At 42.6% G+C, this 64,687-nt stretch overlaps 1 protein-coding gene and 1 long non-coding RNA gene across 2 annotated transcripts; one reads left to right on the top strand and one right to left on the bottom strand.

Annotated features, from left to right (window-relative positions):
- Nucleotides 1-5,137: 5,137 nt before the first annotated feature.
- Nucleotides 5,138-17,754, bottom strand: LOC144588306 (uncharacterized). Its single transcript, XR_013543808.1, has 2 exons — nt 11,239-17,754; nt 5,138-11,098 (listed from the first exon to the last, which is right to left on the bottom strand). It is a non-coding gene; the product is annotated as an uncharacterized LOC144588306 (long non-coding RNA).
- Nucleotides 17,755-25,330: 7,576 nt separating this feature from the next.
- On the top strand, nt 25,331-30,460 carry FAM241B (family with sequence similarity 241 member B). The gene is made up of 3 exons (XM_020808004.3): nt 25,331-25,449; nt 28,531-28,662; nt 28,869-30,460. The coding sequence occupies exons 2-3, from the start codon at nt 28,564-28,566 to the stop codon at nt 29,139-29,141; spliced, it is 372 nt and encodes a 123-aa protein (XP_020663663.3). The 5' UTR covers nt 25,331-25,449; nt 28,531-28,563; the 3' UTR covers nt 29,142-30,460.
- Nucleotides 30,461-64,687: the final 34,227 nt, after the last annotated feature.

Here is a 64,687-nt window from a genome sequence, read left to right as displayed (position 1 = left end):
TACGTTACATGCATGGAAAGGAACTCCACGTACTGCTGGCCACACCATGACATCATGTAAATGCCACTCTGACGTCCATATCTTGAGTGTGGACATGGGAATTGGGGAAAATGGATGTTCACAAACAACAACAACAACAACAAAACAACCCAGATGATCCAACTCTCATTGCATAAACAGGCTTGTTTCTCCTCTTCAGATGTCCATTCCCAGTTAGTTGGCACTGAGGGGGAACTTGGCACATGATGTTGCGGGTGGAATGAAGCCATCTATTTCATATGCACATGCAATATTCATATGGGACAGATTACCTAGATCCATTTCAATCCAGCTTCAAGTCTGGTTATGGGATGGAGACTGCTTAGGTGGATGACCTTCACCAGGAACTGGACGTGGGAGTATATCCTTGCTGATTCTGCTGGACCGCTCAGCAGTTTTCAATACCATTGACCAGGGCATCCTTCTGCGCCATCTCACTTGAATGGGACCTGAAGGCACTGTTCTGTGGTGGCTCTGGTCCTTCCTAGAGGGAGAACTCAGAAGGTAGTGCTGGAGGATTCTTCTTCAGCACCTTCGCCAGTGGCCTGTGGTGTCCCTCAGGGTTCTGTTTTGTCCTCTGTGCTATTTAACCTCTACACAAAACTGCTGGGACAGTTTGCCCATAGTTTTGGGATGCAGTGTCACCTGTATGCGGATGTGTATCTCTCCTTCCCATTGAATCCAAGGAAGCTATTTTAGTAGTAGATCAGTGTCTGATGTAGTAGGCATCCTTCAGTCTCGAGAGACTATGGTAACGTGCTCTGTATGGAGGTCTTGGAACAACATCTAGTGTGGCTGAGAAGGCAAATTCGAGAGGGACAATCCCTTCCACACTGAAGACAATTACAATCTGTCCCCTGTCCAGCTCCCTGGTTTTGCTTGTTTCAGGACTGCCTCTTTGCCTCGGCTTGCTGTACAAGTGTCTCTTCAAATTGGGAGAGGCCATGATGCACCGCCTGCCTCCAGGCTGAACGCTCAGACGTCAAGGTTTCCCATCTGTTGAGATCCATTCCTAAGGCCTTCAGATCTCGCTTGCAGATGTCCCTGTATCACAGCTGTGGTCTCCCTCGGGGGTGGCTTCCCTGCACTAATTCTCCATACAGGAGATCTTTTGGAATCAGACCATCAGCCATTCTCACGACATGCCCAAGCCAACGTAGATGGCACTGTTTCAGTAATATAGAAATGTAGTGTCTGATAGCAATAATGAATTGGATGAGGGCAAATAAACTGAAATCTAATTCAGACAAGACAGAGGTGTTTCTGGTCAGTTGAAAGGCAGATCAAGGAATAGAGACCCAGCCTGTGCTGGATGGGTTACACTCCCTCTGAACACACAAGTGCACAGCTTGGGTATGCTTCTGGATTTGTCTCTGAGCCTGGATGCCAAGGTTTTGGTGGTGGCCAGGAGTATATTTGCACAGTTAAAACTAGTGCATGGTGACACATGCCTTAGTGATATCTCAGCTGGATTACTGTAACACACATGGGGCTGCCTTTGGAAAGTGTAGAGAAACTTCAGCAGGTCAAAAAACGGAGCAGCCAGATTGCTATCTGGGCTGCTTACAGGGATCACATAGCCTCCCTGTTACTGTATAGCAGCTCTACTGGCTGCCAATCTGTTTCTGGGCACAACTCACAGTGCCTGGTTCTAACCTATAAAGCTCTAAACAACTTGGGTCCAAATTATGTCAAGGGCTGCATCTCCTTCCATAAGCCTGCCCAGGTGTTAACATCATCAATGGAGGCCATTCTCAGTCCTACCACTCCCACAGAATACACAGGAGAGGGCCTTCTCTGTTGCTGTTCCCAGACTCTGGAACTCCCTCCCATGGGAGGCCAGGCTGGCCCCATCTTTGCTGTCCTTCCACAAGCAGACAAAGATCTTTCTCTTCAGGCAAGCTTTCCCTTAGTGACAGACTGTTTAGAGGAAATTTTTAAATGATGTGGTTTGCATTTTGTTGCATTTAAATCTGTTTTAGTAAAGCTTTACCTAATGTTATATATTGTCATTAATACATTTACTATTGAATAATTCACTGTTCGTAGCTTTAAAATTGTGCTTTAATTATGTAAGCTGTATTTAGTTTTCCTGTTTTCCTGATACCTTCAACGTTTCTCCGCATTATTGTCTTTTCCAGAAAATCCTACCTTTTCATCATATGCCCAAAGAAGGACAACTTTAGTTTCAACATTTTTGCCTCCAGAGATAGTTCAGGCTTGATTTGATCTAAGACCTTCTCATTCATCTTTCTATGTAGTATAAAGTGATTTAATATAGGGAGAACGAGCATATTATACAATATTTTACATTTCCCCTGATTCCTTTGGAAGTTGTTGTGGGAGTTTAGCTTGGTTTCAAATGTAAGATACGGAATGTTCACACCTAATTTTATTCTGACATCATCTAAATGTTCAAGAGAGATAAGTGGTTGGGTTTAGACTTAATCCTACCGTTAGTGAGCCCTCTGAAATCAAAGAGATTTAAGTTACCCATGACTAATGTAAATCGATTTTATTTCAATGGATCTACTATAAACATGGGAGCTGATGAGACAGTAGATCAGTGCACTGGAGACCTGGCTGTGGAGCCAGGGATCAGAAGTTTGATTTCCCCATTGTGCCTTCTGGGAGAAGAGCCAGGCTGTTCAGCTTTGATAAAACTGCCTGGTTCTAGAACATCGCCTGAATGAATGGCTAGAAAACTAATTCTGACTACTTTATATCTAGGCAGCATGTCCTCTCCCATTTTGAAGAGACACTTGTCCAGCAGGCTGAGGCAAAGAGGCAGTCCTGAAACAAGCTAAATCAGGGAGCTGAAAAGGGGACAGATTGTATTTGTCTTCAGTGTGGAAGGGATTGTCCCTCTCGAATTGGCCTTCGCATCCACACTAGACACTGTTCCTCTATTTAGAGCATGTTACCATAGTCTCTTGAGACTGAAGGATGTCTAATCTAATATCTAGTATATCCTGATAGTGTTTCCAAAAGTTATAAATGAAGTGACAGCATATAATTATTTCATTAATTTTGACAAAGTCTAGATGCATGTCATAAAGATATACAGTATGCTGTGAGGCAAACATTTATCCCTTCTGCATTGTGGAGAGTCATCTGCACAACAGTGAATTCCACCCTCCTGAACAAACAAACACAAAGGTACCTCTTTTACTTGCCAACTGCTAATCCATCATTCAGAAATCTTCAGAAAACTAGAGCTATCAGCTCTGGTTGCTTAGCAACAGCAGGTGCAGAGGGCAAACACCACACTTTGGGTCTTGTTCAACCTTTTTTTGCCTGGTCAGCAAATAGTTTGTTTTAATGTGAAGCTCTCATGTGCCTGGGTCAGAAGATTAATGAACTTAAAGCAGGTGTTTTGAGTTGAGCACTGAAAATACCACTGATAACACTTCATCCTGAGTTAGAGATGCATCTGGTTGTGCCCACCTGGAAAAGGGTCCTGTCACTGAGGAACTGGAAGGCAGGAAGACAAAGTTCATGCTATTGCTATGTACTTCATTGCCAGTTCTTTGATCTACTGGCTTACTCTGTATTTACAGATCTCTTCATCCCCGTCAATTCATACAGTATATAACTAATGTTCATGTTCCAGATAACAGGGGAAAAAGATTTACAAAGAAAGAAGTCTCTTGGAAAATTAAATAACAGACAGCTGGATTTTAATGAATAAGGAGTGACTATAGTCATAGACAAAACAGGGGTACATTCTGGACATGTCTTTTGCCCACCCTTTCTCTCTCCTCATTTTTAGTCCACTGCCCATTATATGAGTACATCCTTCTTTTAGCCACTCCCTCCCTTTTCTCCTCTCTTCCTCACTTTCTGGGAAGGACCTTTCTCTAAATCTTATCTGTTTAAGAATGGGAATGATAGATCCCCCCCCCCCCCGCTATACAGTACAGCATTGATGGGGGACCTTTGGCTCAGAAATACCTGTCACCATATCTAATGGTGATTCTGGATGGTGTTGTCCAAAACACTGGGACGGCCAAAGGTTCCTTAACCTCCTGCCCAAGACTCTGTGTGTGGCTTTAGACAACTAAATTGGCAACTTCTTGTTTTTGCACAGAGGTTGGATTAGAAACATTGTGGGTTAAATCTAAGTGCTAGTCCAAACTGGTGTATATCAATTGAATGAGTATGTCAACACTTATTTAAGTTCAGTTGATTTAATAGGCCTTCATTAGTTCTATCCAGTGCAGTATAGTGACAGACTAGAACCTAGGAGACCTGTGTTCAAATCCTGACTCAGCCATAGAAATTCACTGGGGAGGTGGTGGCAATGGCAAAACCACTCCTTAAATGTCTCACTTGTCTAAAAAGCCCTCTTAGGGTCACCTTAAGCCAATTCCTACTTGAAAGCACATAGCACAGATGCAAGTAGTTGGGACCAACAGTTGGATTTAGTCCTCTGTCACCTTCTTGGATACCCGGTGTGCTGTTGTGGACAGAGTGACAGGCTGGAATTCAGAAGACCTGGGTTGAATTCTTGCTTGATCATGGAAACTCACTCAGGAAGTGTGTGGCACTGGTAAAACCTTTCCTTAATTCTCTCACTTACCTTGAAAGCCCTATTAGAGTCACTATAAGTTGTTTCAAACTTGATGACACATGGAACACACATATTGCTTTGAATCCCTGACTAATTAAAATGTTTAGGAACATTACCTGTCCCAGCCTAGCTTTTCATAGCAAACATTTCATGATCCCAAATGCAACGCAACATGCATCAAATGCTTTTGGAAGTTGGCTTCTCCCCTTTGTCTCCTGATTGGTGTACTAATAAAGCCTAATTTGTCTTAAGAGAAATTCAGCATAGCAATACAGTTTCTGTCAAGTTCATCTTATAATGTACAGTGCAGGGGTTGTCTCACTTTTTAATGCAATAATTACTTGGACTTTTGTTGTAGGATGGACAGACATGAACCCTGCAGGATCAACATTTTCCCCCACCCCTCACCCCATAGCTTTTAAGATTCACTATTAGGGACCTGATGCAAAAGACAAATACTTCAGACCTTAAGAGATGAAATACTGATTCTACATCTTGTTTTTGCTTTGTAATAGTTTCTCTTGCTTTTGTTTCATCATTCAGTCATCTGGGAGGTAGCAGGCCTGTGTATTTCTGGTGCCATATACAGGGTTATTTGTTTAATTTATATCCCACCCATTTAGACCGAAGTCTACTCTGGGTGGCTAACAACAAGATCATAAAATGATTTCATAGAAACAATAACAGTATAAGATAGCAACAACAACATAATATAATTCAAGATGGCAAATAAATTAAATAATAACAGAAGAGAAGGCATACCTAAAGTGCCAGGTCTTAAGTTTGCTCTTAAAAACATCCAGTGAAGTAACCAGACAAATTTCTAGGGGTAGATTGTTCCAGAGACAAGGGGCCACTGCCGAGAAGGCCCGGTTTCTTGTGCTTTCTCTCTGGGCCTCCCTCGTTGTTAGGCCCCTCAGCCACCCCTCCTGGCTAGAATGAGTGATACGGGTAAATCTAAGTGTGAGAAGGCATTCCATCAGATATTGAAGTCCTAAACCATTTAGGGCTTTATATGTCATCATTAATACTTTCAAATCAATATGGAATCAAATGGGCAGCCAATGCAGGGCAGCCAGAGTGGGGGAGATATGTTGATATTTTCTCACCCCAGTGAGAAGTCTTGCTGCCACATTCTGCACCATTTGAAATTTCTGCATCAATCTCAAAGGCAGCCCCATGCAGAGTGCATTACAGTAGCCTAATCTCAAGACTACAAGTGCATGGATGCAGCTGGGCAATCCACCTAAGTCGGAAGTAGCTGGTGCAGACCACTGACACTACCTGTGTTTCCATGGTAGGTGCTGGGTCTAGATGGCCCCCTAAGCTGTGAACCTCAGTCTTTGTGGTGAGAGTCACCCCCCCCAAAGTGAGGGAGTTTCCCAAACCACCAATGGCGGGGCCACCCACTCTCAGGACCCCCATCTTGTCTGGGTTCAACCTCAGTCCATTCATCTGCAGCCATTGAAATACAGCCTCCAGGCAGCGCTGAGGAGACGAAATGGCATCCACTGTTGTAGGAAAAAGGAGATGTAGAGCTGGGTGTCATCAGCATACTTGATGACATGAAGCCCCATATCCCCTGATGACCTGACCCAATGGCCTCATATAGATATTAAACAGCACTGGGGAAATAATCGAGCCCTGCAGAACTCCACAACTGAGACTCCACGGGGCCGATACATTATCCCCAAGCTGTACTCTCTGAGGACAGACCTCCAAGAAGCATCGGAGCCAGGCAAGTGCCAGACCACCAGGTTAAGACAAAGGTATATTTCTTCCTTTTATAATGTGGTCCCTTTAGGGATGCACAGCTATCTGAAGATACCATGTGCCAAACTTCAGGCATGCAAACAATAACAACAACAACCCAATACCGTAATAAAACAAAAGCAGTCTACTTTCCAAGTGTGGATTGAGGCAAACTTGTGTTAGAACAGCCAGACAGATCTTCAATCTGAAGAGTGCCCTGTTTTTACTGCGAAGCCCTTGCATATAGCACTGAAAGCTTTTCTGGCTTGGAGAGATAAGACTGTAAGGCAAGATGGGCAACTTTGTCAAATCTGGGGCCAATTTTGGCCCCCATTGGGACCTTTCAAGGACCACACCAACTTAAAAAAATGCCCAACCTCTCCCAAAATAAAACTGGAAGCAGATAAAAGTTCATTTCCTATTTTGCAGCATGGCTATATGGAAGGGTTAAATGGTACAGAGAGCCCTTCTGTGACCTATCTGAAAGGTAAACCATCATTCCAGGGGATCTGTGGAGGACCTGTGGTTCATTTTCCCCCTTTCCTTCATTTTCCCAGGGTCCTTTCAGAGGGTTGAGGGCTACAGGATGGGACTTGGAGGGCTGTACACTGTCCCAGGGTCACTCTTCACCCAAATTTATTGCAAGAGAAGAAAGTAGACATTTGGGCTGCAAACATTAAAAATGAAAGCATTCTGAGCTCAGGACCTGATTTTGAGAGCCAGAAATGAAAAGGCCCATAATATTTACACAGAAAAACCCACACCTGTTTAGGTGTCACCCCCATCATCTGCACCTCAAATGAGGAGCTTATGGTCTGAGCAGAGGAGTGTCTTATCCCTAGATTTTGGGATGGGTGCCCCTCCTTCCTTGTTCTAATCACCAGCCACCCATCATTTCAAAAGTCTAATTTTGAAGTGTGGAAGCAATTTTGTTACTGGAACTGGTACATATGTAGGAGTTAAAAAATCTTTCCTACAGACCATGGAAAGTTCCAGGAAATGAAATGTATTGGCTTTTAAACTGTCAACAGAAATTCTTATTGTTTCTACTGTTACAAACCAACATGGCTACCCTAACAGAAATCTTTGCTGATCTGCTTAAAATCATCCAGAGATCTACTAGTCGATTCCCATATAACATCTGCCCAGTCCCTCTTGTTGCAAGTCAGTGATCTTGTGTGCTTCCCTCCTATTTAGGGTCACAGAAGGATGTGTGTTAGAGTCGATGAAGACTATGTATTTTTGAAGCTGACAGAGCCAGGTTGGCAGGAGCGCAAGATCTAAGTGCAAAAAGAAATTGGTATCCGTTGGAAACCAGAATTCCCATTGAAAACAAGAACGCACTTTCCCCCTCCCTGGAGCGCTCAACACAAACAAGCAGCAAAAAATGTCGATTTAGACCCGAATGTGAGGCAGACGGCTCAGCGTCTGACCTTGTGACTCTGGTAATGATTTAACAAGACATTTGTTAACCTGGTGCATGTTTGTGTGTCTGTGTGTGAGGTTGCAGGGGAGCTCCAGCCAACCTCTCCATCAGGAGTTGGGAGGAGGAAGGGAGAAAAGCAGAAGGACCACTCTTCCGCTTGTGCTGGTCGGCTCTGTCCTGCTCAGTGTCCCCCACCTGGCCTCTCCTCAGCCATCTGCTGCGGCGGGCTGACTTCTATTGATCAAATGCCACTCAATAGCTCATCTTCCCCCAGCTAGACCAGGCAAAGCCAAGGTTTCAACCTCATTGTCCATTCATAATTCTGCAAGGGCTGCTGCCTTGAAATTTATTACTATTCCTTTTTTTTTTTAAAGAAGAAAACATTTTTCAGGCGCTCCCTTTCTTTCTCTCCATTTTAATGCATTGGCATTTCATCATTTGGCACAATGACTTTCTCTTTTCTCTGTTTGGCCATTCTAAGTCTCACCCATTTGTCTCTGGAGGAACAATTGCTGCTCTTTCCGCTCCCTCCGCCACACTGCCATGATGTCTTTTAACTCATTGCCTACCTATCCCATCTCACCAGCCAGTGCTTTCGCTTTTGGAAAGCAGTAAATGCTTCAGAAAAACAAAGGCCACTTTACCTTTTAAAAACAAGAGTATCTGACAATAATGTGTACATGCACATATATGTATACATGTGCAAATGTGCACACATACAAACATATATATGCTTGGGTGCAGCACGATAGGACTGTTGCTCATCCATCTGTATGAAAACTGGGTTCACTCAATAAATGTTTTTTTTTGTGCTTTAGGAGTATTATTTTGTAAAAATTTGCTGGACCCTTCCTTAATTTTTTTTAAACTACTTATTGGAAGCTGCAGGTAGAGATCACTGTACAATCTGGAATTTATTTGACCCCTTTCCATCCCAAACTCAGCAGTGGTGGAGGTTCCATGAACAGTGGTGTTTTTTTTGGGGGGGGGAATCTGGAATTAGATAAGGACAAATGGTATGGAAGCCAAGTCTAGGGATCATGTCCTTCTGAGCATCAATGCAGTTTTGGTAAAAGGATTATTGTCCTTAATGGGGAGTCCTCTTCTTAGCTTCCTTCAGAAAGTTGCCCTCTTAGCTTCAAGTAGAAGAAATCAACTGAAACACTGGGACTTACACAAATATTGACTTACCACTTAGCATCTAACTGAATAGGTCTACTCCTACTAAGACTATTTATCCACAATCATCTACAATCTGGTTCCATATGTTTAGGCTGCCTATGACAAAATGGCTGAAGTGATGGGGCACCCACTCCGACTTGGTTAGTATCAGTTTGGAAGAGTCGACTCAAAAAATGACACATCTTTTTAAACACATAAGAGCAGTGGGTGTAGTCTGAAGAATATGGTTTAGGAAGAGGTAGCCACGTTAGTCTGCACCAGCATATCAGGAAAACAAAAGACAAATAAAATTTTAAGAAGACAAAAATGTCGTGGCACCTTAAAGACTACCGTATTTTAATGTGAGCTTTCATGGACAAGCCCACTTCCTGTCTGAGGAACTAACATTAAAAATCAGCAGTTAGTCTTTAAGGTGCCATAATGTTTTTGTCTCCCCCCCCCCTTTTTCTTTTGTTGTAATGTAAGTAGCTAAGTGCCCTTGTGAGGTACTCAGACTAAAGCTTTAAAAACAAACTTCCTCTTTTTTAAAAAAATGAGTTTTTGTGCTGAGAAAGTAAAACAAATCACAACTTATGGATGAACTGTTCAGCCCGTCCAAGAAAGGGGAAGGAATAAGAAGTGACGATGTCAGTGAGCAAGCCGAAGGAGGCTGTATGGTGGTGCTCAGAGAGAAAAAAGGTGAATGATCTGGCAGAAGTCAGACAGTAGGTGAGGAGGGTTGGGTGGTGTGGAGTGGAGTGAGAGGGAGGGAGGGAGGGAGAGAGGGAGCTGTTCTTCTTGACACAGGAGAAACAGGAATCTTTATCATTAAGATGTGGACATGGGAGTGCAGAAGATGTTTTGAACTCAGCCAAACTATATTTGTTCCACCAAGCCCTCTTCTGAAATCACCTAGAAATCAGGAGCTAAAATGTGAAAGAATGTTCATGTGAAACTTGCTGTTAATTGACTTTTTGGCCTACTTTGATACCTGAATTCATTGTCCTATTTTGGTGACATAAAGACTGCCATCAGCCCCATGTTCTTGTTCTGCAAGCCCACTGTAAAGGTCTGAAATTTCAACCAAAATAACTGGCGGCTCTGCAGGGTAGGGTGAGGAGGCAAATCTAGAAGCACAGGAAACAGCGAGACCACGTTTACTCCAGCAATGATGGTCTCTTGAAAGAGCACTGATTTCAAGGGTTCAAAACTTGTTATAGTCTCAGATAATAAAGATTCAAAACATTTATTTATGCACTGGAGGAAAATGCCTTTATAAGAACCAACAAAAGTTTGAAAAGAATGTGCAAACCTTTATTTTAATAAACAGTTCTGATGAATATGACTACCCTTGCTTTAATATCATCTTTATTTATATGTTTTCTTATTATCCTAACCTATTGTGTTTTATTCTAATCTGAAGGTGTGACTAGATAGCCACATTGCCGCGGGCTGGACTAGGCTAAACAGGGTTGCTTTGAGGTACAGTATACCATTGGGGGTGATCCTTGTATCCACAAGCAAAGATGGTGTGGTTTGAGGGCAGGAAGCCACATGACACATCTAGCAACCCTTTTTAGCCCATTTCTCCTTTTAAATGGTCAGAAGGGGGGGGGGAATGAGAACAAAACTATCTAGTAATATCCAAAGTCCACGGCATGAGGCAACTATCTCACTCTAACTAATCATAGAAGGCCTGATCCATACTAGCTATTGGACGTTTTTGGTCTGCAGCTCCCAGGATCACCAGCCAAGATGACCACAGAATACACTGGCTGGGTCTCCTGGGAGTTGTTGGGCAAACAAGTAAGTTTTCTAAGCTCTAGGCTCTACATGGCCAGTGTCAGCAAGAGCAGCAGTCACGGTTTTTGCCTGGCTGATGTGTCAGACATGTCTATAGAGTGTAGTGACTAATTGGAAGTGAAAGGGAAGCAGGAGAGTCCCAGGAAGCAGCCCATTACATGAACTAACTTGGCCATCTCATTTCTAACCTTTTAACCTTAGAGATGCTGTTTGGGAATCAAAGTTCATTCAGTGGAGAGGGGAGGGGAGAAGAGGGATCCTTTCTCTTTCCCTTCCCCCGCCTTCATTTTCTTTTATGCTTCCTTCACCGCCATCCTTCATGCAGAAACCCTTGTTCTGTCTTCCTAGAAAAGGAGAGTTCAATTAGCTCAGTCAGTCGTTAGGAGAAGAAAAGGGCACAATGTGTGGGCCTCATTTGGTCCCACAGTGGCTTTGAAGATCCGATTTGCTCAGCCTGGGCAGAACCAAACAGATGCTAATTCACCTGCAGTGTGTTGCAGAGCGGGTTGGGTCAATATTCTTCTCCCAGGGCAATGGATGGTTGATCAGGTTTCTCCGAAGGGACACAGCAACTAAAAAGGAAAATGGGGGTGTGAGAGTGTGCTGAAATGTCATTCCGTTCTCCTGCCTTTATTTTTCCCCTCAGACTTTTTGCTCTCTCTTTCTAGCTTTCTTTTTCATCCCACTGAATGATGACACAGACAGACTTTTCTTTTTATCTTGCTTTTGTCAACAAGAGAGGAAAGAGATGGCAACCAAAGGAATACGGCAATTCCAGAAGTTCAAGGCGCAGAATAACATTTGAGTTTAGGCTCCTGCCAGGTTTCTTGTTCCTTCACACTTTCCCTCCCGTTTTCTATGGTGGAAGTGCTGGTTTGGCCTGCATTTCACACAATGCAGATAAGTCAATGTTTGCCAAAAGTATTACGCTGTAGACAAGGAGATACAACCGTTCCTGGTTAGTTCCAGTTCCTTCTGGAGACAGGTGAGGAATGGCATCACTGAATCCTGCTCCAGATTAAAAGACCAACAGACTGACAGACACCTCAGTGCTCACAGAAAACTAAATGCCAGGAGAAATAGCTCACTTTATCTGATATGTTGTTTTTTGTATGCACAAGGATCTCTTTCTTTACAAAAAAAAAGCATTCTATCAGGCTGCTTTTTTAGCCAATAGTCTGAAGTGTTACAGTGCAAGAACAGTCCTACTGCTTCATTGCCTGTTCAGATGAACTAGGTTTCCTTTGCACCCTCAGGCACATTTCCCCCCCTTTTGCCTCATGTTAGGAGATCGGAGCGAGGAGCCTATTGTAAAGTAGAAATATAATAAGTATCTCTTTAACATAACAAATAAACACATAAACTCTACCCAGGCATTGGACACTCCCTCAAACCTTTCTATGCATCTTTTAAAAAAAACTTTGTGTAAAATACACGATTATACCTTGAAATAAATTAACAAATTAACATCCACAGTATCAGATAATTGTCAGATTAGGAATTTGAATAAGATATATTTTAAGAAAAATTAAATTTATATCAGCCAATCTAACATACCAATTCTTGCCCCACAGATTTTCATACTTTTTAACCCAACAGCTGGTGGTAGTGGGAACTGAAAATTTTAAAAAGTAGTATTAGAGCAATTGGTAGAATTTAGCCCAAATACAACCAAATTATTTTAATATGTGAAGTGGAAAATCTCTTAAGCGTTTCTCTCTACTCCAGCAATAAAAATGTAGTAATAACAAAGTGAATAACTAACACCTTGCTGTCTTTTCATGATACCCAAAGTCTATTGTTTGAGTTGCTGCTTCACCTCACCTAATGGAAATAAGGCCCACTCCTTTTGGTGAAACTAGGCTGTTAACTTCACTGCCTTTGCCCCTTCTAGACCCGTACTCTTCCCCAGGCCCTTTGCTCTTAGGTTACATTTTATCTCCCTGTCAGTACACTTCAAGTCTTGTGTTTCTTTTCCCCACTCCCCACCCAAGTCTTCAGTGTCCTCGTTCCCTTCCTTAGCCTGGAAGTCCCTCTCAAGCTGCTGCATCCTCTTGAAATGCTGCTTTCTCCTCCATTATCTCAGCTGGGTTGGATACGGGGTTGATGCCTGTGGTGTAGGGCTAGGTACTGATGGAGTGGACCCAGTCCGCCCCATGGTAGGTTCAATGTCAGTTTGGTCTAACACTTCTCTGGCCCAACCACATTGATTCTACCAAGTGCTAGGATTAGTGGAAAGGCACTCCCTGGAGAGGCAGTATATCCGTAAGAGGAGAAGACTGCCAGGTGCCAGGGAACCTCCTGCTGCTCTGAGACACCAGCCCAAATAAGTCCCCGCTTCTCTTCATTTTCACTCTTCTTCCTCTCAGTTGCTGCACCGTCCTCTTTTACACAGCTTCTTTCTTCCTTTTCTGAATGCCCTCCCTCTTTTTCAGCCTTCAAGCACTCCAGGGTTCCATGCAACCTCTGAAGGAGAGTCCTCATAGAGGCCTTACCTGTCTTGGGTAATGTCTGGTTGAAAGATCTTGCATGCTGGCAACTGAAGGGCCATGGAAGGTGTCAAAGTCAACCCTTGCCATGGGTTAATGGCCTCCCAATCACATTTAACTAAATCTGTTTTGAGTTTCAGACTGTATGCATCTTCCTCTTTTGTTAGCCAAGGGTAGGGCTAACAAAAGGTCCTTTCTGTATCACCACCTTGCTCAGAGTAGGAAAGGAAGTTGAAAACACTTTCTTCAGTGGAGAGAAAATGAGAGCATTTAATAACCTTGTTCAAAGTGGGTGGAGGGCTATAATTTTTTACATGTACCAACTTTTCTAATCAGAAAAACTGATGTACTAATTTGGGCAAATCAACTCATTCTGAGCAACGGAATGCCCAGGTTTATGGGCTTCAAAATACGTCAGCCACTGGGATGGGGAGAACTTTGTTTTATGTTTTTAAGAGATCCAGCCTCATTTACACAACCGCGAATAATATATGAATCAGAATGTTTGACACAAAAACTGTGTATCAAAAAAATGGGGAGGGCATATATTAGGGAAAGTTGTGAATAACAATTCATGTTAGGGAAAGGCTCATACAAAAATGAATGAAAATGTGTATGCTAGGTAAAATTCAGTGCAGAAATAAAGGCACATTTTCATCCTTTTGGCAGATGAATGGAAGAAGTGGATGGAATATGTTTATGGTTGAACACATATAGAAGTGACACAAATCAGAAACAAATCTGTCACTTTAAGAGAAGGAAGCTCAGCCTCTCTGAGAGACAGAACATGGGGACTGGAAGGAACAGGATCTCGACATTTCATTCTAAGATATATGCCTGTGGTTTGTTCATTAAAATTATACAAAACTTTAAAATATTGAAGGAAGTATATGGACCACATAAACAACTGCAACTCTTGGATCATTTCTTCTTGTCCTCACTTGTCCATGAGAGATCTCTTGTTTTAAAGTGGGAGGCATACTTCCTAGCTGCTAGAGTCTAGTACTTGACTCTGTATAGGACATGACATGAAGAAACTGAGCAGTGGCTGATTAGTAAGAGGAAAGAAAATTATGCCAATGTCTTACAGAAATGTCCCTACATTTTAAATCTTCCTGTTCTTGGTAACATATAGTTCCAAAGAAACTGTACTGTTTGCAATCAGAGATAATTAACTAAAATAAATTGGAATTGTTCAACAGACAAAGACATTTTCCAAGGGTGACAATCATGGAATGATGTAATCAGTGAGCCTGCATTTCCTCCCCCCCCCGCCCCCACGGTAACCCATTACTTAGTGAAGATACTAGAAGTTTAAAATGGAGAATTCTTAAATGCCTCATAAAGAATTGACAACTGAAGCTGCTGGTGTGGCATTCTGTACTTTAGGGCCAATTTAGACGCCCACAGAGAGACCCTTATTAGACACCACAATTCTTTAAGTGTGAAATGTCAGCATAATCCCATGAGTTTATCTGATCTCCTACATTTTGGGAATTAGCTTTCCTTTCTTAAAGAATGGTTTTAGGAATTAAAACACCAACCTAATTGCACTCTGATTGCTAAATCAAGAGACATGAAGGGTGATGTATGGCTGAAGCACTCACGTTTTCTAATGTTCTGCTAAGTACAGTATAAGCATCTTATTGGAACCTTAGATTTTTTTCCAGTAGTTGTAAGGATATGATCCAAATACTTGCATCACGAGATTGAAAACAAATTTCAGCTCAGGCATTTATGTATCTGGTGGACATTTGGAGGAACAGTGTGCCATAGTGTGAAGGATTGTTTAAAGAAATTAAACGGGAGAGTGAGCCGTCCCCTCCTGCTACTCAGGCGGAAGAGGTCAACAGAGAAGCAAGTTCATTACTTACAGGAATTCATAATATGACTTTGGGGACAATCCAAACCACTGAAAGAGGAGAGAGAAAAGAGAGGGAAACTGATCAACCAATAACAGACAGTCTTCTGGTAATGGAAGAGTGGGAGGAGAAGATGAGAATAGAGAGGAGCTGGGGATCTTTGGCGAGTCTAGCAGTGGGAGGATGATAAAAAGAAGTCCGAAGGTGGAAGAGATTATAGAGGAAGCAAGACTGAACAAAAGACTGATCTGAAACAGGAGTTTAAACCTTATGTCTTTGAAGTCCCAAAGAATGATGATCACGAGTTCAGAACGGACGGGTAGTCACTCTTAGGACCAATGCCTACTGGATTAGAACTACAACTGGGGGAATTAGATCCATTAGAATGGATGGTATAAATGTACCCATGGGGGAAGGGTCCTTGGACGATGGTGCGTTCGAACCAGTTCCCACTGGAGTGAACCTACAGGAGGGGGATTGGACCAGACACCTTTGTTATGGGACCATATGCATGGTTTGGAGTACCCCTATGCGCAAAAAGAAAGACCAGGAGAGGTTTGGGATGGTGCCTCGTTAAAAGGAAATCTGATGGCTAATGATTCAGATGTTCTGTTGAACAATTTGCTGACGTTTAACAGTCCTGTTGGACCCACTGAAATTGTAGTTCATCCCTCCCCTCCTCACAATACAAACAGATTGGTTAAAGAAAATCCGTTTGTTGTAATTCTTCGTAAAAAGGGAAAGGAATGAACTGCCAGCATTACAAGTCAAACCTAATCATACATAGTTTTAGAAAAGTGGTGATAAATTGGAAGTATTTCACTATAGTTGTGCCTTCAAATTGTACAGTGTTCATTTGAGGAAACAGGGTGACCAACTGGAAGTCCGTAATCTCCTGACACAATGTGATGTGGCCCTTCCAAATTTTAGTGGAGATTTAGTCAAAACATAAAACAAAACACTGTTTCCAGTATACGGAAACTGTCAATTCACAAATCCGTTCTTTTACATCATAAAATTGCCCAACTTTTCAGTGGATTTCAGTAGTGCAATTTGAAATGGTCAATATATATTATTGAAGTTTTTGTTGTTTTTTGGAACCTGATTTAATTTTTATGAATAATATATCATATTTATTCACTGAATTGTGATTTTTTTTAAAAAAATTATTTACAGTTTTAAAGAGAATTGCCCTTTGTCTTGGTATGTTGGTGGTAATTGTTTTGGGCTTCCTTTGTTGACTGAAAAGTAGGGCATAGTGTGGAATGAAATAGAATAAACTTGGGAGAAATCCTGGTTTTAGAAACTTTTCAGATATTTTATTGGAGATAATATTTTATTGGAAACATTCACAAGACTGGCTTGGTGACTCCAGAACACTCTATGGTTTCACTGCATACAAAAAACTTTTTGAAGTATCAGGAGTGGTGCAGCTCCATAATCTTTCACTACTGGTTATGTTGGCCAGGCTTGAAGCTGATAAACTAAAAGATTTTTCACATCATGTCATCTTGGTATCCTGCAACAGGATCCAAACTATGGTTTTGAATGTACAGTAGTCCTGTTGAAGATATGATCCGTTACCTATCATTTTACTCACTACAGTCTAGTCTTTAGGTGAGATTTTTATTTTCTCTTGAAAAATGCAGCTAAAATACAAAAAGATATTGTAATATTATTTTAGTAATTAAATGGTTTTCTGTTACTTAAAGAAATTCTGTGTTTGCTACAACTGCTAGAAATGTGTTTTTTTTGTCACATTCTATGACTGTTTCCCATTGATTTAATTTGCTTGTTGCAAATCATTATGTCAGATTTTTATGGATGAACTAAGTATCATTTTTCTATGGCTAGAATCCTATTGTTGGTCCAGATATATAAAGGAAACAGTGAAGTCTTGTTGTCAGACTGCCGATTACAGTATTAATGAGTTATTGGATGTGTTCCTGGGTGGAGATCTGATCACAGAATCAGCATGTGCCCAGCAACACAACCAGCACCTCATCAATGAAAAGCAATTTGCTTTCAGATCCCACATGATATGCCTTACTCAAGCATAATTCAGTCATAGGATTCTGGCCAATATATATCAAATTGAACTTGCTCTTTCAGGTGTAGATGTGCAAAGGCATTTAGTCCAAGGCAATAAAGGCCTGTTTCTTGGGTCTGTTCCAGTTCCGTAACACCTGGAGCACATGTTTCCCATTCTTGATAAAGCATAACAAATAAATAGATACAAGCTTATATTGATAATAAATGGTTTCTGCTTTTTTCCTCTCTCTCCAATATCTGGGTTCAAAAGAAAAAAACCCCACAAAAATATGCATTTCTTCACTTTAGAATATTAACTATAACCCACATTAAGCCTTAAAAATAGAGGGTGCCATACAGCAGAAGCTCTTCAAGCTTAAGGTCTCACTGAGCAGCTTAAGTTAGTTGCGACTGATTACAACGGGACTAAAGCCCAATGAGCAGAGCCAAATTTAAGCCATTATTTTGTAGATGCCCAAATGAAGACATAAATGCTGCTCACTTCTGCCCATTATTGACATACTATATTTTTCTTCTGCCTTCTATATGATTTTATAAAACACTGTCTATATTATTATTACAACTATCTGTGCCTTTTCATTTGTCTTAGGGAGTGAATGTCCCTGACAGAAAACTATGGTAGTCTTTAGGAATGACTGTTCCGTGCAATGCCATCAGGGCCGGACTGGCCATCTGGCAGTTCTGGCAAATGCCAGAAGGGCCGATGGTCAGAAGGGCCGGTTCCTGCCTCAGCGCAGGGCCAGGCTGAGCCCCCCTCCCCAAAAGAGAGCGAGCGAGCGAGAGAGCGAAAGGGAGCCTTCCCTCCCTGCCCCCTTGCCTTGCCTTGCCTTGCCTCCTCCTCTTCCTCCTCCTTCCTCCTCCTCCCACCCCCTCCAGCTGGGGCGTCCCCCCCAACCTCCCCGCCCAGCCCAAGAGTGCACCCGCGCCCGAGGGGGGGCAACGCTGAGGCCCGGCTCCTAGCGTGGCGGCGAAGGTGGGCTCTGGGCAGCGGAGGCGGCGGCCATGGGGACGCGGACACTCCACCTCCCACCCGCGCCCGCGGAGCCGGCAGTGGTGGCGGCGCACTTTGTTCGAGGCTAGCGCGGGCAGCCGAGATGCTGCGGCTTCCCAGCCCTGCCTGCCCGCCGGCTGCTCTCGGGCCGCGGCTGGTGCTGGTGGCCGGCCGGAGGGTCTCGCCGGCGCATCCCCCGCCCCGCTCGCTTGCTCGCTTCCTCGCCCTTGCGCGCCGGGGCCGGGGAGGGCCGGAGGGCGGAGCGGGAGCGGCGGCAGGAGAAGGAGGAGGAGGAGGCAGCTTCGCCTCGGATCCTCCCCCACCGCCCAGCCGCCCCAGCCCGGCCAGTCCCGCTGCCCGGGCGCCCAGGTGGCCGAGAGCGCACGGTGCCCGGGCGCGTCGCCTTCGCCGGGTGCCCTTGGCCTCTCCAAAGGGAAGCGCGCCGCTGGGGGACGGGAGAGGGAGCGGGCTCCTTGGCCAGCCTTCCCCGGGCAGGCGGGCGAGGAGGGAAAGCCGGGGGGGCCCCCGGAGAGGGGAGGAGGAGGAGGAAGGGGCGAGGACGGGGAAAAGAGCGCAGGGGGGGGACTGGAAGAGGTGAGGAGGGCCGATCGGAAACTGGAAGCCGAGAAAGCCTCTCCTCCTGGGCAGGGGTGGCCACGCTGCCTCCCAGGAAAGCCCCTCTGACGAGGCTGGGCTGAAGTTTCGTCAGCAAGCCCAGCCTCGACCAGAGGGATCCTGACCCAGTCCCGGGAAGATCAACTTTCCTGGCCAGTTTTTTTTTTAAGTGAAAATTTCCTCATCAGAGCTGGGCTACGCTGTCTTTGTTTCACCGTCCCCTGAGAATGTCACAACCCCGCTTTAGATACGAGTTGCCTTCTTATCCTGCTCCTTAGGATGCGCTGCGGCAGAAAAGATACACTCCTCTTGCACAGGGAGGTTCTGTTTATTCGTTTCGTTCATATCCTCGGCTCCCTCCCAAGTTTTATCCTCCTCCCTACAGCCCTGTGAGGTAGGCCAGGCTGATGGCGAGAGCACCTTGCTCAAAATCCCCCCGGTGCATTTCAGGGCCAATCCTGGCCCAAAGCCAGGTGGGCCTGTGTCCCCACAGCCGGTGGGCCTGTGTGCTCTAAATGCCAGGGCCGATTTTTGGTCCCAGTCCGGCCCTGAATGCCATTCAGTGTCTGTGCAGTTTTATGTGAACAGGTGCTGAGATTCTGGTGAAGAACTGATGTTTGAGATGTAGTTATAATCACTTTACTTATATAGGTCTTCAGTGGCCTAGAGATCCTTCATACTGTGGGTCCAGTTTGTCTTTCCAATATTGTGAGGGAATTTTCTGTCAGGATCTTTTTCAAAAGCATGACCCTCGGCATCCGTCTGGCTTTAATCCAATGCTGTGGTAGCAGGAGCGGTCCCCCAGTAGACTGTCTTCCTTTCTGCCGGAACGCTGCCCACATTGTATCTGTCCAATAAACTATAGTTGCTGAGACCCCTCCCAGACTTCAGTTTGGAAAGCAGTTCCCTGCATTCTCTCTCTCTCTCTCCAAGCTGAATGGCGTATTAGGGAGCCCCTTTGTGATGTAATTGGATTTCTCCCCTTGTTAGTTTGCAATGAAAATGTCATCTAGATCCAGGGAGGCGCCCATTCATCTCGAATTAAATTCAGTCATCTCTTCGGTGAGCTGTGAAACTATTCACCCCAGTCACAAGCAGCTGCGACCGACCGGAGGTGGTGTTGACAATACTGCCAAGCTGTTTTCCAAGCAAAGCCCCTTCATTCCTGTCAAGTTGCTTCACTCATTTTGGAGCCTTCTAATCCCAAGAAATTAATACAGTACCTGCTCCATGGTCAAGATGGAAGTCTCATCCTGACTGCCGCATTCCACTGCCCCGTAGATTTTGCTTGTACAGTAGTCTAGTGGATCTTAGAGACTAACCCTATTCAGGTGTGAAGCCTGAAAACACATTGTGTTCAAAGGGTGCTAGGGAGGGGTGCGTGAGTGGGAGTGCCACACACCCCCACAGCCCCACTCCACCTGGAAGTCATGGAGACCTTCCTATGTCCATTGCAGATGTCTCCATAGGTGCTGTAAATGCAGTCAGCGGGACTCGCTTGCCGGTTTTCTCTAGTTAGCAGCCCTTCTTTATCAGCTCATCCCTAGGTCACCATCATCCTTTCAGCCTTACACACTTTTGGGATTAATGCCTGAACAGCGTTTCACAAAGCAGGGAGTCTTGGGTCAAATCTCATTGCTTCAATGAACTCACCCAATGACCTTAAGTGAGGGATTTCTCAGACTCAGTCCCTCCCATTTTAAACATGGGGGCAAAGATTCTGACCTGTCTTATAGGGTGATGATAAGGTTTGCAACACAATAATATAAGTGAGTAAGACATCTTGAACAGCTTAATGCATTTTATAGCTGCTCAATACAATATACCATATGCCTGCCCAGAATTGACTGATCCAGTTTTGCAGTAAGTGCTGCTTTAATTTATGATTGGGAGAGAACAATGTGAGGCCCTCTCTATATTACTGGATTACAACTTCCATCATCACTAGCAATCATCCCTAAAAAAGAAACAGGAGACAAACCAGTGGTCAGGGATGAAGGGAGTTGCAACCCAACAACATCTTTTAAAAGCCACACAATATCCACCCCTGCTTTATGTTGCTGGTTTTTCATTTTTGGTCTTTCAGATGTTCTGGGTGTCAACTCCCAGAAGTGACCAGCTAGCGTCACCAAAGGTTACAGATTTAGGGAGCTGAAGTTTGAACATAAAGGTGGAGAACCACTCATTTATGGAATCTCAACAACGTATCACTCCCATGATGAAAATCATGGGGCTGGATCTTATCTTGGTCATACTTAGCACAATCCCTATGAAATCAGTGACTTGCTTAAGTCCTGTTGATTTCAAAAATCTACTCTAAGTGATACTAAACCTAGTTCTAAACCATAATCTCAAGAGATTACCGTGCAAGTCACTCTGAGCAAGATCAGGGACAAGCAGGCAAGCAGACTGAGAGCGATGTACCTGCAAACACTTCCATCTCCCTGACTAGAAGAGAAGTAAGTAAGCCATCAAAACTGTATTGCTCTAATGAGGTAGGGATCTTGGTTCCTGGAGACACATTCTGAACCATGGGGCTGAGACCAAAGGGACTGGTGCTTTCATGGAAATACAATAGAAAGTGTTTCTATTTGGTTTTGTGTTGCATCCCAAGCATTCTCGAGGCAATTAAAACATTGCTTTAAATGTTCACAAAGAACAGAGAACTAAACAGAATATTCAATTAAATCAATCAACACATTTATATTACCCCTGCACCAGCTTAAACCTGATCATTAAAATCTGAACTAGATTCTGCATGTGTGACTAAAGTCACTCCGAAACCCATTCTGCATCCTCGTTAACAGAAAAGGTGCTGTTCCAGATTGCGACGATCCACAAATACTTGCACAGATTTTAAACATGTAATGAAGTATCTATTAGGCTCTCTTTTTATTTTTCTGATCTGAATTATTCATTTTGTGTTACATTACAACTTGGATCCAAAGGTTTTTGCAAGTGCAAGGAGTGTGTGTGGGGTTGTGGGTGTGATTTTTCATGGATTCACAATCTCTTGCAACCTAGGCCATAGCAGACAGGAGAAAATATGTGGGGAAAAAATCACTTCTACATGAGTAGAAGCACCTTCACCTTGGACAAAGTTGGGGTCCAACCTTTGGACACTTATGAGCCATAAAGTTTCCTCACCTTTAGGAGCCGATTGTTTTGGAGGGCACAAGCATCTACACTGGAAAGAAAGTCCCGTATTATGAGAGTAATGGAAGTTAGGCTTCTAGTCTTCATCTTCATCTCCTGTTTGTCACGACTCCTTCTACTATTACTCAGAAGAGTTTTCCCTAACAGAAAATTGCATCAGAAAGTTTTAAAAAGCAGAGGACAAGCCATGCTGAATAAAATCCAAAGCTTCTTCAGTGCAACAATCTGTTCCTACAGTGGTCAACCAGTTGCCAATGGGAGGCCAACAAGCAGGCCTAGAGAGCAGTGGCACCGTCTGCCTCATACTCCTCAGCAACCACTATGCAAAGACTATGCAACCACCCTGGTGCAGGAGAGAGTATATATGTAGCATCACTAGTAGGCATTGATCATCCATGACTTTGCCCAATCCCTTTCTTAAAGCCATGCAACTTGGTGCCTGCTGGTATATTTTGTGATAGCAAGTTTCAGAGTTGTGTGAAGAAGTGCTTCCTTTATTACTCCTGAATCTACATCCCCTTTATGTCAGTTTCAGCGGACAACCCTGGGTTCCGGTAATGGGGGCAGGGGCGGGAGGAGGAAGCATCTCTAACTGCAGCTGGCTGGATAGCGAAGTGAAAGTTTGGGAGTTCATCTCCCAACTATGTCTCCTGGAAGAGGAGCCATCCTGTGTAGACTTGGGCAAATTGCACCGTCCCAGGACATTCCCCCAGAAGAAGGGAATGGTAAATCACTTCTGAGCACAAGATACCTAGAATACTCTGGAAAGTATATCCAGACAACAAAATGTCTTGGGTTATCACTGAATGGGAAGGCCTGAAGAGGAAACTCTGCTAAGGCAGCAGAATTTGTTTATAATCCTCCCCGGGAATCGGGGCTCACAGTTGTTCAATTTAATGTACAAAGACTTCCCCTTCAGTCCTTGCTTGCAACATGTCAAGGTGGGGATGGGCTATCAGACTTCTATTTAGAAAGCATCATTATCTTGCTGAATTAGGCCAAACAGCTGCTATTAATAACACAGCAGGGGCAGATTTTTTAAAAAGCCGGTTATCTTAATTTACTGTACCTCAATCGTGGAAATAACCAATAACTAAGTAAAACTTTATCACCGTACACAGTGCTGAGAGAACATGCTCTCTCTGGTGACTCAATGTAATGTATAACAGCTAAAAAGCTATACACATTTAAAATCACAGTAAATTAGTATATTAATATTAAAATACATTTAAACATATCACAATATTAAAAACATCACTACTTTAAAAGAAATGGAAAACATGTCAAAAAAAGAGAATGTGCTGCATATTCCCAACAATTGCATTCATGGACTCAAAAGAAACTAGTCAGAGGTTGTTCTCAGAGACCAAAGCAGTCTTTTTTTCTTTAGCTTTGGTCAATTTTAGAGGCTAGGGGAAAGGGTGACCTCAAGTGCTCAACAGGGTCCCTTTAACAATTGCTTGTTTCCCTCTATGGTCGTGGGGGAAAGGGGGATTAATGTTTAAGCCTGCTTTCTCTACTTTTCATTTTTTCCCCTCTCTGTTAAGAAAAGAAAGCACCCATCTGTTAAAAGGATTAATTCTGTCCTTCCAACTTACAATGTTGTCCTACAGCATGTTTTTGTCAAAACCTATTTTGAATCGTGTTTTAGTTCCTCCTGAAGATATTGTTTGCTTGGTTATTTAATAAATATCCAAGTGGCAGAGAGCTCCACTGCTGCTCACTTGTGAAGGGAAAGGAAGTTTTTCTTTTCTTTTTAATTAAATTGTTTAGGGGTAGGAACCAGAAGTTCAGATTTTTTTTCCCCTCTGGACAATTGAGTTATGAAATAAGAAACAAGACATCTGAGTACAGTACAAGAAAATAGGGATGAGAGGAAATGGTTCTGTAGTGGAGTTGGGAAACACACTGCTTTTAAAAAAATGGATTACAACTCCCAGTATACCCAACCAACATGGCTCATGGCTAGGGATAATGAGACTTGTAGCTTCACAGCTCATAGAGTTTCTCAGTGGTAGCAGGATGTTGTTGTTGTTTAAAGTGAATAAAACAGGAGACAAACCAGTGGTCAGGGATGAAGGGAGTTGCAACCCAACAGCATCTTAAAAGGCCACACAATATCCACTCCTGCTTTATGTCGTTGGTTTTCCATTCTTGGTCTTTCAGATGTTCTGGGTGTCAACTCCCAGAAGTGACCAGCTAGCGTCACCAAAGGTTACAGATTTAGGGAGCTGAAGTTTGAACATAAAGGTCAAGAACCACTCAATTTATGGAATCTCAGCAACATATCACTCCCATGATGAAAATCATGGGGCTGGATCTTATCTTGGTCATACTTAGCACAATCCCTATGAAATCAGTGACTTGCTTAAGTCCTGTTGATTTCAAAAATCTACTCTAAGTGATACTAAACCTAGTTCCAAACCATAATCTCAAGAGATTACCCTGCAAGTCACTCTGAGCCAGATCAGGGACAAGCAGGCAAGCAGACTGAGAGCGATGTACCTGCAAACACTTCCATCTCCCTGACTAGAAGAGAAGTAAGCCATCAAAACTGTATTGCTCTAATGAGGTAGGGATCTTGGTTCCTGGAGACACATTCTGAACCATGGGGCTGAGACCAAAGGGACTGGTGCTTTCATGGAAATACAATAGAAAGTTGTTGTTGTTTAAAGTGAATAAAACTGAATTACACGTCTCTCTGTTATTCTGAGGTTTTTTGCTCCGAACAAAGAGTCAACATAAGAATAGTTCTCAAACACAGTGCAGGTTGCCAGTTCTTAAACTGAACCTGTCCCTTCCTACTTTTACAGCAGTATTGTTTGAGGCAATGGGTAGAAGACATCCCACTTGTTCTTGATTTCAAGGAATGGTGCTGTTGAGGAATAATCCATAAAGACTAAGTGGCCCTATGCTCAACTTCATGCTGTTAAAAGTTTTCCTCTATTGATTCCTGGACCTCAGATCCTTCCTAAAAGGCATAGAAACCAGCCAGATGTGGGATTCCCCACGTTTCAACAACCTGGTGCCCCATAGCATGTGTTGTTGCTTTTGTGGGTGGGTGGGTAGAAAAAAAAAGAGGCTGGCAAAACAACCAAGTAAAATGACCAGGGCCACCACAGGCCGGCTCTCCTGCAAAGGAGGCACAGTGGGAATCGAACTCGCCACTTCTCTCACGGAGTCATCCCGCAGGCTGCCTCTCCCTATTGATAGGCGCGTGGAGATTTCCTCTCCTCTCCCAGGGCTGTTCCCAAACCTGCCCGCTCCTCCCCCGAGCGCCGGGCAAGCTGAAGTTCAACGTGGCGCCTGAAGAGGGAGCTGCGCACGTCCCACAAACGCTCTAGCCAGCAGGATCACTCGCTTGGCCTCTCCCCCGCCAGCCCCGCGCCTACCCTCGTTATCGGTGTGCCATGCGTCACTTCCGGAAATGACACTCGCCGGAAGCTGCCAAGCTGTAGTTTTTAGAACGGCAGTCGGAGGAAGAAAGAACCTCGACGTCAGCAGAAGAGATCTCAGGGGTAAAGAAGGAGGTGAGAGGATTTCTCCCCCCCCCCGCAGAGAATTTCTCCCTCCTTGGCCTTTGTGGTGCTTTTCGACATTAGGAGCCAAGCTTAAAATTAGGTCAACCAGATCGCTTCAAAAGGGAGCACCGGGCGAGCAAGTGATCCGGTGGGAGAACCGCAGGCAGGATTTATTACTTGATTTAAACCAGAGGCAGCTGGAAGAGTGGGCGATTCCTCTTAAGCGAGGTCAGCCCGGGGATATAAAGGGAGCTGATCACACAGCCTCGACCATGTGCAGAGTGCACTTTCTCTCTTGTTCTGCCCCAGCCAGCTCTTCCTGCTCAAGTTCCCAGGTTTCTAGGCTACACGTCGTGCCATTCCCGGGGTCAAGGGCTGTGCATCCTGTATTGCACCCGCTCTTCGCCTCCCTGGAGCCTCAACTCCCAAGCAGTATAAATGTGGTGGCGCGGAATACTTTTAAAACAGGGTGTCGTGCATGCTCAGAAGGCTGCCCCTTTCATTGCATCACGGCTCTTACTTTGTAAGGCAGAGGTGGGCAGCCGGCCTGGGACTGCAGCTCCCCATTGCACGTTGCCAGGAGAGCCGGTGGTAATCAACGGTTGGGAGTTACAATCCAGCAACAACTGGAGGGTCACACGATCCCCATTTATGCTTCAAGGAAGGTCACACTGTTGAAAACAGAAAGAGCTAAGACCAGGAGAGAGCAGTTTTATCTTAAAGGCAGTTTATATCCTCTAGGTGGGATGTGAGCTGGGAGTTTTGTTCTTGTTTGATTGCATAATAATTTGCATTTTGAGAAGCTACCTGGTGATTATTAGAGGAACTGGATATGCATTTCACTTCTGCACTAAGAGATATTCCCAAGTGTCTTTTTGGTGTCTCTCTCCCCCCCCCCCCCCCCCCAATCTAGGATTGGTCTGAGATAATTTTCTGGCTAGGGTGAAGGATGCAGTGGTACAGTGCACTCTCCTCTCATTCCACCTGTAGAAATCAAGGAAGTGATGGTAAGGTTGGCCATGCCGGTAGGATAGTGCCTGACACCAAACTAGATTACGAGGTGCCGGTCAGGACAGGCTGCCTCGTGACCAGAGCTTTGTCATCCCAGCGACTTGTTGCAGGCCTCCCTGGAGCACCTGCTGCTTGAGGCATCGGCCTCTGTGTAACTTAAGGGTCGAGCAAGCCTTGCCCATCTTCCTTATGGTGGGACACTGTATGATGCAAGGACGGCCTCTGTAGTAACACATACCTTCTTTTCCTAGTTACAGATTTCATGTTTAAGTTGTGAGAAATCCCGGATCAGGAGGGGTTGTCTTGAGTAAAATGCTGCTTGTTGTAGCACATACTGTATATACATTATCTTTTTTTTAAAAAAAGAGTGCATCTTTGATATTTTTATGCAATCGTAATGAATTTTTAAAAAATCATGATTAACATTTAACCGTTCAACGATAGTTATCAGCTGCATGACTTTTAAACTAGTAATACTGAAGTTTATTTTCATGATAGCTTTTTACCTATGGTATATATGGAGCCACGAGTCTGCATTCTGTCTAGTTGTCTTGCTAAAGGAGAGTGGGGCACATTTACAAAAATGTCACTTGGCTGTCAAAGGATTGTGCCAAAAGAACACGGGCTTTCAGTAGCTCATCTGACAGCGGTGTGGTTGTTTTTGTAGATTTTATCTTTTTAATTTGAATAACCAGTCATTAGAAGAATGGCAATACAGTAGTTCTTGTATCAGTATAACAAAGTATCAGTGCTATAATCTGTATATGTTAAATGCCTATACAGGCTCAGTCCCATTGAGTGCCGTAGGGCTTACCTGCATGTAAGTGTTTATGAGACTGAAGCTTAATAATCTTTGTAGAACAAAGAAGTGGTAGCAAATTCTTGTAGTATTTTTGTACTTTTTTAATGTCATGTTTCTCTTAAATCTGGGACCCAAGGCACCTTATGAACTGACTGAAACAATTTAAAAACAATAAAAAATTAAAATGTAATAAAATCACAAACATTGAAATAAAATTGAATTCATTGTGTTACTAAAATGCAGTTAAAATGAAAAAATGGGAAATAGAATTAGGAAAAAACTGTTACAATGAGGAGCAAGGGAGTGGAAATCTGCATTGTATCGTGCCCCACAAATATATTCCTGGCCAGTGTTGACATCTGAGCACCCAAGCTCAGAGGTGAATCCAGGAGCCCACCCGAGCTATGAGCCTAATTTTTCAGGAGTGTAACCTCATCCAGTGCATATTGAATCTCAGATCCACCTATTGGTGGAGCAGGAGCACCTCTGTCTTACTTGGGTTAAGTTTCAACTTGTTCATCCTCATTCATTCCATTATTGACTCCAAGTACTGATTTAAAACCAAAACAACTTCCTCTGAAGCTTAGATGAAAAGAAGAGATGTCATCAGCATATTGGTGGCACCAAACACCTATTATCAGATACAGTGTTCTAGTTAACAGGCCGTCTCAGTGATATGCACTTCTAACATTAAGAACTTACGCCTGAGTTCTCTTGTCTCCCTTTCCCTTTTCATCTTGTGTTCTCAGTTTTGGAATACATTTTTAAAGTACATGATTCACATTGTAAAGCCCTGTCCTGACTACCAAGACTATACCTAATTGGAGTGTTGCATTGTGACTGACACCTATAGTTCTCAAATACAATGTGTAAAGCACCTTCCCCTACGCCTGGACTGTTTTGTGATTTTTCTGAAGTGATCAAAAAAGTTCTTTCTTTTTGGTTCTTGGTAACAGGTCATAAGATACCAATTGTTGTGTAGTGGATAGAGTGATGGTCTGGGTTCAGATCCCTGCTCAGTCATGGGAAACTGACTAGGGGGTATGGAACTGGTAGAACCACTCTTTAAATAGCTTACTTACCTTGAAAGCCCTATTAGGGTCACTATAAGTTCTGCACTAGCCATTGTAATTATGGAACAAGAGAGTCATCCGTTCTGGAGCAACACAGAATAAAAGTGTCATCTATGGAGGTTGACCTATGCCAGCTTGCCCTGCCTGGACCTTTTCCCCAGAGCCCAGCTGACCTTGTTAAACCTTTTCTTCTGTACATTACAGGTGTAGTCAGGCAAACACTCTAGAGCTCTAAGGATGGTGCGGATTTTGGCAAACGGTGACATTGTACAAGATGATGATCCTCGAGTGAGACAGAACACCCAGAACAGGAACAGGGAAAATGCTGCTCAGCCGGTGAGAGAAGGTGGATCTGTTGTGTTTTGCAGTTGTTTAGAATAATGTGAGAAACTTGAAAGAATTTACTATTTCTAAATTGCCTGATGATGATGGAAATATGAAAAGGCTTTCAGTTGTTTAATGTGGTTTACAGGGTGTGTATAAATGCCATTTGAGGTACAGTTCCACAAATTCACTTCTTTCTCTCTGGGCTTCCTCCACAGGGTTTTTTCAACACAATGACTAATGCAGGCCCTGCCCCACAACAACATCACCACCAGCAGCAACACCAGGGGGCAAGACCAGGGGAACGCTCACCGTTCTCAGACATCAATCAACAATTGGTGAACATGGGATTCCCTACCTGGAACCTTGGCAACCAGGTGGTGGAGCCAGTGATGTCCATCTTGTTGCTGTTCCTCCTCATGATGGTGGGCGTGCGTGGCCTACTCTTGGTGGGACTCATCTATGTTGTTTCCCACTTAAGCCAGCGATGACAAGGACTTCTGTACAGGCGATGACTGCTGCCTGGTGGAGAGAGCCAGAATTTCTCATCGGATGTGTGTTAGAGAGAGAGAGAGAAATATGGGTCCACATGCCCACAGTGTGTATGTGTGTCTGCTTATTCATGTACGTTCCTTACTGAGAATTTTTTTTGTGAATTGAATTCATAGACAACAGAAACAAACAGTGTGGATTGTGAATTCATAAGGACATAATTTTCTTCCATTTCAGTTTCCCTCTGCTGAAGCTTGAGAACAGGCTGTCTTTATCTGTGGCACTGTATCAGGAGTGTTAGGTTCATTCTGCCGTGTTGCTCAGGGTGCGCTAGATGTGGCAGGTGGTTGGATGAAGCTTTGATTTCTTTGCTTTGAGAGTTGCAAGTACATTAGGCACATCTTCTTGAAAGGTAAACAGAAACATAAAGGGGAATGTATTTCAACCTAGGCTATATAAAAAAAAGCAGTATTATGATTTGGCAGCTCTTGGTAGTGGTCTGGGAAGTTGCCCGCATACTAGTTGAGTTGGCAAAGGAATGCTTGAAAGGAGGGCAGGGGTGATAGTTTGGAAATCTCTGCTCAGATCTCTTTTGAAAAGGGCAGGTATTTGAAAATTAATTTGACAACCCAGCTCTCTAAATCAAATCTGTCACAGAACCATATTCTTATCTCCAGACGGAGGATGTCTAGCTCTAGATGTTATAACTACACTGAGCCAGTTCTTACTTCCAGCCCAACCCGCTCTGCCCTGGGAGTACCAACCCAGGTGGCTGCTGAGCTTGTATCTAACTGGTGTTTGGAAGGAAAACAATTTTGAGGATGGCCGCCTCCATGTGGGAGTTGATGTTTGTCCTGTCCTCACGTGAGTGGCTGCAGTTCTTGCAAACAGTGTCTCTGTGTGAGTGTGATTCCATGGTGTTTCCTTGGGTGCTCTGATAGGGGCTACTTTAAGCATGAACCATCCTGTTCCCTCACATACTTTGTATGTGGTGGTCTGTATGTAGCAGCGGGGGAGCCTTCTTCAGTGAAGATATAAAATGGGCTTCACTTCTATTACAAAATCATGAACAGTATGACTGTAATTTTCTTTATCTCTGTGTAACTCAGTGAAAGCGGTGTTCCACATTCGGCAAAGGCTGCCTCCGAAAAGAATAGAATTCAAAGAAGGGATTTTTTTTCTAACTGCCTCCCCAACTCTGTTTACAAACTGTTTCTTACTATCTGTGTTCTTTCTCTTTCCAAACAGTTTGTAGCCTATTTTCCTTCTTTCTTTCTTTGATCTTGTGGGTAATAATGAACATTGCATACTAAGCAGAGCTACCTGTGTATTTTATTTCACATTTTAGCCTTTGAATATAGGACAACCTGCAGCATGATTGAAAACCAAAAGAAAAAAATAAACCTGTTGACATATGACACAGAGGATGGCTGGACCGTTAACGTGTGTGTAGGCATAGAAATTGCCCCCAAAAAGAAAAGGCCACAACAAGAAAAGGCCACAACTTTGCCTCTTGAAAGCTGATGTAAACAGGAAGACCTCATCTTGTTTTTCGAAAAGGTTTTGGCCAGTAGTCTCCAGGATGGGAATGACAGTGAAAAAGAGACACATCTGAGTAGGCAGGGGTGTGAAATAATATCCCCCCTCATATACTCTCATAAGAAATATCAGTGGCAACTTAATTTAGATAGTTTCACAAACTCCTCCAGAGTCCCACTACCCACTGGTTACTTTGGGAAACGACTGATCCCAATTGAAAGTGTATCCCATGTAGGGAGGAAAACAGGTGGGCTGGGGGAGAATGAGGGCTTTGAAAGAGGATCTGCAGTTGGAATTTGGCTCCTGAGGTTTGCTTGTCTGCTGTGCTCATGGCAAAAGGCTTGCAGGCAGGCTTCAAGTGCATGGATGTGATTTAAATCAGGGGTCTCCAACCCCCGGTCCATGGCCCGGTGCTGGTCTGAGGGCTTTGCAGGACCAGGCTATGGAGACAGATCTCCTGCCCCCCTCCCACATGCACGCATGGTGGGCGTGGTGTGCTTGCAGGTGGGTGTGGTGCGCTCGCACGTGTACACACATCACTTACCGTGAGCACGCCATGCACACCTGTGAGCAAACAGTGGTGACTTGTTGATGACCGCAAATATCTGCTCACCAAGAGGTATTAAGTATGTAATTCTTGAGCAGCAGCCAACCTTTCCATGTTGCAAGTGAAGGGGGCTGTCTAGAAGACTGGTATTCATGGTGATAGGGGCAGCACGCTTTGCTCTGTTGTTCAAAATAAAAAAGTCAAACACATCTGATACAGGGACCTCTGTCAGCCTAAGGTAAGTTATGGAAGAGGAAGTACAGCTGACACAGTATTATAACTTGGGATTTTTTTATTGATCCGTTTTTGAGCCACCTTAAGTTCTTGCCTTGAGAGAAGGGTGTGATATGAAATACAATAACTTGCGTGCAAGTCCCTCTTGCCAGATTTTCTGTAGCCACACATCTCTAGAAAAAAGTGCATTCAAAAAGCTTGAGCTTCTCAGGAAACGGTTCTTACTCCCACATGGACTTTGTATAGTACACGGCATGGTCCTCGGGCAAGGCTGTGGGAATGATGATGTGTAAGTAAAGATCATGATTTTCTCTCCCACTGCTCCATCTGGAGAGACAATTAAATCATTATTAGAGTGGTTTTTTCCTGAATAGAGTGCTCCAAGAGGCCTCCCACCGAAGGCACTGATGAAATCTACATTGGCTTTGTGATATCCTTCTGCATGAGGCACTCCTAAAGCCCTCACTAGATCTTGAGAAACAAGCCTGAAGATGAGCTACAGTATTATGTTTAAATGCAGTTTAAGGGCTATCCACACAGATGGGTTGATCAGTGTAAGCAGGTTGTGAAATGTGTCTGCAGCAACCTCTAGGGCGACCCTGTGAAAATGGATGGGGAACCTTTGGCTTCTAATGCCATGGACTACGAGTTCCATAACCCCTGGCTTTAGCCTTGGGCTTTGTGGAGGTGAAGTCTATAAAACACGTGGAAGTGGAAGTTTCCCCACCCTTGCTGTAAAATCAGTATTGCTGTAGCAGATATTTTGTGAGCAACCGGTTCACTGGTTAGGTTGCTCATGAATAAAATGGGAGGAAAATCGGCCATAAGGATCAGGGGCGTCTCCCTGGGTAGTTTTGTTGCATGGCATTTATTGATTTGCATCCTTGAATTTCAGAGAGAACCCTGTAAGAGGTGGTCCCTCAGTGCTGGGAGACACTATTGTGAGTTCAAGTGACAGCATTAATCCATTTAGCAACTTGTTCTTGCATTTTCTAAGGGGGTGGTGCTCCTGGCAATAAAAAGGACAAAGAGGGTGTTCTGCTGTGGGTGTCTGAATCTTTGAGCCTAATCCCCTAAATAAGGATGTTCTCATGGCAGTTTGAATCAGGAGCATGGCTTCTTGGACTGAAGATCGAGGCATGTTTCACACCACAAGGATATTTGGAATGGCAGGTGGTGAGCCAAAGTCCTACTCCCCTCCTCTGAACGATTTAAATATTTAAATAAGTTCCTTTAACAAGGCTATGTATCCTTTCCTGTCTCTGAGGCTTCTCTGGTGTATCAACTAACAGGCCAAACAACATTTGTCCAAAGGCTGGATTTAGCCTCAGAGTTACAAAACAAAAAGACATCTGACGGTAAACACATCAAGGTTCACAATGCACTTGGGATTGTAGCTGACCCTGTCCACAGTATGTTTAAGCACATGCTATTCATGGCTCGGCTTTACAGATGCTCAATGCAGCAAGCAATGGCATAAAGGCAGCGAATGACATTGCTTAAGTGGATTTGGTCCCAAGTTTTGGCATCCAGCTCAGAATGGGTCATCTCCAGCTGATCTTCTGGGAGGATCCCACCTGGCCATCCTCATTGACTCTCCTCTGTGGCTTCTGTGCCAGACAGCACAGAAAATGTTGTAAAGTGCAAGTTGCATGTCTGGCAACTGGGAAGCGGAAGGCTGTAACTCAAAAGTGTAAGGAACGTCCGGGTGTTGGTCAGCCACTATTGCACTGCACCATGTCATTGTGCTGGGTGCTGAGAACTGGAGCTCAGTAATGTTTGGATGACTACCAGGTTTCCTTGGTTGGCTGTTCTCCCATTCTGCAGTCACAGTTTTTATTTTATTTATTTATTTAACTTATATGCTGCCCACTCTACCCAAAGGTCTGTGGGCAGCTTTCAGAGCCGTTTGAACATCCTGCTCCCGTGGCTTAATTTGTCTGTGTGTATGGGAGACTTTTCAGAATATGAACTGGACTTGCATGCCATTTCAAGACCCTTATGGCTTACTGGCTAGTACTTCAATAGAAGTCTGCTGCTTCCATGTTTGTGCTGGCAACATGCAGGATTTCTTGTACAGTGGTGCGTGAAGGTATTGAGGCAATTTCTGGAGGCGCTTTAAAGTTGCTTTTTGCTTTATGAAGCATCTCATGGAAGAAGTGGCTTTCCAACTCTTTCTTCCTTTGGGCTGTTGTGTTTAAATCAGCTTTCATTTCTTCAAGGAATTTGTGTGAGAGTGATGGGGAAGAGACATCTTAAAAAGAAAAAAAAAACTGGAAACAGCACTTGATATTGCAGTTCCAGATTCCTTGGCCAACTCTCAGTCTAATGTCCCTCATTGGGTTGTTATGAGAAGTGAGAAGCAGAGCCACAGAGATCATCCCCAGGAAAGATGGAATAGTGAAGTAACTAACTGAACTAATATGTTTTTAAAAATGCCACAGAGTGCTGCTACTCTTCGTTTCTCTGATCGTCTTGGACTAAAACTCCCAGAAGCCTTAATTACATAGTGGTGCTGGTCAGGATATCTGGGAGTTCTAGTCCCAAGAACACCTGGGGACTCAAGGCTGGAAACTACTCTAGGACATTGTGGCAAACATTCAGTGGCAACTTGCACACTTACCTGGCTGTTCCAGTCCACTTCTGAGAGTTGCTCAACAGTGCTTGCCACAGTGGCTCACTCAGCTAGGCCCAGCCTCGGTTTCACGAGGGGACTTCAAGTTCAGCCAGCCAAGTCCTTGGCATTCATGTATCTGAACAATCTGGGGATGCTGAAGTTGAACATTCAGCACTATGTGCTGTTTTGTGCCTGATCCGTGTTGGTGGTCAGCCATGGGGGGGCGGGGACCAGGTGAGCGTGTGTTAGTTTGACAAAGAGGGAACTGAGCCTGGGGTATTGTCAAAGGCACTTCTGGGTTGCAGCTGCTTGCTGCAGAGGCATGAATAGTTCACAGCTCACTGAAGAAATGACTGAATTTAATTCGAGATGAATGGGCGCCTCCCTCCGTCTAGATGACATTTTCATTGCAAACTAACAAGGGGAGAAATCCAATTACATCACAAAGGGGGTTTCCTAATAGGCCATTCAGACCTGGGAGGAGGGAGGGGAGGGCTTGCAATTAGAAAAAATGAAGAAGAAGAATTGCAGAGAGAAGACATGCAGGCCGTCAGCCACACAAAGCAAGGCCTGGGGAGGGAGGGAAGCGCTCAGGTCAGCTTTGTACACGTGGGACTCAAAGAGAGCATCATCATAGAAGTTCAAGAGACTTGGGGAGAGGGTGGGGTCGGGGGCAAATGATTCTGCCAAGGCCGGTTGAAAGTGTCACTTCCAATTGGGCGGCTGGCCTGAGTGCGTGTTTACACTTGAGCCTCTATATTGATTAAACATGGCTTTGTGAGTCCAGATGAAGTGTTGGGCTTGGAAAACCAGGATGTGAGAGTCTCTCGGCATGTTTTCACAGGTGACATGAAGACCGTATTGTGGCTGGGAGGGTGTCCCTGGTGTGCATGTGTGTGTGTGTGTGTGTTTATGTTTAAATTACAACAGTGGTCGCTGCACTAATGTTAAGACAGGAAAGGCAATGCTTTTAAAATTAAAATTGCAGTTCTTAGCAATATGGTTGTTAAAAGGTGGGAGCAGATACACATGGAATGCCTGCCACATCCTTACCCCACCCTTTCCCTTCCCACCCTTTAGAAGGAGTAAAACAAAATGTGTTACCTTAGGTAATTGCATCGAGAATTTTCCCATCCTTAATAAAAGAAACTAAGGAAGAGGAGGGGTGACATATTGTAGTTTGTTTCACTAGACATAATAGGGATGGAGGAGATGGATGGAGTAGACATTTTCTTTCATGTTGTGTTCTGACCAAATGTGTATAATTTGGTGGATGCTGGTTCGCCTTATTCTTGTGTTCTTGGGCACATGGTATCTTCTCTAGTAGCAAATAATATATTTTTGTTTTTGTTAAGGAATTCGTAAAAAACAACAAATGTGAGTATAATTCCCCATATGGAAGTGAAGGCAACTAGAAGTTTTTCTTAAAGGTCTCTTAAGAAAATTAGGGATCTCTTTTCTTGTTCTAAAATGCCTTTCCTTCCCATACTTTAGGCATCAGTGTAGCAAAATAAATGTTGGAAGATGGAAAGAGCTTAGCAGTACTGAGCATTTACATAAAGTATCCTACATGTGCTATAGTACAGTAACCCTTATTCCAGCCTTGCAAGGGAGATCAGTGTTCTTATCTCCATGAATTGCTGGACACCTCAGTGGTTTACGTCTCTGGCTGAGGAGCCAGAAGTTGGGAGTTTGATTCCCCACTGCCTCTTTGGCGAGGGCTGGACTCAATGATCTGTAAGGTCCCTTGCAGCTCTGCAGTTCTAAGATAATTCATACGTGGATTTTTGTGCTCTGTTGTTTTAAATGTGTTTTAGTATTGATTTTTGCTACCATTTTAATATAATACTTGTTTAATTGTTTTAAACATTCATTTACTTACTATTTTTAGCTTTTAAATATTGTCTTTTTAATGATGTAAGCAAATGCTATTTTAGGCTGGATTAGCAGAAGTGTAGTCCCCAAATCCTGTGAGGTACTAGTTCTCCTTTGTTCAGCGCTGGTTAGGCCTCATCCTGAGTACAGTGTCCAGTTCTGGACACTGCACTTCAAGAAGGATGCCGACAAACTGGAACAAGTTCAGAGGAGGGCAACAAGGATGATCAGGAGCTGGAAACCAAGCCCCATTTATTTATTTATTTATTTATTTATTTATTTATTTATTTATTTATTTATTTATTTATTTATTTATTTAAACAATTAATTAATTAAACAATTAATTAAACAATTAATTAATTAAACAATTAATTAATTAATTAAACTTATATACCACCCATCTAGGATGTGTCTACTCTGGGCAGTTTACACAAAACAGAAAAAATAAACTATGAATAGGTAATAAGAATAAGACGCAAATTAACAACAGAATCCAAGATGGAAAAACAAGAAAAGAGAGAGAGAGGCTAGGTGATGGCTGTAGACAAGGCCTGCCTGTAAAGCCATGTCTTCAGTTTGGTCTTGAAGGCCCTCAGTGAGGGGGCCTGACGGATCTCTACAGGTAAGTTGTTCCAGAGATGAGGGGCCACTGCTGAGAAGGCCCGATTTTTAGTTTTTTCCTTTCGGATCTCTCTCGGCGTTAGGCCCCTCAGCCGCCTGGCATGACTAGAATGGGTGATACAGGCAGAACTAGGCGGAAGAAGGCGCTCTGCCAGGTATCAAGGGCCTAAACTGTTTAGGGCTTTGTATCTGTCAACACCTTGAAATCAATGTGGAAGCAAATAGGTAGCCAGTGCAACGCGGCAACAGTGGGGGAAATATGGTGGAATCTTTTCACCCCTATGAGGAAAGACTAAAAGAACTGTACCTGTTTAGCGTTGAGAAAAGAAGACAGAGGGGACATAAGATAGCACTTCAAATACTTGGAAGGCTGTCATACACAGGAGGGGCAGGATCTCTTCTTGAGTGTGGGACATGCAACAATGGGCTCAAGTTAGTGGAGCCAGATTTCGGTTGTATATCAGGAAAAACCTCTGAACTGTCAGAGCAGTACAGCAATGGAACCAATTTCCTCGAGGGGTGGTGAGTGCTCCAACATGGGAGGCATTCAAGAGAAATTTTGACAACCATCTGCAAGATATCCATTGATTTGTATTCCTGTGTTGAGCAGGGACCATCAGTGACTTCATAGGCTACTTCCAACTTCATTATTCTATGATTCTAGGATTATGGGTCTAATGTAGGAAATGATTCCCAATGTGGTGTAGTGGATAGAGTGATGGACTAGCACTCTAGAGAATAGGGTTTGAGACCTCACTTGGCCATGGAAACTCACTGGGGGGAGTGGAACTGGTAAAAACACTCCTTAAATATCAGAAGCAGATCTCTTATTGAGGCACTTCATGATACTGGAAATTCTCACTGGAAGGTGACAGATCAAATGGAATTAATTGCTTAAGCTCTGCTATGCCGTTTGAGTGCAAGTATCTCACCAAATGGCATAACCCACCTCTCTTTGTCCTAAACAATTCTCTTTAGCCCATCCCAGCCCATTCCAAAAGAGCCATGTACACAAGCCCTTAGTTGCTGAAGAGTATGAATGTCTTGCTTGTGGGTTTCTCCTAGGTACCCACCTGGCCAATCAGTGAAGAGTATGCTGGACTGTAGAAGTCTTTCATCCAAGCCAGCAGGATGTCTTCTATTAAGCCACTACGTAACATTAATGCAAGAAGACAAGAATTAGAGATTTTTTAAAAAAAAACATTGTACAGTATGTAAAATTTTAAAACGCTGAGCTGTGTACAACATGCTTCACTCTTAGTCACCTGACAAAACATCTTTTCTAGCAGCTCTCTACATGTCTTATTTTGTTTCTGTGCTTTGTCTGCACCTGGCTGCTCATGTTGCCCCCTTCCTCTCTTTTTCCTTTCCCTCTTCATTAATCCTGCAATAAATTCTGTCCGTTTACATAGCTTTCCCGAAGACAGTTACAAAATTTTCTCTGCTACTCTCATTAAAGTGATAGACATTAAAAGGGCTGAATGTAAACAGAGCAATGGGAAGTCTAACCGCTGTATAAAGGACTTTGCCAAAACACCTGGTCCTGTAACGAGAGATCTTAAATACATCACACATGTCCTTGATCTGAAAACATTGATAGGTCAAAATCCACATATCCCAGGTTGTAGCCTTTGTGTGTGTGTGTGTGTGTGTGAAGACTTAATCTATAAAACAAAAAGTGTGTATGTGCAAACCAGCCATCAGTCTAAGGCTTTGAAGCTTAGACCTGAAACTATGTGACATAGATGATAAGAGGTTCAAGAGAGCATCTGTCTCAAGGATATTTTAAGAATGGATTAATTAATTCTAACTAAATAAAATCTGATAGTAGGTTCCTCAGCAACTGTGATCCTCAGCGGCTGAGGAACCTTAGAAGTAAGAGTGCTCCACAAGAGTAGAATCTCTTCAAGAAGAGATAGATTTAATGTTCAGTTTAGATAGCTGTGTGGAGCCAGAGAGCATTGCATGTCCTGCTATAAGAAGCCATCATGCCTGTGGCATTGAAAGAGGCAACATTATAAGAGTAGGAAACAGTTTTTTTTTGTCCCGTGGGGACGTGGTGGCGCTGTGGGCTAAACCACAGAAGCCTTTGTGTGCTGCAGGGTCAGAAGACCACCAGTCATAAGATCGAATCCACGCGACGGAGTGAGCTCCCGTCACTTTGTCTCAGCTCCTCACCAACCTAGCAGTTTGAAAGCCTGCAAATGCGAGTAGATAAATTGGTACCCCCTCAGTGGGAATGTAAAACGGCGTTCCCTAGTCACGCTGGTCACGTGGCAACAGAAAAAAAAAACCTGTCTTTCGACAAGCGCTGGCTCTATGGCTTGAAAACGGGATGAGCACCACCCCTTAGAGTCGGACACGACTGGACTAAAAATGTCAAGGGGAATGTTTACCTTTTTACCTTTAGAACCTCACCCACCAATCCTGCATGAGTTGTATGAAATCAGGAGGTATGGCCACACCTCCCAATGTTGCAGTTCCTGCCCCCAGTGAATGCTGGAGCACTGTCAAGAGAATGGTATACAATAAGCTACAGATTTTTCTGGATGTGGCAGACTCTCCAGACTTGGTTTTTTGACGTGGCCATGGCAATGAAGAAACCTGGATTCTTCTGATTAATGATTTTCTTTGGGGAGGGATTTCAGGGGAAGGAAACATTGCCCTGATGATTCCTTTCTGTTTCCTGATTGCCTCCTGGAGCAGCTGAACAAGTAGAGTGTAGGATGGCAGTTGGTACAAAAGGTTCTGTTATTCAAGACCACTGTCATACAATAACAATGGGAAAGTTCTGCTCTGCTCCATAGCAGTTATATTGTGGGATTCCACCATGGTACCATTTGGCCCAATTAGGGTCTCCATAAGTCAGTTCCGACTGAAGAGCATATATAGATGTGCTAAAGATAGAGACAGATACACAGTCATGTGAAAAAGAAAGTACATCCTCTTTCAATTCTATGGTTTTACGTATCAGAACATAATAAAAATTATCTGGTTCTTAACTGACCTGAAAATTAGGTAAATGCAACATCAGATGAATAACAACACATGACATATTACAATGTGTCATGCAAAATTAAAGCCAAATTGGAGAAACCATGCGTGAAAAACTAAACACACCCTTGCTCTTTGCCTAGGAATTAAGAGGTTAAGTAGCAGCCAAGTGCTGCCAACCAAATGCCCTTGAGTAATTGATCATTAGCACAAGTGTGACCACCACTATAAAAGCTGAAATTTTTAGCAGTTTGCTGGTCTGGAGCATTCAGGTGTGTGCTAACACAATGCCAAGGAGGACATCAGCAATGATTGTAGAGAAGCAGTTGTTGCTGTCCATCAATCTGAAAAGAGTTAAAAGGCCATTTCCAATTCATTTACAGTCCATCATTCTACAGTGAGGAAGATTATTCACGAATGGAAAACATTCAAAACAGTTGCCAAGCTTCCCAGGAGTGAACGTGTGAGACGCGAGGCAAGAGTGTAAAGGCTCTTGCCAGAGTGTCATCCTCCCTCAAAAAGGAACAAGAGGCACAGACAAACCCACTTGCACCACCCATCGGGACTAGACAGCGGGGAGTTGACACCTGGGAGTTGGAGCGGGAAATGTTGAAAATGACAGTGGCCACACAGCTGGGGAGTGAATTGGCGGAAAAGGAGGAAAGAGGGAGGTCCGTCGTGGAGGCAGGAATGGGAGATATAAAAGGAGAGGTACACCTAATACCAGGGGGTTGGGAGATGATATGGGTAGAGGACCCTTGGACCGGTAAATGGGAAAAAGTACGGGTTCCCCGGGAGGAAGGAGATTACCGGAGAAGAGAGGGGCTACCACATCGTCCTTCTTATTGCAATGAGAGTGTCTCCAGAGTCTCTTAAATAATGGGGAGGCAAAAAACGAACCCTCACAGGATGTTCAAGCAAATTCACCCCAAGGTCAGACAGTACAATGCTTGGAGAAAGTGCAAAAAACAAAAAACCTCAAGAGTTGTATCTCAGACTCTACAGGCCTCAATTAGCATGTTAAATGTTAAAGCTCATGACAGAACAATAAGAAAAAATTGAACATGTATAGTTTGCTTGGGAGGGTTGCCAGGAGAAAGCCTCTTCTCTCTTATCAGCGCATGGCAGCATTGGCTTAGGTTTGCCAAGTTGCATCTGGAGAAATCACAAGACTTCTGGAACAATGTCCTTTGGACAGATGAGACCAAAGTGGAGATTTTTAGTTATAATACACAGTGCCATGTTTGGTGAAAACCAAACTCAGTCCAAACACCTCATACCAACTGTCAAGCATGGTGGTGGATAGGTGATGATTTGGGCTTGTTTTGCAGCCCCAGGACCTTGGCACCTTGCAGACACTACGTCGACCACGAACCCCTGTGTATACCAAAGTATTCTAGATTAAATTGTGAGGCCATTTGTCCAACAGCTAAAGCTTGGCCGAAATAAGGTCATGCAAGGGACAATGATCCCCAGCACACCAGCAAATCTAGAACAGGACGTCTGAAAAAAGAAAGGGGGGGGGGAAATTGTTGCAATGGCCCAGTTAAAGTACGGACCTCAACCCAATTGAAATGTTGTGGCAGGACCTTAAGAGAGCTGTGCATAAACAAATGCCCGCAAACCTCAGTAAAATGAAACAACATTGTAAAGAAGAGTGGGACAAAAATCCTCCACAACAATGTGAGAGGCTGATAAAGTCACACACACAAAACGATTACTTCAAATTATTGCTGCTAAAGGTGGATCTACAAGCTCTTGAATCATTAGATGTGCTCAGTTTTTCACACATGGCTTCTCCATTTTGGCTATATTGCTGTAAAATAAATCATGATATGTGTAATATGTCATGTGTTGTTGTTTATCTGAGGTTGTATTTACCTAATTTTCAGACCTGCTAAGGACCAGATGATTTTATTATGTGCACTCTGGTCCAGGATACTTTTGTGCCTAGAACTGACAGCAGATAAATAAGGTTAATGAACTATTTATGAATTCGTAGCTTTTGAATCATGCAAAATCTGAGATACTCTGAACAAGTATAAAATGAGATGAAGAAAGTTGCTGTGAGGTAGTTGGTCATGAAGGCACTGCTAAGAAAGGAAATGCTGTTCCTGCAAAGAGGAAACAAAGTTACTGCTATCTGCAGACATCCTAAGGTGGATTTAATTGGAAGAATTTATGCTACTGAGATCAGAACTTCACAGTAGGTCAAATCTGTAGTGTATTCTGTAATCTAACACCCACCGTTCTTGTTCTCAGTTTCTGTTATTTCAGGTGACTATAATGCCCCCGTTTGAAATGAATAGGGAACTATTGGTGCAAGGCTGTAATGGCCTATTTTTTGTTTGTTTTGCTTTTGTTTCGCCTTGATCTGACAAAATAACAGGCCACACGCTGGGGCTGATTCTTGAGTGATGTAAAATGGCCCAGCTTGTTGCAAATGCAACTGTCTCCCAATGAGTATCTAGAGACTGACCAATGAAATGAATACTGTACCCCCTTTTACAAATGATGGGCAAATTTGTATTTTCCTGCTTGCCACCACTAGATGGCACTGGCTTACTAGTTGCTAACGTGTGGCTGCACAAACAGGCAAACCAGCTGGGCAGTAGAACAAATTATATTAGCGGTAGGAATGGTGGTTTCCCTGGAATGCAGACCTAAATGGAATAAGGCATTATTCGGGCTTCTTTATTCAGCAACTCATTGTGTGGATAGAAGGGAAAGGAAGGGATAAAGAGGAAGGAATCCACAAGAGACTGTCTGATGCGGAAGTTGAAGGTAGCTGAAGTTATCAAGGAGCCACTTTGAACCTGTAGGAATAAAGGAAAGGTCAAATCCTGTTATGTCTGTGGAATAGTGGGGGCATCACAAGCAAGGGGAGATTTTGTAATTAAAGACTTTGTGCCTCTTCCGACAGCTTTCAGTGTGTTTCATTTTGTAGAAGGTGGGAATGCTAGACTCACAGAATAATTGAGTTGGAAGGGGCCTATGAGGCCATTGAGTCCCCTGCTCAAGGCAGGAATCCAGATTAAAGCAGATCTGACAGACGGTTGTCCAATTTTCTCTTGAATGCCTCCAGTGTTGGAAGGAAAAAAAAACTTTACTGGAAATCTCTTTCAGCCAGTAATGTTGTTGAATGGTAGAGATTTTTTTGTGTGTGACCATCACACTATTTCAATGGCTTCTGTGCTATCAAACATAACTAAAACAATTGGATTTTAACCAAAATTGTGTCAGCATTCTAAACAGGACAGAAATGGTTCAACAATTTATTCTCCAAGTCATCTTAGCTCTAAAGTCCATCTCTATTTTGTCCTTAAGGGCAGAGATTATTGTTGTGATTTTTTTTTAAATAGTGGAAGTACTGTATTATTTTCCCCCTTTCTCAAAAGTAACTGAGATGGAGGTATGTGCGTTACATGAGGTAGCACAAGCCTGCACATGAACCAAGTGATAATCCTCATTCAGGATTTAGCAAGGCCGCATCCCGTAACTGTAAAACTAACTAAAAAGATCATAGTTACATGAAAGGAACAGTGCTGTTGCAATAATAAAACAATGTAGATTTGTCATTGGAAAAAAATGGAATGGGACTACCTGTTTATACGTAAATAGTTAATTCCAAGCATCCTTATGAAAGAATACAAGCCTAGAGACCCACATGGTTGTGTCTGTTCATTATATGACCCAATATGGACAAATCTGAATTGCTCAGACCTCTTGAAATTTAATTGGAGGGCTGGGTGACCAAACTCAGTGAAGTTGCAATGGTGGGAAAAGGAAAGAGGCAATATCATGTTTGTCGAACAATTTTGTGCGTGAGTTTGTAAATGTCACCCCTCCCTTTGCTCTAAGACTGCAATCCTGTATCCCCTTAGCTGTCAGTAGCACCTTTGCTGCTTAGTATAACTATTCCTGGTTGTGGCTATTAAAGTATAAAAGATCAATTCAGTGTTCTTGTATTTGTTGGCATAGCAAGGGTAGAATCATGTGGGAGACTCTGCCAAGCAGGATGCAGGATTTAATTTGCCACCTTTCATAGTTAAGAACAGGAAATGAGAAAGAAGTTAACCATAAAGAAAGTGTTTCTGTGTGCAGTTCTTAGCTTCACAAAGCATCAACACTGCTTTGAAAAGGCCAAAATACTGTTTCATTAATTTTTTTTCTTCTTGGCACAGCACAGTTCTGGAACACACAAGAAAACTACAATGTTATGCCCAAATCCTTCCAGTCTCACCACATCTGCTCACACTAACAGAGAAGACAGATGTATAGAAGTGGAGGCCAATCTGGAAGAGCTTTCACTGAATTCAGTCCAGACATAACCATTCCTATACAGGATCCAGCTCTTTAAGAATAAGAAAGCTGAATATAGTGTTGATAGGCTAGCATCTCTGATGTCATGAGGACATCTCTTCCTCACTGTAATTGTGCCATTTTTGAATGAATGAATAACTGGAAAGAAATACAGAAATATTTCTGTGGCGAAACAGACAATTTGTGTGAAGCACTGGGGTTGGGTATTGGAAGGTAAATGTTCCCCTTGACATTTAGTCCAGTCTTGTCCGACTCTAGGGGGCGGTGCTCATCCCCGTTTCCAAGCCGTAGAGCCAGTGTTTGTCCAAAGACAGTTTCCGTGGTCACGTGGCCAGCGTGACTAGACATGGAACACCATTACCTTCCCACCGTGGTGGTCCCTATTTAACTACTCATAGTTTTACATGCTTTCGAACTGCTGGGTTGGGTATTGGAAAGTCAATGCCTAACCCAGTACTGGATTTACTGGGATGTCTGTCAGTCATGTGTAGGACTGGACTGCTGTCATGGCCTGGGGATGAGTTGCAGACTTACTTGTTCCATTACAATTATTTTTATTCCCATTGTGGTTGTTTTTGAAAATCTAAGGATATCCTCTTTCCCTTCAGAAAATCCCAGTATGGACAATTGCCTGATTAAAGTCCATCCAATTTTGCATGTGATCTTCTTCTATTTGAAACATGTCTTTGGATAGAATGCATTTTCCTCCCTTAAGGAAAGGATGATCGGATGCTCTGGATAACCCAGTGAGTTAGTTATCTGGCTGCAGAGTCAGAGGTTGGGAGTTCAATTCTCCGTTATGTCTTCTGCAAGTAGAGCCAGCCTGTGGAAGACTTAGGCAAGCTGCACAGTCCTAGGAAAGAGAGAAAAAGAGAATGGTAAACCACTTCTGAGTATTCTCTACTTGAAAAGCCCTGGAAAGGGTCGGTATAAGTCAGAATTGAGTTGACAGCACACAATTATTATTGTTATAAAAAAATTAGAAGATAATTAGGAGCAAAAACATTTTAGTGTTTTGGGAGGGGTTTTTTGGTATGTTCTGTCACCTTTGGAATAAAACTATTTCAGCATAACATATGTTTCTTTTAAGGACAGATCTATGATAATTCTGTGATAATAAAATGTCTAGCCTTTCCAGGGTCTTTCAGTACATGCATATAATTTCTAATGATAGGCAAACACTATACTGGAAGAGTAAACCTGTCAAATGAAGCTTAAAACTGCCAATATTTTAAATCAAGAATCTTACTTTTCTAGGGCAGAAAGAGACCTTAGGGGTAGCCTGTGATGGAAGATACAAATTCTTAACTGATGAAAACATTTGAGCAACACAACACTCTTGCTTCCAGAATTCTACAGATTAGCTTTCTTTGGTGACTGATTTTCAGGGCTTAATTACAGGGTTTGATTGAAGACTAATTTTACAAATATGGCAAGAGAACCTCATTAACTTCTCTGCAACATTAATCTCTCCTAACAGGGCGTCTCTAACATGAGTCTCCAGCCTTAATTTTCTCCTCTCTCTTGACTCAAAATCTGGCAAAACATATTTTGAAGGCGATTTATATACAATGCGGTGTATAGAAGAATCACAGCCACTGAACCAAAAATGTTTCTGTGGCTCATTTGAAGCAGTTCTGCTTGATGTCATTGAACCTGGAGACTCAGATTACTGATAACAAGGTATAGTGTATTTTGAAATGTTGGTTAACACCCTAACCTCACCACAGGTTGGAGTATAACAGAGGAGATAATACATGCACTGTACAACTTTGTTCAAAAAGGGGTTTTATATCTCTGCCTCTCTCATTAAATTTCAAAAAGCACATTTTAATACATGACTGTTGTGTATTTGTTTAATGTAGTATTTTGTTTTTGCTTTAATTGCTTATTTCTGGATTTCATGCTATTTTACATTGTTTTTATCTATGCATTGGAAGTCTTTTGTCTTACATTTTGTTAGGCACTCCAAGTAGGTTTTTTAAAAAACACCACCAATAAATGAAAACTGAAATTTTATACATACTTATCTGTCAGTAAGACCTAATTTAAATATGCCTTACATTGAAAAGATATGTATATGTAGTATGTATATGTAAATGGACAAAATCTGTTTTTGTAGTCCGTTTTATGTATGTATGTATGTATGTATGTATGTATGTATGTATGTATGTATGTATGTATGTATGTATGTATGTATGTATGTATGTATGTATGTATGTATGTATGTAACTTATATGCTGCCCACTCTACCCAAAGGTCTCTGGGCGGCTTACAATAATTAAAATACAATTAAAATACAATAAAAGATAAAATGATTAAAAAGCAATTAAAATAGACTGTCTGAATTAGAGGAGGGAGTTGAAGAGCTGCTTACTAGTAATTGTCTTTGTGCGTTACATAAATGATGTCCTGGGTTTTTAACTGAAGACAAATCCAGTTTGAAGCTCCTTCGACTTTGTGTGTAGTCACGCATATGTATGCACACCATGCATAGAAACACAGTATACTGTTACATATGGAAGGAAACACTGTGTTTGACTTGAATTATTATTTACTGAAACAGACTTTTGTTTAAATTAACCAGAGTTTCCAGTTCATGTATAACAATACACTCATTAGTTTAACCCAGGGTTTAGAAGTTTTTCATAGTATTATGAGAAGGAGAATGGAAAAGCAGCACAGGAGTTTGACATGTCATATAGTATCACAGAAGAACTGAATTATAGTGATCCTCATCGGGCTTTGAAGGTAAGAGATATATATTTAAGGAATGGTTTTATCAATTCCACCCCCCTCCCCTGTGCATTTCATGGAGGAATGAGAATTCAGTCTACGTCACCAGAGTCTTAGTCTCTGACTGTGTCCACCACACCACCTCATAGTTTGAGGTTTATTCATATCGCTTTGAATTGGCAGGCAATGATAGTCTAGTGTTGGCAACAAACCAAAGCCAGTGGGGAGCTTTTCCCACCTTCCTCACTTCCCCCTTCCTGTCTCAGGCATGTGACCGAGAACCACTCCAGGTTCTTAGTAGCTCCCCAACAAACATAGCTTTCTTCCAAGGGTCACTGCCATTAGAGTAGGCTCTGGGGTGACAGTGTTTCCCAGGGGATGCTCACAGCCTGCCGCCAGAAGTGGGAAGAGACAGCCCTGCCTAGACCTTCTTCCCATTCTCTGTTGTTGGCTGCTGCTGCTTTCTGACACCACTGACAAAGTCACAGCCTAGTAGATGGGGGTGGGGGTGGTGGGGAGGAAGGGAAGGGATGCTGAATGAACTGTGGCTTGGTGGAATAAAGAGAATATTGGTAGAATAAAGAGGACCACTTGAATAGGAGGGACATAGCAGGAGGATGTCCTTCATAGAAATCTAAAGGGGAGAGTTTATTTTCCGACTAGGATGAACATTTGAATTAGAGAAGCCAATATCAGCTGCTGGCGTTGCCACATATTTGACCTTGGAAATGTACATCATAATGACAGTATAATTGTTAAAATCCCATTCATTTCCATGAAACAGCTTGTGATTTTAGTTGGAAAATATGTGGTGTTATTGAGTATCAATGCATACATTAGAAACACCTGGTAAGAACATTAGAAAAGAAGCATAAAAACAGTAGGTTAACTGACATTCCAGGTACCATTACTGCTCCAGGGGTCTACAGACCATCTAAATAACTCTTCCTTACCTATACACTGGCAATTAAAGGCCTAGATTCAATAGCTAGACCCGACTAGAGAAGCCTCATTGAGTGAATTGCTGAATGTTGATCCCATGTTTTCTTTAGGTGTATTTACGTTGGGACTATTAGTGGATTTTGGCCATAGTGCCTTGCAGCTACAGCTGGGTGAACCTGCTCCATCCCCCTCTGAATAGAACAGTGTTCCCTCATGATGACCAGTCATCATTTCTGATGCAACTAGGCAGCTGACTAGAATATTGGGTCTAGCAGAACATCAAGAGCTGTGGAGATGCCAGCAGATAACCCTATGTCACTTCCTGGTCAGATTTGTACAGTACCCTTGAAGAGACTTATTTTTGCCAAGGCATGTATGTGCACTCCATAGATTAATTTAATTGGCAAACTTGTCAAGCCAAGGAGAAGAAAACTGGAGGCTGAAAACTGGAGCTGAGAAGAAATAGCCTCTGGTCTCAAGTAAATCTACCCTTCAAGAGGAAATGACAGGAATATAGCTCTAAGCAATGCTGATCAAAAATGTGTCTAGAAGACATGAATACTCCAGCCAGAATGTAATCTCCCAGGATAGCCCTCCTGCAGAGTCAATATCAATTGGATCATCTCCTTTTGTTTTTGTATGTTAAGGATTGTCTGGAGGTTTGGGACTACCAAGAGTTAAGAATGTTCTGCATTTTCATATACAGCATCTGCCTGTCTCCTTCTTGTAAGTGAAGTGGCCTATTGTATTTCCAGTGTTCCTGGACCAACACATAGCCAGGTATGCAAGATTGCTGCTTGCTGTGTCTCAAGGCTGCTGCTAATCCTTTCTGTGCTGACTTCAGTATTTATGAGCTGAAATCACTGTCTTAACCCCCTGAAATCCAGGATTTAGCTAGAGAATCCTGCTAGCCTATATTGATCTCTTGAATCCCTGCTTTCTGGTCTTGGAACCTCTGTCAATCTGGCCTCTTTTGAAATCCTTGCCCAAGAATTCTCTTACATTGTTCCAGCTGAAATTCCAACACTCCTCAGCTTCAAGCCAGTCTAACAAGATTAAGGAGAAATTATCTTAGTCGTTCCTATCTACCTTTGGGAATATGTTCTCCACATTTTGGTGGTTTCCCAGTCTACCCCCCTTTCTTGTGTGTGTGTGTGTGTGTGTGTGTGTGTGTGTGTGTGTGTGTGTGTGTGTGTGTGTGTGAGAGCCTGTATTTCACCACATGCGTTTATATACTTAATTGTTGGATCATTGCTATCCCACAATATAATTGTGATGAATATTTAAATTTTTATAAAATGCCTCTTATGAATAGCTCTGTATGAATGTGATACAGTCAGCCCATTCTGTGTTGAGACACAATATTGCTGTGTTTCAAGGATCCCTTAATGAGTGTGTCTCCAAACTTGTGTGAGTTCATACATGTTCTCTGGGAGCATACTTGGTAACACACTTTTTTATATCATCACGGGAGTTGTTGTCCAAACCCTCTGGGTTTTGGAAGTCTGCTACATGTTGTGGTGTCAGCATAGTAGCTTACAGGATTGGGCTGCTCTCAGTTCCTTTATTTTATGCCAAATCTAACCACTGCAGTATCAGATTCTTATAAGAGAAAATATTCCACTAAGTTGAAAGCCAAAGAGACCACCCCCCCTTCCATTGTGCAATAGTTTTGTTAGATGTCAGTAACAGAGCTGGCGAATAAGCTAGTCAGGTTTAATTCTCCTAAGAGCTATTTGTTACACAGGTTAGAGGTTTATCTCTCTCTCTCTCTCTTTCTCTCTGCTTGTTGGCTATCCAAATTAAAACCTGACTTTTATTAGACAATGTCAGTCTAGATGTTAGACAGTATAATTTCCTACCTGTATTTATGAGTGGTTGCAAGACTATTTGTGGAGCGACTTGGGACTTCACCGCTGCCACTGTTGCTACTGGTTTTGCAAATGATGTCATTTTTTCCTCCAGCAAGAGGGCCCCAGCCAGCCAGAGGCTAAATAAAATCTACATTTCCTAAGACTTGTTGCATAGGGGATGAATTCCTCAGACAGTAGCAGGAAATTCCATCTCTTAATTCATTGTGATGAAATGAATTTTAATAGGGATGAAAAAACCTGGACAATTAGTTTTCCATCAGTTGTACTCTGTCTTTCATATATAAGGGCTTCATCCATAGAAGACTAAAAAAATACATACCCTATCAAGTGGGAAATGTTGAAAAGGAGCCCATTGCTTAACAGATGAGCCAGTATTCAAAGGGTTAACAAAAATCTAAAGAATTAGACACTGGCAAACTTTCACATCCAGTAAGAGTCAAAGTGCTCTTAATTTGACTCCAGTCAAGATATTTTGCCTAATTGCGCCAAGTAAACACAATTTACTTGGCACAATTCTCCAGCGCTTCTAATCGGTATGTCTTTATTCTCAGCCAAATAGCAGCCATAGGCTTCTCATGCAAGCACTGTACAAAGTGACTGGCAACTGTTTTTCAACAGAATCGGGGAAAGACAATTCATCCTATATGGCCTGAGGGAAAACCCAATGCCTCAAGCTATATCAGAACCCTCGAGAAAATCTCCTGGGTAACATTTTGGCTGCTCTGCAAGAGAAAACCCCTCAGATAAAGGTGGTCAGGTTACTCTTGGACTGTGACCCATATGTTACGTATAGAACAGCGCTATTCGCAAAAGCGGCCAGAGACATTCGGGCTAATGTTTTGAAAGCCATTGTGATCAATTGTGTGGGAGATTCTCAGATATGAGGGGTCTCTTATTATTTTATATGTCTGTGGTTTTTATCATGATTTTAATTGACCATATCGGTATTTTAAACAATTGTGACAGCTTTTAGCTAATACAATAAACTTGAACTGAATACTGAAGAATGCGTCAAGCTGGTGAAACAAGTTTACAGTGTCCATCTTAGAATATTATTTCAATTCAGATCTTGCCGTCAGAGATCGGCACAAACCAGAATAACGGTGGTTTGTGGTGGTTTGTGATTTGTGGCTATCTTCAGAGGCAGCAGTAGGCTCCTTTGCGCGTGTGCCTACTGCCCAGCTGATAGGCAGGCACACGCTCAGAAGCAGCAGACCCAGCTTCCCTGCCAGGAGCCTTTCACTGCCTCTATATGTGGCACTGGTGGCCTGCAGCAGCGGCAGAAGAGGTGGAGGTGGCAGGACCAGGTAGGCGGGGGTGGTGAGAGCAGTGAGAGGGTGTGTGTGGACCATCTCATGTTGCCAAAGCAAAACCAAACACCAAGTGGAAAAAGTCCAGTGCTTCATTTAGCTTTGGCAAAACAGGATCTCCAAACCGGGTCACAAACTGAACCGTGAAACAGCTTGGTTCATCGATCTTTGTGGTTTGTAGTTTGGTTCATGCCCATCTCTACGGACAATGTAACCTGTAGCTAGAACAGTTGTGAACTAATCTGTCTTCCTATGTCCCCAGCCTCTGCAATGCCCAGGCTGTGCACACTTGGCTGTGTTTGATATTTTCTAATGGTGTGTGTCAAAGGAACTTCTTAAACCATTCTGTTTGTGCAAAAAACACAACCCCCATCCCCCCAAAACACTCACACATTGTACTCTGTTTAACATCAGGAATGGTTTCTTTAGCGCAGTCAATAGAATGTGTTCCTTATTAAGAAAAGAGGTATAACTCCGAGAGGTGGTCACAGAAAGAAAGAATGCTGGACCAATATAATTTCAGCAGCAGGATGATCAAGCAAACCTTAGTTCTAATGGCTATTTGCCATTGCCCTCCATCACCTGTCCCTGATGCCTGAGTGGTCATTCGGGACCCTGATGATTGTGGGGCCCTGGACATTGTCCCAAGATCCAGAACTAAATGCCCAACCCTAAGTATTTTTCATCTTCTATTCTCCTTATGGTCTTTTTGGATGGGGGCAAATGGAGGGCACCTGTTGGCTCTCCCAGGCACCGAGCACAAGAGCCCCTGAACTAAATGATATTGATTTGAACAGCACATTTAGATAGCAAACATTCATTCACAGTAATAACAATAATCTTAGAACTGCATAGCTGGAAGGGGCCCTATGGATCATCAAGCCCAGCCCTTGCAAAGTGGGGAATTGACGTCTCAAACTCGAAACCGCTGAGCTATCCAGCAGCTCAGGTAGAGTTTACGTTGGTATCTAATTGATGGGCCACGTCTACACTTGTGCATTTTATTTTGAGCTAAAAACCATGGAGGAGGAAGCAGCCAGAGTTCATCTGTAGTTGGAAGGGCAGGACCGAACAGCTGACATTTTACTAGGTAGGTGGGCCCTTTTCCTCTTGTTGCTGCTGGTTATGATAACCACTGTCTCTTGGCTTTCCTCCAAGAAGCTCAGAGCAGCCTTTTTAGCCTTACAACAGCCCTGTGAGGTAGCACCAGCTGCAACCCTCCCATGGGTAGGCAGGCACTCAAGGCTAAAGCCTGAGTTTAGGAGCAATGGGAAAGTATATTGGGGAAAAGGCTGTCCGTCCAGCGATGGAGATATTTAAAGAGCTCCTTCCTATATCCATTTGCTGTACTAATTGTGGCCAACACTGTAGCATCTCATGGCTTCTGACCGAACCCAAAATGTTTCCACCTGGGCAAGCTGGATGGACTTTTTACTGCAGGAGAGTCTGGAGGCTTGTAAAGAAGCTGACAAACTGACTTACTGGCAGCAATATTTTCCAAGGCTTGAGTAGTCCTTGCTAGGTTGGATGAGACATCTAAGAAGGACTCTCCCACGCTGAAATTTCTACTTCATGCCCATCTGGACATATATATTTTTCCCCCAGATAAGTCCCAGGAGGTTACAAACATGCTTGTTTAATCTTGCAGGAGGATGCTAGGCTTTTATTATCACATTTTATATTGGAACATGGTTCTTTTCCATATGGAAATAAGTAGAAAAAGAAATTCAGATGCATCCCCTGTATTTCAATCATTCAGGCTAATTGCCCCAAGCCTTCCCTTCCCTTTTCCTGATTTCATCTTCCTGGATTGTTTTCTAAATGACGAAATGCACTTTAATACTAAAAGGAAAGCAGGCATTGAAAATCAAAGGCTCTCCTGAAAATTTCTTGGAATTACTGCCACTGGGACTAATAAAACCAAGGTTATGAAGTGACACAGAGCCTGGAAGAGCTTCATTCTGTAGCATGCAGCACAACAGAAATCGATTATAATAATCATGGGGAAGGGGTGTCATATGGAAAAACTGAGTCGATTCCCATAGATTGGTTCTAGGGTAGATTTCATACATACTGTATATTGATATCTGTTAAATACACTATATATACAAAACCGGCAGATGTTTCTGATGTATAAAACATACATGATAAAAAGATGCAGTCACTGCAGTTGGTTATTTGAATAGATAGGGAGGCAGGCAATCTATCTTTCAAGTGTCATTGCAGTAGATTCACTGCAGCATTTGGCCAACATATTTTGTTGTCTCAGGTAGAGTACAGGATGGTGCCCCTCCACATCAAATTGAAACTTATTTCAGCGATTTCAAAGGGATAGAGTCCTCCACATGATATCGAAGACTAGTTTAGGGGAACATAGGACAGCTGTGTGGTATCTGCAGCTCCGTTTCTTGTAAACAGCCAAGGCATTCAGGAGGAAAAAACTGGGAGGCTCTGGTTATGTTCTCTTAATTATTAGCTAACTGTAACAGAATTGTGTATTTTCTCCTACTTGCATGTTTGTCACTCATCCCTATTCCTACATGAGAGGTTTACAAGTGGAAAACACTCATACTGTATCTGGACCTTCATAAAACCACGTGAAGGAGGCTAAGAAGAATTCATAATGCAGCTTTGTCTGGAAACACCTTTTGCCACATAGGGTCTGTCGGCGTGGGGCCAGAACTCTGGAGTGTAAATAAGGCAGAGGCCTCTAGAAAGGTTCCTAGAGTCTGGTTAAATCCCACTATAACGTTGGCAGAAGCAGGAGACTGAGAGGTAGAGTGACTTAGAGTTTTAGACGTGTGGAGAACACAACATGAGAGAGTTCTTGATACTTAGAATATATTATATTCATTATGGCAAAGCATATTTACATATATACAGAGTAAGGAACATTTGGCATAGTAACATTCAGAGCATTGACATGGAAAGTATGCGACCACCATACTTACAACTGAGTGGTAATGTCTGTACTGTCTCAGCTACATTTATACTGAAGACAGCCAATCCCATTTCTCCATACACAGCTGGTCTTATTCACAATCAAGCAGTACATCATCCTGCTTCACCTGCATGCTGTATGTCATTACATTGGTTTTCTCTCCACTACACTTGTGCCTCTGCACTACATTTACAATATTAATGTTTAACTCCCTGTTCTTAAACAACCAAATCCTGACAGGGTCAAATTACACAATAGATTTAGTGTGGTGTTAGAAGAGGTACCCCTCAACAGTTAAAAAGACATTTGTCTGTTATTTGAGCTGGATAATGGTAGAGTCGGGGGGCATGAAAAGAATCATATATACACACACACAACATCATTGGAAGAAGACAGGCCACAATTTTCTGGTTACAACTGCCACTAGTTCTGGCACTACCAAATGGTGAATCAACGTGTTAACCAGGTGGGGATTTGCCACTGTGTGGCCCTGTTTGCCACTGCAGAGCAGAGAGAGTGTAGGGCTCATGCAGTGGCTCTCCTCCCACCACCTGAAGGGGAATCAAGGTCAAGCACTACCTTCTTTAGTCCAGATCAATCATCATGTTTCCAAACTGCCCCCAACAAAGCAGTGAAAAAGAGAAAATTCCAGTGCCCAACCTATACACGGCCCATAAAACCAACAGAAACTCAGTGAGGGTGGGAGGGAGAAAGTCCAAAGCAGAATGGCTGCATCAGGCCAAATGTGCCTCTTATATATCCAACAAGCAGGCTAAAATGAACACCTCTTCCCTTGGGTCCACCTGTGGAGATAACCCTGTCTCTGGCCACCCTGATTGGCTGGAATCTGCAGCACAGGGAAAAATTTGTAAAAGCCATAGTGGTCTCTGGGAAGGAGACTCCAGGCACACAAAATGGTGGCCACCCAATCCCACCACAGATAGCTGACAAACCCAAACACCTGTTGAAGTGCATTGCTATCATGGGAATCAATAGTCTTCACATACACATCTTGAAATTAACATGTTTTGTGATTGGTCATAGGAAGGTAAATACAGAGTTAATTTGCAAGTCTGCAACATTCTTGTTGCGTGAGAGAAAACAGATTATTTGTAGTGAATGTGCAGTCCCTTTAACATCTGGTTCAACATGATGCTACCCCAGCTCTTCTTCTTTTAAATCTGCCACTGGCCTGGCAGACTTTTTAGGACATTTTTCTTGTTTTATTTAATTTCTTGCTCATTGCACAAATTTGGAAGATTATGTGGCAAGGCTGTAAAGAAATAATCAGTGAATAAATACAGACTGATGGACAAGTAATTTCACCTCTGTGTTCCTAAACAACAACAACAACAACAACAACTGCAGGAGCAGCAGATTTCAGAATTAACATAATCAGAGCTATAAAAAATGCCAATATTAGGAGCAGCATACACACTAACATTTAATAGATACTTAAGGTTTAAAACTTGCATCAGTTATATAATACCAGTCAATGTTTTTGTAAGTTTGATTGCCTGTGCCTGGTGTTTTTAACAACAACAACAACAACAACAACAACAACAACAACTACTACTACTACTACTACTACTACTACTACTACTAATACTAATACTAATACTACTAATACTACTACTACTACTACTACTACTACTACTACTACTACTACTACTACTAATAATAATAATAATAATAATAATAATAATAATAATAATAATAATAATAATAATAATAATAATAATAATAATAATAATAATAATATGTGCCATGCCATTATGATGATGTTTTCCAGGGTTTTCAAGGTAGAGTTATTCTGTGTATTCGTTACAGTGGGGAAACTGAACTCCCAACCTCTAGCTCTGCAGTCAGATATCTAAACCATAGAGCTATCCTGCCAGCTTTGTGTCCCTATATACATACTTTAAAAATTCTGTCATTTGAGACTGATATTAAAAGTACATTATCATAGAGGAGCACTACAAAAAAGTGTGTTTATGAACATTTCAAAGAAAACATCAGACTCTGCTGGCACATGAAAGATCCATATTTTTATTATACCATGACATTTTCTGGATTTTCTAGATGCACGGTTATCTTGGAATGTCAGGTATTACCGTATTTTTCGCTCCATAAGACGCACCTTTCCATAAGACGCACCAAATTTTTAGGAGAAGAAAACAGGGAAAAATAATCTGTTTTCTTCGCTCCATAAGACGCACAAACTTTCCACCCCCCTGTTTTGTGAGGGGAAAGTGCGTCTTATAGAGCGAAAAATACGGTAAATACATAAATTTATTGTCTATACATAGTATACACATACAACGAAATTCACACACCCAGAGACCAGACCCACATGCACACACATTAAATAAAAATAAAAATAAAAAATATATAAAATCCCCAAACGCTCCCCCCCCCTAAAAATCCCTCACTAAAATTATATGGTGATCCTAGACACCACATTGTTATGGTTGGTTTTTCCATATTATCTCTTTCATTAAAAAAATGCAGACTTAGGTGTCTGTATCCCCCCCTCCAGTTGACAACATTTAAAAAACAGCTGTTTCCCTTTGGCTTGTGCTTCTACATTCAATCATGCCACCTTTTGAAAGGATAAAGCTTCAACCTGAGTCTTTTGTCCAAAGGGAAGGAGCCACAGGACTCTCAGTGGGTTTTGCTGTAGCAAATGCTACCCCCTTGGAAATGCTGAAATGGAAGATATCAAAAGGGGCAATCTCAAAGTGAGATAACTACACTCGGAGAGCTTATGGCTGGGTATAATGAGTTAGTCACTTGAGAGCTGAGCCGATGGTCTGAATTCCATCATTATTTTCAGAGCACTACAGTGGACTAAGATCAAAAGAATGCTGGTAAATGCTTGGCATTTTAGTGGCACCCAAACTGCCTGCCCTTACAGGGTGCCATGTAAGCAGGAAAGACTTAAAATGGAATTGGCATTGCTGAGAGCTATCCATCCGCTGGCTCAGCAAGTAGGAACGCTAAACCCTTTCAGTTCAGGGAATGAGAGATTTGGTGGGAATGGGAGGCAGGAGGGGCCAGCAAGGGGGATAATGCAAAGGCTTTAGTGGAGCAATTTGGAATTTAAGTAGGGCCCTCAAACACAATCCCCTTGGTTGACGTCAGAGGGTGTGACGTGTGCCATGACGTCACCTGCCTGTCTTGGCTAAGGCTGGAGTTTCCTGGCCTATGGCAAGGCAGGAGGTGGGTCTTATAGGGGTGGAGCTTGTGTATATAAGGGGGGTGTACAAGGAGAGAAAAGGTTGTTGAGGGAGTTGTTGTTGGGGGAATTAGAGAGTGACAGGGTTAGGTATAGGTTAGGTAACTGTGTGTTAAGTATCCGAGAACTGTGCAGGGTGAAGGTCTGACAAATATAGTATTAAAAGTGATTCTTTTTATCAGTGATTTTCATTTTATTTCTGTTTACAATAAATCATCCTTTTTATTTTAAATCCATACAAAATCTGCAGTGTCAGGTTTATGTGTGGTTGGTGGCAGCGAAGAAGTACTGTGTGTGTGTGAGTGAAGGATCGTGGCCTGTCATCTCTAGTGGTGACGTAAGAAGAGGTGGCAGTCGCGACAAAACTGGTGCCAGCGTGTGGGATACGAGTTGTCCAGTTGCCCAGTTGTCCAGAAAAGCCTTGGCTAGTGTGACCAGAGCAAAAGGATTTCAGTTAGGAGCACCTGAAGTGGGGTGTGGGTAACTCTCTAGGATTTGTCTCCAGGGGGGAGCAGATCTAGTAGAGAGGCACCTAAACTTCAGAGTGAGGGAACTGACTTATGAGCTCTAGAAGGTCCATTTTCCATTTTGTGAGGGAGATTGACCCAAAGTAGAAGGCTGTTGTGACTTGGTCTGAGAGTCCAGAGTTGGGAGAACTCGGAAGGGACAAACAGACCAAGGGCAGTAAAGATTTGGGATCTCTCTAGTGAACTGCAGAACCTGAGAGAAGTAGAGCCAAGGGCAGAAAATTAAAGTAGCTCTAAATCTGGCAAGAGGCCCAGTGAAGGGGCAGAAGCCATTAGAGACTACAGTAACAAGCCTAGCCATATCTGTTGATATACCCTGTTAGAGAGTGTCAGACCTTAGCACAGGAAAAGAAAAAAAAAAGTGACGTTTTAAACAGAGGCTTGAAAATAGAAAAGAGCCTTCTGTGTGATTAAAATGCCTCTCACGCGCAGTCAAATGGCAGAAGTGAGTGAACAAAGAGACCAAGCAATGTCAGACTGGTCTGGGGATGAGTCAAATGGTGAGGGAAGAGTTGCCTCAGTGCAGGAAGAAGCTAATGGTGAACAGTTATCAGAACTGAGGAGAATTCAGTTAGCCCAGGCACATGAATTTCAAATGAAACAGCTAGAAAAGGAGGAAAGAATAGAAAGGGAAAGAATTGCCCTAGAGAAAGAGAAAATGGAGATGGAAAGAGAAGAAAGATTGGAGAGAGAGAGGATGGCTTTTGAACTTAGGAAATTGGAATTACTGAACCAGAACAATAATAATAACAGGGAAAATGAGGGGAGCCAGTTATCAAAGTCAGATTTGAAGAAATTTCCTACATATAAACAGGGGGATTGTCCTGAAAATTTCCTTAAAATCTTTGAACGAAGTTGTGCTGATTTTTCTGTGAGGGAAACAGAGAAAATGATAATTTTGAGGTCTCTCCTGAGTGGAAAAATGGCTGACGTGTATGCTGATATGCCAGTTGAGCTCAGTAAAGATTATTCAGAGTTCAAAAAGATGGTTTATAATCGTTTTGGCATTAATTCAGAACATCTTAGAATGAAGTTCAGAAAACTTTCTAAAAGAGCAGATGAATCTTATACCCAACTGGGTTTTAACTTAGAAAAGTGTTTAGATAGGTGGCTTGAACAGGAGAATGTAAAAACCTTTCAGGAATTGAAAAATGTTGTGGGCCTGGAGCAGTTTTATTCCTTACTCCATGGGGAACTTAAATTTTTAGTTCAAGAACGAAAACCAACTGATGTTAGAAACGCTGCTCAAATAGCTGATTTTATTTCTCAAATAAGGGGTCCTAGTTGTTATGAGGGGAGAAGTGTGAGGAAAACATGGGACCCAAAGTTCTCTAAAGAACAAGCACAGAGACAGACTAAAGTAGGCGGCCATTTTGGTGAAAAGCCCTCAGAACAGGGCCAGCACAGTAAACAAGTTTTGGAGGGAAAAGAGAAACTTGAGAGATTTGATGGGAAAAGCTCATGGGGGGAGAGAATCTGCTTCATTTGCAAAAAGAAGGGCCACATTGCTTCACAATGTTTTAATGCAAGGCAAAATAAAGAAATTCCACCTCAGAAAGTTAATGTAAAAGAAGCAAAGGCTGTATTTTGTGTTCAGAGTAAACCTCAAGCTTCTTCTAGTGAAAGCTCTGTTGTCATGGAAACCCAGGCAGAGGCAGTTAGGAGCTCTGAATTGGATACATTGAAGGAGCTACCTCTCGCTGAAGTTGTCCATTGTTATTACATACAGACCAATGCTGCTTTACTGGAATCTGCTGGGGACAGGATAAAAGTTTTTGAAAATGACTATTCAGCTTTGAGAGACACCTGTTCTGAAATTTCCATATGCCACTCAGACATAGTACCACAAAGTTGTATGATTGCTGACCAGACTCTATCTGTGAAAGGGATTGGGTCAGAACTAGTTTCACTACCTGTAGCTGACTTGAAAGTTGAATATCAAGGTTGGAAGGGATTGTGGAGAGTGGGGGTGTCTTCTGAGATCCCTACCCCTTTTCTTATTGGTAATGACTTAACAAAGCATGTCAAGAGTGCCCTAGTGGTAACATGTGCACAATCAGTACAAAGTGAAGCCAGTAAGGAGACTGACTCTCAAGAGCCAGAGAAATTTGTACCACAACCTGAGGCATTCTCAGTTGAAATACCTCAGAAAAGCCTCTTTGTCAAGGAACAAACAGCAGATCCCACCTTAACAGATTGTTTTGCAAAGGTGACTGATAAAGATTTATCACCTGAGTGCCCTGAACGTTTTATTATCAAGGGTGGTTTACTGTATAGGGAAAAACTGAACAATATTTCAAAAGGGGGGCCTGAAGTTAAGAGACAGTTGGTGGTGCCTGAGAAATATCGCCCTATGATTCTGGAAAAGGGACATGCAGACATTTTCTCAGCTCATATGGGGATTAACAAGACCAAACAAAGAATAGCCCAAAACTTTTACTGGCCTGATATGGGTAAACATATTAAGAGTTTCTGTCAAAGATGCCATATTTGTCAGAGACAGGGCTCTAACTGTGATAAAACTAGAGCAAAGCTATGTCCATTACCAGTGATTTCAACTCCTTTTACACATCTAGGGGTGGATATCATAGGTCCAATGCCCAATGCCACTAAGCGGGGGAACAGATTTATTTTAACTATAAAGACCCAGACTGTGGCAGAAGCCTTAGTGAATTACAGGAGTAGGATGGGTTTTCCTTCTGAGACAATCACAGACTTAGGAACCTCTCATATATCCAAACTTATGAAAAGGTTAGGCAGGGGGGTCATTCACATAAATGCCCTGAAGCCTTATTACAGAGAGATCAACCTTATGCAGTTGGCAATAAAAGAGGCTGATAAGGAGGAACATGGGTTGCCCTTCGGGGAAGGGAGGGGCCCACAAAAGTTCAATACACAAGAAGTGCAGATCAGCCCTGCTCTATCCAGAGAACAGCAGAATAGTTGTAGAGCGCTGATTACGAAACCTCAAGAAGTGTTCTCAAACAAACCTGGTGTTGACAAGGGAATGCTACCCAGGACTGACACAGGGAATGCTTCTCAGTCTGTAACACCATATAGAGTAAGAGGTTATTACTTTGACAATATTCGCAGAACGCTAGACGAAATGCTGCTAAACGATCAAATTATTGTACACTCATCTAGCGCTTGGTTAGCCCTTGTAATTTTAATAGACAAGCCGGATGGCAGTGTCAGGTTCTGTGTGTACTACAGCAAGCTATCTTCAGTAACCAAACCTGATGCTTATCCTAGGCCTAGGCTTGATGACATAAGTAAGATGATTGAAGGAAGAAGTGAACCTAAGGCCGAAGAGAAAAGCGCATTTGGTAGTCCATTTGGCCTGTTTGAGTTCCGGGTCCTCAGTTTTGGCCTGAGAAACTCACCAGCAACGTTTCAAAGGCTCATGGACCATACTCTGAAAGGGCTTAGTGACTTCACAGTAGCTTATATCGATGACATAGGGGTCTTTAGCAACACCTGGCAAGATCACCTACATCATCTAGAGTTAGTGCTACAAAGGTTGAAAGATGCTGGCTTAACTGTTAAAGCTAGTAAGTGTCAGCTAGGTAACTCAGAGATGAAGTACCTAGGTCACATAGTGGGAGGAGGCCTAATCAAACCTTTAGAGGCCAAGGTAGAAGCAATCCTGAAGTGGCCCAGACCAACCACTAAAAAGAAAGTGAGGTCCTTTCTAGGTCTGGCAGGGTATTACAGAAGGTTTATACCCGGTTTCAGTGAGATTGCTGCACCTTTATCAGACCTGACAAAGAAGCAGAGCAGCAACAGCGTTTCCTGGTCGGAAGAGTGCGAGATGGCGTTTGGACGGCTGAAAGATGCTCTAACCAACCATCCAGTGCTGCATGCTCCTGACTTCAACAGAGAGTTCATCATCTACACAGATGCGTCTAATGCCGGTGTGGGAGCGATACTGTGCCAACAGGATGACAGCGGAGACCAACATCCAGTGGCGTACCTGAGCAAGAAGTTGCTTCCCAGGGAGAAGAATCTTTCTACCATCGGGAAAGAATGTTTGGCGATCATCTTTGCGATCCGGAAGCTGAAGGCTTACATCTGGGGTCGACATTTTACCTTGTGCACTGATCACTCACCTCTATCGTGGTTGCGAACTATGAAATCACAGAACAGTAAACTGATGAGGTGGGCGCTTCTTTTACAGGACTATGATTTCGAGGTTAAGGTGGTCAGAGGGACTATAAACTGTGTGGCTGACGCCTTATCCAGAAGACCGGAAGACGACATCTAGAGGACTTATGAACTCAGTGTATGATATATGGCAATGTAAAGTGTTTTGAAAGTTATGTATTGTATTATGATAAATGTTTACATTGCATGTTTTTATTTACCTGTATGGAGAAAGTGTAAGTATATTTGTAGTTGTGGTAAAGTGTGTAATAAATGTTATGCTTTATGTTTGTTGCAGTTGTTTTGGGGAAAAAGCACCTTAGCTTTCCCCCACAAAACAACTTATTAAAGGGGGAAGGTATGTGACGTGTGCCATGACGTCACCTGCCTGTCTTGGCTAAGGCTGGAGTTTCCTGGCCTATGGCAAGGCAGGAGGTGGGTCTTATAGGGGTGGAGCTTGTGTATATAAGGGGGGTGTACAAGGAGAGAAAAGGTTGTTGAGGGAGTTGTTGTTGGGGGAATTAGAGAGTGACAGGGTTAGGTATAGGTTAGGTAACTGTGTGTTAAGTATCCGAGAACTGTGCAGGGTGAAGGTCTGACAAATATAGTATTAAAAGTGATTCTTTTTATCAGTGATTTTCATTTTATTTCTGTTTACAATAAATCATCCTTTTTATTTTAAATCCATACAAAGTCTGCAGTGTCAGGTTTATGTGTGGTTGGTGGCAGCGAAGAAGTACTGTGTGTGTGTGAGTGAAGGATCGTGGCCTGTCATCTCTAGTGGTGACGTAAGAAGAGGTGGCAGTCGCGACAAGGACTACCTTCTTTAGTCCAGATCAATCATCATGTTTCCAAACTGCCCCCAACAAAGCAGTGAAAAAGAGAAAATTCCAGTGCCCAACCTATACACGGCCCATAAAACCAACAGAAACTCAGTGAGGGTGGGAGGGAGAAAGTCCAAAGTAGAATGGCTGCATCAGGCCAAATGTGCCTCTTATATATCCAACAAGCAGGCTAAAATGAACACCTCTTCCCTTGGGTCCACCTGTGGAGATAACCCTGTCTCTGGCCACCCTGATTGGCTGGAATCTGCAGCACAGGGAAAAATTTGTAAAAGCCATAGTGGTCTCTGGGAAGGAGACTCCAGGCACACAAAATGGTGGCCACCCAATCCCACCACAGATAGCTGACAAACCCAAACACCTGTTGAAGTGCATTGCTATCATGGGAATCAATAGTCTTCACATACACATCTTGAAATTAACATGTTTTGTGATTGGTCATAGGAAGGTAAATACAGAGTTAATTTGCAAGTCTGCAACATTCTTGTTGCGTGAGAGAAAACAGATTATTTGTAGTGAATGTGCAGTCCCTTTAACATCTGGTTCAACATGATGCTACCCCAGCTCTTCTTCTTTTAAATCTGCCACTGGCCTGGCAGACTTTTTAGGACATTTTTCTTGTTTTATTTAATTTCTTGCTCATTGCACAAATTTGGAAGATTATGTGGCAAGGCTGTAAAGAAATAATCAGTGAATAAATACAGACTGATGGACAAGTAATTTCACCTCTGTGTTCCTAAACAACAACAACAACAACAACTGCAGGAGCAGCAGATTTCAGAATTAACATAATCAGAGCTATAAAAAATGCCAATATTAGGAGCAGCATACACACTAACATTTAATAGATACTTAAGGTTTAAAACTTGCATCAGTTATATAATACCAGTCAATGTTTTTGTAAGTTTGATTGCCTGTGCCTGGTGTTTTTAACAACAACAACAACAACAACAACAACAACTACTACTACTACTACTACTACTACTACTACTACTACTACTACTACTACTAATACTAATACTACTAATACTAATACTACTAATACTACTACTACTACTACTACTACTACTACTACTAATACTAATACTAATAATACTAATAATACTAATAATACTAATAATAATAATAATAATAATAATAATAATAATAATAATAATAATAATAATAATAATAATAATAATAATAATATGTGCCATGCCATTATGATGATGTTTTCCAGGGTTTTCAAGGTAGAGTTATTCTGTGTATTCGTTACAGTGGGGAACTGAACTCCCAACCTCTAGCTCTGCAGTCAGATATCTAAACCATAGAGCTATCCTGCCAGCTTTGTGTCCCTATATACATACTTTAAAAATTCTGTCATTTGAGACTGATATTAAAAGTACATTATCATAGAGGAGCACTACAAAAAAGTGTGTTTATGAACATTTCAAAGAAAACATCAGACTCTGCTGGCACATGAAAGATCCATATTTTTATTATACCATGACATTTTCTGGATTTTCTAGATGCACGGTTATCTTGGAATGTCAGGTATTACCGTATTTTTCGCTCCATAAGACGCACCTTTCCATAAGACGCACCAAATTTTTAGGAGAAGAAAACAGGGAAAAATAATCTGTTTTCTTCGCTCCATAAGACGCACAAACTTTCCACCCCCCTGTTTTGTGAGGGGAAAGTGCGTCTTATAGAGCGAAAAATACGGTAAATACATAAATTTATTGTCTATACATAGTATACACATACAACGAAATTCACACACCCAGAGACCAGACCCACATGCACACACATTAAATAAAAATAAAAATAAAAAATATATAAAATCCCCAAACGCTCCCCCCCCCTAAAAATCCCTCACTAAAATTATATGGTGATCCTAGACACCACATTGTTATGGTTGGTTTTTCCATATTATCTCTTTCATTAAAAAAATGCAGACTTAGGTGTCTGTATCCCCCCCTCCAGTTGACAACATTTAAAAAACAGCTGTTTCCCTTTGGCTTGTGCTTCTACATTCAATCATGCCACCTTTTGAAAGGATAAAGCTTCAACCTGAGTCTTTTGTCCAAAGGGAAGGAGCCACAGGACTCTCAGTGGGTTTTGCTGTAGCAAATGCTACCCCCTTGGAAATGCTGAAATGGAAGATATCAAAAGGGGCAATCTCAAAGTGAGATAACTACACTCGGAGAGCTTATGGCTGGGTATAATGAGTTAGTCACTTGAGAGCTGAGCCGATGGTCTG

This window comes from Pogona vitticeps, chromosome 3 (assembly GCF_051106095.1).
Source record: "Pogona vitticeps strain Pit_001003342236 chromosome 3, PviZW2.1, whole genome shotgun sequence".
In the NCBI taxonomy this organism is placed as follows: Eukaryota; Metazoa; Chordata; class Lepidosauria; order Squamata; family Agamidae; genus Pogona; species Pogona vitticeps.
This window is presented reverse-complemented; position numbering and strand designations above follow the sequence as displayed.

Bases quoted from the DNA above. Each gene is read 5' to 3' on its own strand.
- FAM241B (XM_020808004.3), top strand. From the start codon at position 28,564: ATGGTGCGGATTTTGGCAAACGGTGACATTGTACAAGATGATGATCCT. The intron at 28,663-28,868 runs GTGAGAGAAGGT...CTTCCTCCACAG, and splicing joins GGGAAAATGCTGCTCAGCCG to GGTTTTTTCAACACAATGAC.